The sequence below is a fragment of the Argiope bruennichi genome, chromosome 4, assembly GCF_947563725.1.
Source record: "Argiope bruennichi chromosome 4, qqArgBrue1.1, whole genome shotgun sequence".
Lineage (NCBI taxonomy): Eukaryota > Metazoa > Arthropoda > Arachnida > Araneae > Araneidae > Argiope > Argiope bruennichi.
Window position 1 is genome coordinate 56,285,358 of NC_079154.1, and position 72,089 is coordinate 56,357,446.

The 72,089-nt window shown below is 27.8% G+C and overlaps 2 protein-coding genes across 2 annotated transcripts; one reads left to right on the forward strand and one right to left on the reverse strand.

Moving 5' to 3' along the window:
- Positions 1–2,477: 2,477 nt before the first annotated feature.
- On the forward strand, positions 2,478–4,698 carry LOC129965420 (transcription factor Maf-like). Its single transcript, XM_056079274.1, has 2 exons — positions 2,478–2,533; positions 4,342–4,698. Exon 2 carries the CDS (start codon positions 4,360–4,362, stop codon positions 4,585–4,587), a length of 228 nt encoding a protein of 75 aa, XP_055935249.1. The 5' UTR covers positions 2,478–2,533; positions 4,342–4,359; the 3' UTR covers positions 4,588–4,698.
- A 27,744-nt stretch (positions 4,699–32,442) lies between these two features.
- Positions 32,443–35,891, reverse strand: LOC129966268 (uncharacterized). Its single transcript, XM_056080682.1, has 2 exons — positions 35,310–35,891; positions 32,443–32,526 (listed from the first exon to the last, which is right to left on the reverse strand). The coding sequence occupies exons 1-2, from the start codon at positions 35,889–35,891 to the stop codon at positions 32,443–32,445; spliced, it is 666 nt and encodes a 221-aa protein (XP_055936657.1).
- Between the last annotated feature and the right edge of the window lie 36,198 nt (positions 35,892–72,089).

The following is a 72,089-nucleotide window of genomic DNA, read 5'->3' on the forward strand; positions in this document are numbered from 1 at the left end:
TCGATAATACGCGTTTTTCAATGTTAATACATTATTTTAATGCTTTCAAAACCTAAAACTTATTCAATTAACTTAATTAAAAAAGAACTTCATACGTATGAGATACCTTTTAAATGAATTCGTGAGAAAAATTGATTTCAAGATTCCATAATATTTATAATAATCGATTACAAATTGATAATAATTAAAATATAAATAGTTCCTTGTATTTAGTACATAAATAAAAGAATATTTTTAATGGCTCTTATTAATTTTTTATCTATTTTGAAGTCAGATAAACAGCTGAGAGGTGAGCAACCAACTCCACAAAGACATTTTTCATGTTTCAATTTTTCAACTACTTAAACTATAAAAAAAGCAGTAAATCATTAGCGAAGCAATTTTATTTATATATCAAATTACTACTTATTTATTTCAGTAACTATAGTATGAATAAATTTCCTGTCATTAAATGTTATTTTTAAAAAACTGCAATGAAAATTATTGATAGATGGGTTTTGCTAAGAAAGATTAAAGATAATTTTATAGAAAATTCAATTGCGAGAAAAATTCACTGAAACAAATGAGAAATTAAATAAGAAAAAGTAATTAAATTTGGTATACAATTTATCAATCTAAAATTCTTTCAAAAGTCGGCAATTTTCTAAAACACTAATGCATACTCCTTTCAAGTATTCAGGAAAAACTTCACTATCCTCTTGAAATGATTCAATTCCCTCTAATATTGATAGTGAATATTTAATTTCGTGGATATTTATTTATAGAATTGAAAATAGCTAACCTAAATTTGAAAACTGATTTTTTTTTAAATTATTGATTTACACTCAGTGATTCTCCCAAAATCTTATAATACAACCATAACCTTTTTTCATAATTGGTCAAATCCTTATAACCTTTATATAGTTTAGAAATTTAATCCTTTTTATAAACTATAGTTTTATTACATATTCATTACATACAACTTTATTCTTTCTCACTGAATTAATTTTATTTTTTTAGAATAATTTCATGCTTAATTGAAATGCTATGTATCAGAAATTTCCATAATCTCAAACTGATTATACTATTCTTATTATCGAAGCTTCAAAGTAGTGAAGACTAAATAAAAAAATATTTAAATTCATTTTAAAAATTTAATTTTTTAAAAAATAAATTACAAAAAGACTTTTGATCACTACTTTCCGATTTCATATTGATGACAAATTTGATTTTTTGATTTTGTGTTTTTGTTATTAAAAAAGTATACCTTTAAAAATTAATCAAACGATTATCAATTACAAAATGCATAGAAATTTTATTTTAAATTATTAAGATATTTTACATTTTTCACAAATATCTCAAATTACAAAATTTAAATATTTTAACTGTCAGAGAGCTCTATCAATTAAACTTTTCCGGGGAAAAAATCAATAAATTTGCAATTCCTAATTTATTATAATGTTTATTGACGACGTTAACAGCCTTATTAAATAATAATTTTAAGATTTTCTCTAAAATAACTTACAGAGCAGATAAACAGATTTGAATTCCTCCCACTTAATCAATCTCATGCTTGTGGAGCAGTATGAGATTGATGATATATATATATATTATCAAGTCACTTTTTTTAATTATCGTCAATTCAATAAAATTCAAACAGCATTTTAGATATAAATTCACTGAAATTTAGAAAGTATATAATAAAATTATATACTTTAATAAAATTATTTACTTAAAAATTCTCTTAAAAATCCATTTTAAATTGATACATGAAATTAATTTCACTAAAACTGCAACAGAGAGAATTTTATGTGATTTTTCATTATTATTAAAATAGATTAGCACTCTACCATGAAACAATTTTCAATGATATTTTAAGCTATAAAAAATACTGAAATTTGTTTTTAAAAAATAATTAAATCTTCCAATATTAAGATTTTACTCAAATGCAAATTTCATCTAATCTCCTGAAATATGTTATAAAATCTCTCTAATATTACATAAGACATTAGATTGTAAGCAATGAAATTGGAATTAGCGAATATAACATTAAACTCGATTGTAAAGCCTTTCCGGTAATTACAGAAACAAGATGTTTCAAAACGCAAACTTATCAAACCGCCATCTTTGTCCACGGTGGTTGTTGTTTTTATCTCGATCCACCTTGACACAGACACCAATTTGTATTTATTTTTCAACACACGCAATTTACTTTTTTGTTCACAAAAACAAAATCGCGTGGTTTGAGTTTAGTTAGATTTGATCGGTGGAGGAAATGCAATTGTTCGGAATTATTCGTCATTTAAGAGGATAAAAATAAGTTCCATCATCGAAGGAAAACCAGGCTCCAAGATAATGAGAGAATTTTTATTTTCCGGTCTGTATCAGGGTGTTTTTGGGATCACGGTTCACTGGAGATTCTAAGCAAAGGAAGGCTTGATTCGAAACTGAATTTGTCATCCTATAAAAACCAGACGACCTATCTGAGAAAATCATTCCACACATTCAACTTCATCAAACAACTTTCAAAGCATTCCCACTTTTGTGAGAAAAAGTAAGTATTGGAATTGCCTTCATATGTAGAACCAGATACTTTATTGCAATCTATGCTAAGTTATTTAAATTTTGATATTTTTTTGGCATCAAATATGAGTAGTTTTTGTGTATAAGAAATATTTTCTTAAAACGATTGCTTCCAGATTTTGAAATAAGAATTATTTGCTTTAGAATAGTTTAATTCAGATACATTCTTAACTTTTCATTAAATATTGCAACCAAAATATAATTCTTTAACCTAATCATTAATAAAAATTCATCATTTTATATGAATTAAAAAATAATTTATTTTTAAAATTTTGGATTTTATATTTTTTTTTAATTTAAAAAGAGCCGGATTTAATATATCTTTGATTTAAAAATAATTTTAAATTTAACATTGAATTTTTTTAAAGAAAATTGTACTTGCATGTTTCTTTTTGTGAGTGCTATTGAAGTAATTAAATATAAAGAAAATTATATTTATTCACCTCATGACTAAAAGTTTATTCTTAGTTCATAAGTTTCATAAGTAACATTTTAAAAGCTTTTGTTAGTAGTTAATATAACAGTTATTATATATTCTCATTACTGGCAATATAATTTTGAAAATTATTGATTTTCCAAATTCATGTAAATTGAATTTTAAATTTATGTTTCAACTTAAATGCTTATTATCAGAAGGCCGTATTTGACATTTGACATGTAAAACAAGCATTTACTTTTAATGATATATTTTGGTATTTCTGATACACTGACAAATAATATCATAAATACATTTTGAGTGATTTTCTATGTATTTATAGTACTTTCTTGTATTTTTAGTATTACAGTATTTATAGTATTTAGTTTATAGTACATTTTTAATTTAACATAAATATATTTTTATAAATACTTATAATATGCGTAGACGATTATTTTTCCTTACATAATTTTAAACAAAAAAAAACAATGGCTAAATATCAAGCAGAAGTGTAGAACTTCTTCAGGCCCAGAAAATAACATCGAATTTACCCTATAACTTTGAGTTAAAAATACGCATGAAGATTTTTCACTTTATGCTTGGCAACGAACATTAATAATAAACTATACTTTCCTGTTTTGAATGCGATACTATTTCGATTTCAAAAAACTTTTCTACTAATATATTAGTTGCATGATATCTAATTTATATTAGTTTTTGATACAAATTAAATTTGATGGTAATTAATCAAAAGTAACCATTCTAAGCTAAATATTTTCTGAAAAATTCGTTTCTCATTGTTTTGCAGGCAAAACTTACAAACAAATTTTATGAAACTTATTACTCAACTTTCAATTATAAAATAAAATGAAAGAAATGCTAGCTTAGCCATATTTTATCAGTTATAAAACATGTTTATTCAAATCAGAAATCATTCAAATCAGATTTCTATATCAATTCCAAAATATATCTTTTGTTACTTCTACTTCATCGCAGTTGTATGAAAAATATATTTAAATTTATTATTATATTTATACTGATGTTCGATTTGTTAATATGTCTAGAGATGACTATCACATTTTAAAACAAAGTCCATTACAAAAATATAAGATGTTTAATGCTTTTATTTATGTGCCTAGCGTCAACGAATTATTTTTGTTATTCTATTATCATAACTATCATTCTTAATGTAGTAACAAAACGTTTTATATGTGATTTAAAAAAAAAGTGGCTGGATTATTTGTTCCAGAAAACCTCTCAACTTATGTCAAATATTGTCCTTATAACACACAAAAATTTAGCATGATAGAAAATAACTATTTTGTTTACTTAACTATAAGATCTATTTTTCTAATTTTTTTCAGCCAAAAACTTTATTGAAAATGGTTGCCTCTCAGAAATTGTGCCTTTTCTTCGTCGTCCTTGTCTTGGGCTTGCTGGTCCCTGGACCCTCCATGACCGGAGTAGAAGCCATGCACATGGGAGGAGGGGGTGGTGGAATGCGAGGAGTCGAAGCCCTCCTGGCAGCTGGAATCCTCGCCAAGCTTCTTGGTCATCATCATCACCATGGACACCATCACCACCATCATGGACATCACCACCATGGTTGATCTAATCCTGTAAATATTACTAAATAATATGTACAAATAATTGCCTTCTGTAGTTCCTGTAAATAATCAATGTAAATACATTTTCAATAAGTTCAAAATAAATTTATTGCTTGCTAAGAAATCAAGCGTCTTTTCTTTTTTATTTATGAAAAATTTCTTCTATTTTTGAAGATTAAAATCTCCTATGATTGAGACATCAAAAGAATTTAAATGAATGAAGTGAAATTTTTTAAAAGCGTCGCTCGTTGGTAATTTTGTTTATTATTCATTTTAATATTTAAAACAATCTCTATATGGTTTTAGTGCGTCACTTAAAACCATAGCAAAAAAATTAAGTACATAAATTTAATTTAGAGTAATTTAACTTCTATTCTAAAATATTGAATTATGTCCATAATGCAAATTACATATATTTTTATGTTATCGAAATTCAAATGGTAATAAATATCTATATATAGTTATTATACAAATTATTGCAATAATACTGTTATAATTCTTATGATATTTCCAATTTTATAAAAGAATTAACAATTTTGAAATATTTACAATTCCATTAATACTTCTTGGAAAAATAAGCATAATCGAATATTCAATTATCAGGAAATCTCAATATATTTTACATTAAAATAGGTAATTTATCCTATTTTAAATCAAGATACAGCAATAGATTTTTCACTTCAATGTGTGCCATTTCAGACCAACTTTTTGAATCCTACACTAAAAAAGGGGGCTTTACTATATATGCAATTAATTTTAAAATTCAAAGTTTTAGCACTTTGGATATTTTTTTTAACTTTTGCTTTCTTGTGCTACGACGTGAAGAACGATTGCATTTGTAAAAGTAAAAAAAAAAAAATAAATAAATTTAAAAAAAAACTAATTTTTTATAAAAAATTTTTTGCAAATAACTTTTGCTAGAGATGAATTTTCTACTTTTGATAATAAGTTCTCAATTTCCAAGAGATAAAATTTAGAGATGTCTGTTTCTGGAAACTATTGAAGAAAATTTATGATAATAAGATGGACGAAATCACTGTTAGGCATTTCAGAACATACACGGAGAAATGATAGCTTCGAAATATATTTTATTAGAGGGAAAAAATCTATTGGTTAAAGGCCCGTTTATAAATTATTCTTAATTAGCCGCCTTTGGTGACCTCCAATATTATAGTTGGATTTGATTTTTATTTAATTCCTGAATTATTTCACTGTTTTGATAATTTCAAAAGTTTGTTTTAAAAGTATCAAATTATGTCAGACATTAAAACTGCGCTGCTTGAATAGTCTGTTAGTGCATACATGACTCTGCTTATTGGAATCGAGTACCATGGCATTATAGTGCTTGAAAAATTTAGGCATATCAGTAATCAATTTCAAAGTGCTCATTGCCATTTTCGGTAATGTAATTTCTGATTCCTCTTGTAGATTTCATAAATAATAATTAGATTTCAAAAATATCAAAAAATCGTACGATTAAATATTTTATGAAGAAATGGATGAAGTAACATTTAAGTCTGGTAGATGAGAATTATTTAAAAATTTGATAAACTTCATGAAAAAATATACAAAACAGGTAAATTATTATCATTAACAGATAATGTTTTATATTTATAAGCTATGTAAAAATATTTTAATGGAATAATATTTTCTGAAGATCTCTCTCAATTTTTAGCTCATTAAAATTTCAAAAAAAAAATTCCTATGTACACATTTCTCTCCTCCGATTAGTTCCTTGTTTGTAAAATCAAACTGTTTATAGTGTAGCGAGTCAATACACTTACATCTATCATTTGTTGAAATTAATTACGAACCGAGAAAAATATAAGATAGCTAAAATGATGTCGCTAAAAATGCTGCAACAAACAATCGTATTTTATTACTGTTTTATGTGTATATGTGAAAAGAGATACAAATCTATGTTTTAAAAAATGGGGAGTATTTTCTCCCAATTTTCTCGTATATTTTTATACCATAGCACTTTTTGAGTTTATCTCTGTTGTATAATAATTAGAAATAATTATGATTTTTGGAATAGAGCCACTTCTAATTAACAGATTTAATCTAATATGCCATACAGATCAATAAAATTGGTGTAAAAATTATTTTAATAGCAGGACAATTGAAAGTTGTAATAATGAACTTTTTGTGTCCACATTCACAAAGTAAAACAGACCGGGAATGATTGCGTTCGATATCTGAAATAGACCTGGATTTTTTGTTTTAAGAGTTGATAAACTATTAAATTTTATTAACCCAACTCTAGACAAAAGACAACGGCAATTTTCTATTTGACTGAATTTTTTCAAAATTTGCATATTTTCAATTTTGGTGTCAAGAACAGATACGAAATATTATTTATCAATTTCGTTATGTTTTTCAGTAATCTTATTCACAGACACACAGATACAGTTTCAAAATATATTTTTCGGACATAAATCCAAAATGCGGGGATAAATCAAAACCTCGATATCGGATTTTTTTAATGATTATGCTATAGAAGAGTATTGCATCTGTGAGCACTTCTGTCGTGGATGGCAAAGGGTCGGCAAAAATTGAAGGTAGTAAGTTTAGTACAAAGATTGACTTCTAATTACTTAATTTAACTTGTTGCTATTTTAAAGAAATTCATACTTTGATTAATAAAAATGTTTATCTGAGTTCACTACAAAAAAGAAAGTATTACTAGCATAACATTTTGTCCCATAGCTTTTCTTGATACAATTAAAAAACGATATTAATGTATGCATATTACAGACTGTTTAATAATATTATTTTGTCGAATTCAGATTTTTTTTAAACCAAAAGTGAGTTATAGAGATTTAAATGTGAAAATATACCATGTTGTACCTTTGGCCACCGTGATACTTTCCTCTTTTTACAAATCAGAATTACAATATTTCTTGCTTAGGAAAAACTAGGAATGCTTCAAACATTATCCTTTTACAAGATTGCGAGAAAGATGATAAATTGTGTATACCATCTCAATTTGACTCTTTGTTTCATGGCCTATCGCAAGAGATTTCCTTTCCAATCTTTTAAAAAAATCATAGTAATGGCGGCAAGGTAAACATAGTTTGAGAGTTCCTAGTAAATTTCTCTGTGGATTGGAAATTTATTCTTGAAAGAAAGATTAATGAAAATTACTTCTGAGTTATAAGCATACTTCCTTCTATAATTTTATATACAATATTAGGCAGTTTCTAAATTCTAAGTTATTTAATTTTTAGATTATTTCTTGTCTCCGATTCTTTTCTAAAGAAATAACTTTTCAAGTTTAAATCACTTTTCGATTTTCAGTGTACTTTACAAGACTACGTTTCTCCAATTATTTAAGTCCTTTATCAAACATAACCGACTACGTTTTAAAAAAACTTGCATTGTTGCAACTTAACAACCACAAAACTCATGTAACTATTCCTGTTATTGAGAATGATAAAAAAAATTGTTATTAGTATAATCTTTCATGCTCACAACAATTATCGATTGCGTCCCTCAGACAAGGATGTATCTGGCCATGTCAGAACTTATTTCAACCAAGTAATAAACAAACAACTGGAATCCTATCCTATCCTATAATAGACATAAATCTGCTACCATATATAATGTGTTAAATTGAGTCCAAATAATAACGTGGAAGCGTTTAAGGTTATGCTTCATAGGTTTTGTTTCCTGCAATAAGAATGATTTTACTGATGATGAATTTTTACCCTCATCAGTAACTGACAAGTCTATGATTGTTGTATATATTATTCATGATTTAACCATCGTAGATCTTGTCAGTCTAAATGTGACAGACTTATATCTCTTCAAAATATGAAGACTTTCCCTGTGACTAAGCGAAAAATATGAAAAATAGAAAGACAAGCTAAAAATTGAAGATTATCATTCCTGAAGAATTAGCCTTAAACAAACATTAAAATCAAATAATGACCATAAGCTTTAAAAAGATCCATAGAAAGTCACTCGGAAAGAAACTCTAAAAAATATTTTAGAAAGAAATAGGTTAGTAGTAGTAATAATACTTTTTAAATTATAATTAAAATACAGTAAAGATTTTATCGTTCATTATATAGCAACATAACAATATATTTTAAAAGAAACGAAACCCTTAAAAACTACGAACTCTTGTAAATGACTTTGTTTTTGTATAAAAGTTTGAGATTTAGTGAAATATATAATTATACTGTCATTTTTGCTAAAAAATTAACTTTTTCCTTTATATTTGATTTTATAGTAACTACAATCAAGGTACATACAACTCATATCCATATCAAAGATATAACACTATTTTGTACTATTGTACTTAGGCTTTCAAAAGATAATTAAATATGTTGAAATTTAATTTTTTAAGTATGTCATAAATTAAGCCTATTAAATCAATTAAGATCAGCATTCGCAGATAAATTACTAACATATAACCGAAACCAATAAAAAAAATAATATTGAAAATGAGTCAAAGATCAAACATTCTCCCCTACTTTGTACACGAAAACATAATGGTCATTTTCATCAGAATTTTTTCGTGATCGGCCTTTTATGACAATTTGTTTTTCTTCCATGAAGCATTGTGCAGAGATGTTTTCATATTAACTAACTTGTAAATGCAATTCATTCACACAACTAGATATATTAAAAAACATTTATTTTACAAACGGTTTTAAAATAACTTTACTCATTGAAATAGTAAGAATATAAATGACTATTTCTTGAATGTTTTGGAGTTAAGATTCCGAAAAAAAATGATATCACAAAGATTTTTAAAAAGATACGTAAACATTATTAAATATGTAAACTTTAATTATGAGCTATAACCATATATAGATACTAAAACCAGACATTAAAATATGTATCTTCAATTCTAATTATTAGTTAGATTTCATTTAGTATCGTGTTGTCAAATTGGTTCCAACAACGAAATGCGTGCAGCAAGTTTAGTTGAGAACGAAATGAAACTTATAAAATAAATTTCTGAACAATTTTATTGAACTCTTTTAAGGTCATAAACTGTATAAATTTATTCCAGCTGACAGAACGACAGTTTATTTAAATTAGTCACGCGCCTTTCTTTCATGTGGTTTACTAGATTCAATATTTTTAAGTTATTGATTTAAAAATAGTTTTAAAATTATACGTTAAAATATAATCCATAAATTTTATCAATTTTTCCTAATAATTTTATTAGTTAATAGCTAGGTTGGACATTTCTAAATCCGTTTAGCATTCATATCCACCCAAAAACTTGAAAACTTTCAATTACAAGAGATCTCGGAACTTTTCTACTGAAGATTTTGATCATTTTTAATTCTATAAACTCATTATAATATTAAGTGTTTTATAAAACCTTTTTAAAACATGCCGAATATTGATAAGCATGGTGATTAAGAATTTAAACCAAACATTCAAAGTCGTTAAATCCAGCTTCATTTATAAATAGCACGGAAAATAAATTCCTAAAATTCTATTTAAATGTCACGGGGTATTTTTTTGTTTTGTTTTTGTTTTTACATATCGAGTAAGGAACTCATAAAAAAATTAATTTGGAAAGAATTGTCAAACATAATCCGGGTTTTTTTTTTTTTTCTTATGGAAAATGGTATTTTACATTAGTGGAGAAGAAAGCTAGCGAGAAGGAATTTTTCCATGCAAATTTTTTTATATACCTATTTTGATTTGCCAATGCGGATTCTATTATTCTTTGTTAATGGTTCCTTCTTAAGTTCACTTATATTATTTCAAAAATATGGAATGTTTCAAAATCTGAAAACAAAATTTCGAAGTTTTAAATATACTAATAATAAAGGTGAATGTGCATATGTGTGCGCTGACACTCTACAAGCTAAAAAAATTACTCCCGGCTACCAAATCTGGCACATATATATCTTGGAGGAATTTTTTTTAAATTAATTCATTAATTAATTAAAAATTAGAGTGAAATTTTTTGGTTTCTCCCGCGATAACGTCTGGAAATCCAACTGGGCAAAAATTATTTTACGGCATTTCAGAATTTTAAAAAAAAAGTTGTTAAAATGTTATCAATTTAATAGTCTTGTTATATTTTTTAAATTTTGGATATTGGATATTTTGGATATTTAAATTTTGGATTTAAATTTTTAATATTTTTTGCCTAATTTTAAGCTAAAGGTTACATTGTTAACCTAAAATTCAAATGTTTTTCATTATTTCTTCACTTATTTAAAAGCGCGAATTTTCTTCTGTTGTTGAAATTTAAGGTTTCTGCTTAATACCTGTGTAGTTTACAAAACCAATAAAAAAGTGAAGTTACAATACTACAAAAGTTAGGAGATAGATGAACTGAGAAATTACACTTTAATAAGTTTATAATGGTATGGGACTTGTCTCTATTAGGAAGATACAAAACATATATGCAAAACAATTAAATAACACAATTTTATCGTTTGACTGTTTGATTCTTAAAAATAGTTTGCTGAAGGGATCATGGACCTGAAGTTATGTCTAAGAAACTGAATTGAAATTAAATGCAACCAATATGACAGAAATTTTTTTATGTTTAAATACTGAATGAAGAAGTTACTGTAATGTAATTTGATCTGATGTTAATATGATAAAACTGCTGTACAAATAAATATTGCTCATTGTGAAACAAACTTCATATTGTCATGCAATGTTATGTGAACCATCCTCAAACGAGATATTCGAAGAATTCTAAAAATTAACTCTTTTGAAGTATTTGATTTGTGCCCTGATAGATCACTTCATAATTTCTCGAAGAGAGTCTAAATTGTTTCATACATAAAAATTTTCACATGGAAACAAAATGAGCTATACAAACTTTCATCTACTTTTTATTGTTTTTATCCATAGAGATGCGAAAAATACTTAAATACTTAACAATGTACGTTTATAAAATCATTATTCGATGAGGAATTGTCAAGAGTATGCTAAAAAGACTCAATATACTTGGTTAAAGATATGAAACTGAGATTTTAAGACACATTATTGACAGTCGTTAGGAGGATACGATAACAGAGACACAGAAAAAAGTTTACTAAGTAAATGAATAAGTACAAATTCATTCTGACTCAAATTTTTGTTACAAATTGTTTAAATAAACTAGAGGATTGTTGGCTTTAAGAAACTTTCTCATATGCTGTCTAATAAATATAATTTATTATTAATCGTAAGCCATTGGCGAACAATAGTTACGAAAAACCTTATTTAAGTGCCATCTTTTTCATTTTTTTGTTGTTGTTGATTAATCACTGACAAAGATTCGAGAAAATCAAATGTGTATTTTGTATGCCTTTTTTCAGGCCGATTTTAATTAACATTTCAAGCAAAATTTCATATATATATAAATCTATTCGTTTTTTTTAGTTATCGCATTTATATGTTTGTGAAAGTATAGGCCGAAGGACGATCAACCTCCTAGATGGATTTGGTTCCAAATTCGATGCATATCTACACCTTAAATGTTAATTTTTATTCGAACACTTGTACTGACTTCTGAATCGATTTTGTTCAAAATATAATTTTAAAAAACTAAAATTTAGTCTTAAGTCCATATACTAAATTTCATCCAACTAGCTCAAAGTGTTTTTGAGCAATTGTATTCAGAAATAGATTAACGAAATTCTAAAAGCGAATTTTTCGGATTCTTAGAGGTCTAAAACATGAAAATTCGATAAAATCTCGAATTAGAATTTTTTTAATTACAATACAGGGTGTTTATTTAGTCCCGGACCCATTTTGATGTTTAATAACTCATAAAATAATAAAGATAGATTAAAATTAATAACATAAATGGTTAAATAGACTCAAAAAGTTTCATGACCCTTGTCAATGAACTTCCACGTGTGCCCCCTTCGTCGCACGAAGAATATCAAGTCGATAGTCAATTTCACGCCAGGTAGCGGCAAGCATGTCGGCATCCACAGAGCCTATTGCGGTTGTAATTCTGGCTTTTAGGTCATCAATGTTCGACACTCTCCTCCTGAAAACGTTGTCTTTTACAAACCCCCAAAGGAAAAAGTCCAGCGACGTTATGTCAGGTGATCTGGGTGGCCAAGGAATTGGACCTCCTCACCCAATCCTCCTCGCAAGGACGTCCGGAACGTTTCTTATCTGCGATATTTCCAATTTCTAGAAAATTCTTTTTCCACCGCAAGATGCTGTTTTTGGATGGAGGATCTTTTTGGTAAATTCTTCTGAAATTTCTCTGTGCTTGCACTATCGATTTCGTTTCTATGAACCACTATAAAATCTGTGCTTTCTCTTGTGGTGTATGCATTCTCCTTAATATCCGCTCGAATAAAACATCAGATACAAAAGTACTACATAGAACAAACACATCAAAAGTAAACATAACATTGCAATAGTTGAAAAAACAAAAGAGAGAAAAATGCAATTAATAAGCAGACGATATTTAGAAAAGTACAGATATTTAGACTGGAAAATGAAATTATCTGAAATTAACCACACACGCAGACGATATTTACAAAAGTAAAAATATTCAAACCTGAAAAGGAAAATATATGAGTTATTCCATCAATAAATGCCATAGTTTGTTTATATCTTCATTATTTTATGAGTTATTAAACATCAAAATGGGTCCGGGACTTTATAAACACCCTGTATTTTTGCTTCGTATATTTCGTATAAGAGAAAGTGAACATAATATTATCTTGACTTATCATTTATCTGCATTAACATAGCATTACTTAAACCCATTACATAAGTAATATGCATAAGTAAAATGAAAAATTGTCGTTTTCTTGCATTTTACAATTATTTACGTGGTAAAGTCTTTAAAATTCGTTGATATAAAACTGAAATTAGAAATAGAAATGATTAAGTGTTCTCCCTTTATCTTACTTGAATATTTCTATATTATAGTACACTTTGTGCATCCAAAAAGAATTGTGTATGCAATTTGAATCAATAAATTTTAATATTTTAAATGTTTGATCTAAAATTACATACTTGATAAAAATATATACAATTACATACTCGATCATATTGACATAAAGATCTCTTACTAAACTTCATTTATCGAACAATCCGTTTCGTTATATTTTTAATCATCAGTAAATATGCGAATAAACAGACAATTTTCCTACTAACGAATTGTTTCAATGTCTGATGGAGATTTAAAATTTTGATGATGTAATCACATACCAAACATCATTTTCATCCAGTTAGTTATTATTTTATTGATTATGTTCACATGCACATAAAAAAAACAGATGTACTTCTCAGATTAGTTTTCTGGGTTCAAATACGTCTAAAACGGGAGATTCATCAAAAATCTTAAAATTGATTTTTTTTTCAAAAATATGACATTTTTATCATGTATACTTCCATAGCATATTAAAAAATAAAAAGCGTGACATATTTCACACATACGTGTGTATGTGTTGTAATCTGAGAAGATTGAAGATATTCTAACATCGTCAACATACATTTGAGGAACTGCACTTTTTTTCTAAACATATCAAAGTTAACTAATTACCATTTTTTTTTAAAAAAAGAAGACTTTAACGTAAAAGCTGACTTAAAAAATAATTAAAATTGAACCATTGGATTTCAAAATGCAAAGCATTAAATTCGTTATTTATTATTTCCTCTCAAATATGCATCCGATTTATAGCAACTGTTGTTAAGAAAGAAATATCTTTTAAGTCACATCATTCTGCGCTTATATTTAAAGAGAACGAAAACCAGGAAATCCAAATCGGATGTACTATTTTGATACTTAATTTCATCAAATTTTATTAATTTCTGTTGCAATGGTATATTTAAATGGTATATTGAATCTACATAGCATTAAAAAAGCAATTTATGATATGTCACAGTCTCATGGTAAATGTAGAATATGTCATTTATTTTCTAACTTAAAGTTGTTTTATATTGTATGCTACCACCATGACATTTTCTCTCTTCTCTTATTTTCTATCCTTAGAAAGATAAATAATAAATCCCGTATTAAAAACGGTTTTTTTCTTTAAAGTATGAAATTGATATTGAGTTCTTTTCATTTAGACAAAGACTTGAAATGAGGTGAATGTCTCCTAGATTCATACTTAGAGATATGATTCTTTTCCACAAGTGATATAGATAAAAAAAAATTCTGATCGTTATTAAAATACATTGATTTAAAAAATTATTTTCTTTCCTTTTTAAAATAAATTATTGCTTTATAAGTAACATGTATCTGACATGTAATATATTAGTCTTAATTTTCAATTTGTCATAATAAATTATTGCTATCTTAAGGTAAGTGTTTAGTAGTGAATTCAAAATTCATAAAACGGCAAATAATTTTCTAAATACATATTATATTCTTTGATTTGGGAAATTTTAACTCAATGTATTTTATATTCATCAATGTCACTTGCCAAAGTATTTTGCTAATAATATATTAATACTCTTATCATATAAATATGATTTAAAACACAGAAATATCATCCTTTACAATTAATTGCTGATATGGTGAGGAACATATATCTCTACTATGTTTGTATATATATGTATATATATATGAACGTATTGTATATATACGTATATCTGACTATGTTTTTGAATTATTGAAATAGATAAATAAATGTGATTGTGTTATTTTTCTGGTAAAAATATATTTCATAAGTTTTATAACTTAAAATGAGATTGTACTACTCAGCAATTAGTTCAAGCCATTAATAATAACTGTAAATATTTACAACTTTCGATTGTTAATTTTTTTAAATTTTAGTTTGTGACATTTCTTAATTCAGAAATTCTACTTAATTAACAACTAAAGAACATTTCTGATTTTTCTAATAAAATATTATTCTTCATATTTTAATTGTAGGTAGCGAAAAGGTAAATAAAAACTTCAATTTATGATTATAAGCATGAAAATTATTGAAAAGCATTTATAGATTAATCTCTCAATCTTATTTTCACGATAGAATAGTGCATAAACATGGCCATGATCTAAATATTTCGAAAACAAGATAAGAATCTATAATTACTTTTTAGTTAGGTAAGTTTTTAAAAATATATCATCATCATTTTATGAATTATATAGTAAATGAAGCAGTTATAAATTTTGATATCGTAAAATATGTTCAATCGGTTATTCAATAAAAAATCGGAATTTTATTGATATTTAGGTTAACGAAAATAATAGTATATAAATTTTATGCAAATCAGAATTAAAATTTGCTTTTAGAAAAATCAGTAAAATTCATTGAACATTAAAAAGAATTTCACGTTAAGACAGATATTCTGAACTAGGGCGTTTTAATTCATTTCACTGTAAAATTGTGGCTCCATCTATTGAAAATAATGTTAAAAAATATATGCTGTTTTTGTTTTTTTTATAAATTAAGTTATTTCACAGTGACGGATTTTGTAAATTTAGCAGGAGAAAAAAAATTGAAAAAATCATTATGTAATATTCTCAATAAATATGTCTCCTAAAAAATACAAAGCATCATATAAATTCTACATTATAATAATAATAGATAGAATTCATCTTCTATTTTCAATCACTATTCAAAATAACATTTTATTTGAAAGGCTAAACTTAAACTGGCTTCTAATTTCTTTCGTCATTATCACTTTCATTTGAAAAAATGCATGCTTCAAAAACTATTTCCTATATAATGTTAAAATAATTTAAATATCAGTTTAAACAAATTAATTCAGTAGATTTTCTAAATAATTTTTAAATTTTATATTCATTGGTCGTTAGTTTTCAGTCTTATAGACTATACATTATCCTGTGTTAATCAATTTCCATTCCTGCAAATTATTATATGTTTTGCACATGAAATTTCAATCTGCCTGAAAAATATATACACAAAGTGTTCAAAATTTTCCAGTCGAAAAACTCTAATCCATGAAATTTGAAAATAACATTTTGAACTATTTTATAATTTCTAAGTAATTAAAAAATATATTCTTACCTGGTATTGACTATACTAAACAGTTTTTCTTCTTTTATTAGTGATTCGGTACAATGGCAAAAAGAATTTTTTTTTCTATATTAGGCAATCCTTTCTGCCTGTAAATTCTTATCCTAGTCCTTATTCTCTAATAAATATGTAATCTATGAAGAAGTTTACTTTTTATATTGCATCAACGTAACACTTTAACTTATTTTAATTTATTCACAAACAAATCTACCTACATTTTCTTTCTATAATATTCTGTAATAAATATAATAAAATTGCTATCAATGAGATATATAGCAATATTTTATACCTCCAATTATTTCCCGTACATCCAACTATGAATAACGCGTCAAGTCCAAAATTTTCTAGTTAGCTAATTTTTTTACAAAGACAACAGTGTACTTTTATAGTAAAGCCTGTATTTGTCGGTTTTAATGACACCAAAAAACGCCAAGAAAAAATTTCGCTTATTTGTCGATTTCAATTGGCAGCATGTGATTCGCACGTGATTTGATCTATATTTATGCACATATTTATTAGCGAAATTTTTTCTTGATACTTTTTGGTCGCCGTTAAAACCGACAAGTGCCTTAAAGGACAGTAAGAAAAGTGGCCCAATATGAAATTTCTTTCCACAATAAGTGGGAAATTGAGGAGATATTTCCGCCAAGACTCCAAATTATTTGTAAAGTAGAATATAAATAGTCAGGAAAAATGATACCATTGATACCTAGGAAATGCCCCATACTTTTAGTAGCATTTCTTTTATTACACATTTCCAATTAAATGCTTCAAAATAAAAGAACGAATTTTGTTATTGTATTATTACAAATGCATCGAATAGCAATACAAAATTTTACATGACCAAGTATACTGAAAAGTCTTAATTGATCTTTGCTGAAAATTACGAGTAATTATCAGTTACGCACAAAGGCAAACTGACTCTAATACTGAATAACATTTTAAAAACTGAATATTTTGAATACAAGGAAAGTAAAATCAGGTCTCATACAGTATCGTAAGTGGGTTTACTCTTGTTACTGTAATATATAAGTATGTTACGCTTACCATTCTGTGATGAAAAATTTCAGAAAGTTATAAAATCCTATAATTAAGCTAAGATTAAGGAAAAGTAAGCCATCTTGCCTAAAATTGCAAATCGTCGAACTTAATGAGCATTACAATTTTATTTTATCTTATCGAGGAAATAAATGCAAAAAAAAAAGAAATGCAGTAATTTAAATCAAATCATTTCCACGAAAATGAATAATTTTTACTGAAGTGGGCTGCAAAAACAAAACTTGAAAAAAGATGAATAAACCTTGATGTACTTCATAATGAAATGCATGAGTTTTGCGCACACCTAGTTATATTTTTAAAATATGTTTAATCATAAATAATTAATTTTTACTTGGGAATACAGGAATTTAAGAATCAGAAACATTGTTTTAAAATTATTGCTCTCTTTTAACATTAAATAAAAAAAGTTTTTAAAAAATTAGTCAGGAAAAGAGACTAAAAAATTAACTTTGAGTTTTAATGAAAAAAGGAAAACTTTTTAAATGTAATCCTACATAATAGTAAAAAATTTTAATATGAATCGTATCCAGTAGAACAATAACAAAAGGAATGTTGACTATATTTAAAAAGTTCTAAACATTAAAAAAAGACTTTTAAATCATGGTTAAAAGTCACTTCTTAACAATTGGATACAAATAATATAAGCCTAACACAAAAAAATTAATTTTCGTATATTCTAATTATAATATTCGCAAACACTCAGACAGATAACGAAATTCCAAGAAAGTTTTTTTCGGGTTCACAAAGATCTAATATGTAAAGAATTATCGAAGCCTCGAGTTCGAATATTTAGACAATTAAAATTATTTATTTATTAACATGAGACGCAAATAAACCATTCTTAGTATAATCGTATATATATGTAAGCATTTAAGAAAGAATCATTTCTAATTGAAAGAATACAAATGACTTTTCATCAATTAATTTATCAATAAATTCTTATAAACCATGCCTTCTCGAATTCAAATGATTTTCTTAACAGAGTTTTATGGCTAGAAAAGCTTGAATACCGTTGCTTTCATCAATGTTAAGTATTAAAATCGTTCAGAAAATTGATGATGAAATAATTTAAAACTTATTAAAATTTTCTTAATAACACAGGTTATGCTTATTATTTAATGATGGGATTTTTTTTAACATATTTTATATGTACTTCACCGTCCGAAACAAATATGTGACGTTAATTTATCATGTACCATCCATATCAAATTTTTATTCCTTTTCTCTTGTATGTAATAAATGATGATTGTATTACTTAAGTTGCCATGTTAAATTAGGTTTAAATAATAAATTAAAATTAAAACACTTTCTTAATAAATTCGTAAAACGCTTTAATTGGGCTTGTAAAATGGAGCAACATTGCTATAAATCTGCAATAGCTTAATTAAATATCAAAAATGAAAAAAACAAAAATAAAATGAAAGCAAAATAAAAATTTCCTTTGTTCCATTCTGTTATTTCCCAACCTTCAGTAGATTTTGTATACACAGTCGCTATACGGATTTCAACAAAAATCTTGAGAGTATCTCACCTATCTCCTTACCATTCCTCGTTGTGATTTTGCCCTGTTAAAATCGCTCGTTTTATTCTTCACAAGTATTGACCAATTTTTCAAAGAAATTGTCTAAATGACTACGCAAGTGATAAATATTTATATTCATATTGCAATCAAAGTTTCTTGCAGCTGCTAATCATATTATTATTTATATCAATAAAATTTTCAGCCTCTTTATTTCTCAGAAGTTCTTTCTTGACAAGAAAAATGATATCCAATCTATCTTCCCTGTCTCATTCATAGAATTCCAGAAATGAGAATCGTTTATGAGTTCTGGGACTTGGGAATCAAAAATAATTCCATCTTTAAGTTTTTCAGTATTTATTCTTCCTAGTTCTATGAATACAGAACAAAGACTTTCATTAATTCTAGCTTTGTAGCAGAGGCAAGATAATTCTTTCTCAGGTGAGTTCGTAAATGACATTCTTTCTCCTACCATCATGTGTTTTTTTTTTCTAATAGGCAACTTTTTTACTATTCAGTGATACTGTTTGGCTTTCTATTCCATAGTCTCCAAAATGCAAGTATATTTAGTGTGGTCAGGGGCGGATACAAGGAAGGGAATATAACTCCTCCTTAGACAACAGTTGTAGTTTGGGTGTAATGCAGCTGTAATGTTAATCGCATTTGAACAGTTGATCGTACTATAAATGAATGTTTGATTGTTAAAAGAAAATCCTTTATAGAAACTGGTTAGGCAAAAGAAGAAAAAATTAGATTTATTTTGATTATCCATCTTTTTTGTAACCTTACATGCCCATTTTTTTTTTTTAAATTTTTTTAACTTCTTTGATGAATAGTCGATTTGATTCTCATATAAAATCATTGTTATGAATGCTAGCATTCACTACAGTCGAGTAAAGATGATGCATCTATAAAAAAAGTACTATTTATAATATATTAACACATTGACTGGCCGCGCTGAATTTCTCACTATGTAATTCATATGGCCGTGCCGGCCACCGGTGACCCCCACAGCATTCAACATGTTAACAAAAAAGTTATCGTATACTCTATGTATTGTATATCTTCTATATACTATACGTAGAGTATTATATAATAGAACTTACTATATATTTAATGCTGGCGATTGGCAACCATAGAATTTCACAGCTGAAACGTTTATAGAACCTTCCTTTCTCTCTTGTGCCCTTATGTCTGTTTATTGTATAGGGTAGCCTTCATTGCTTCTACCATGAAGCATTTGAGGAGCTATATTTATATACATAAAGTGCTGTTTATTAAGAAGGACTAATATAGTGACTAAAATAATAAAAATAAAAAGTAATAAGAATAAAAAGTAAAACGGTATTAAGTATAATAAACATAACATTAGCTTAAACATTAACATTAACGTATTCAGAAAAAAACATTGTCATCTTTTTGTACAAAGTATAAAAACTAAATTAAATGTAATTAACTGAAGTTTGAAATATCAGCTCTCTTTTTGTATTTAAAATAAAATAAATCACTCAACGCATAATGGCGCATTTTAATATCAAACGCATTATTCCTGGTTTCTTGCTTGACCTCCAGACCCTTCCAGAAAATTTCGGTACTCATGACTTTCTCTAAAATGCCAATATGTATCCTCAATTGAGAGTGGCCCTTTTCTTGACCATCGAGAAAATCGATCTGTTATAAGTCCACACACCTTACCCATTGATGTTCGCTAAATTTAAACTTTCCCAAGACAAAAGCTATGGTAAACCATTCCTTTTTTTTTATTGCACAGCTTCCTTTGTAAGAATCTTATATTTCCTCTCTTTTCATACGATTCATTTATTAAAGGATTAATTTTTCTATAAAAATCTTTAGTTATACAGAATTTCAAAAAAAAAAAAAAAAAAAAATAGAGATTCATTGTGTAGAAATTCAGTCAGCAATTTTTATACTTAAAACCACTCTTCAAATATAATCAAATATCGGCAAAACACACTCAAAAAATTACCATTTATAAATAATGTTGATCTTTGTAATACAGTAAAACTGGATTATATAAGAACAATATGTTTTTTAATGGTCAAATTAATGAAACGCTACCCAATGTAACTTTTAACATTTCTATTAATTAGTATCACGCTACAGTCATGTTATATATATACAGTCATGTTATATTATATATATTGCCTGTATAATCTTTTAACGAGCAATGCGTCGTGTTTCATCATATTAAAAAAGCATGCCTTTCACCCAGTAGCAAACACTGTAGTGGATTTCATAATCAAGTTGGCGTGCAGAATTTCATATGAATAACGTGAACGTGAAATGTTTCCATTATGTTTAGTTTTCAGTGCTTCTCTTATCATTAACATTCATATGCGATTACCATAAACGATTTCAATTTTTATTTAATTGTTATCCTTACATATCAAACTAACTCATATAGTGAATTTCAATTCAAAATTCTTGCCTTAAAATGGTTTGCAAATACAATTAAAAAAACTTGTGACACATTATGGGAGTGAGTTATTCTTCAAACGTTAGCATTAATATTAATGATTTGTTACATTATTGTTTCAAAAAACATTTTATGTCTTTGACACTGAAGTAATTTTGAAATCTTATTATTAACTATTGCCTGGGTTGTTACTTTTTTCCATTTAATAAATGCTTTTGAGGTTTCAGTTTAGTATAGTAACGTCTCTTTTGGAAGTAAATGGAATGGTGGAAATTTTTCTTGGTTTGATCAGAGAATATCTGAGTAAGAAAGATTCCTACATTGAACTAATCATTTATATTTAAATCATTTAATACTTTCGAATAGAAGTAATATAGTTTTCGGAAAAAAATATTATATGTTTTTTTTTTCATTTTATTTTGTTTAAATTTTTAAAAAATCCTTAGAAAGGGGCATGTGAAATTGTCGTTATATGCTAAGCTTCGTAACGAAATTGCAGATATCCGGGCCCAAAGATACTCTGAAAATATTAAAACTAAGGATAATTTTTTCATTTATTTTTTTAAAAAAGAGAGAAAGATATTTTTGCTTATACTGAAAGAGTTGTTCTTGCTTATGAAAATGAATGGAGGATGTCATTTATTTTTTCCACTAAGGAATAGAGTTTTAAGAAAATTATCTGACAGAGTGATGTGTAAATAAAATTCAAATGCTCTCTGAATTAATTTTTTTTATAATATGAAAGGTTATGTTCACTTAGTTTGACATTACAAATTATTTTCGCAATTCATCATGTAGTGGAGATATCAAAATAATTATTACTATCTTAAAGCAGAATACTTCATTAATGCAAATCATTTTAACTTTATTTTAAAGCGATTGTTATTATAATTGCCAATGGTTGAATATAAAACAGCGTTTAAATCTCTATTAAAAAATTCAGCTTTTAAAAAATTAGGAAATTTAACAAAGAAAATAACGAAACCCAATCGGGTTTAGTTTCAATATTTTAGAGCTCAATTTGTTACTAACTGTTTAATTCTAAATTAAACTTTTCATTACAAAAGAAAATAACTTTCTTGAATTTACAGTCACTATTTTTGTGGCAGATGTAAGGATTGTGCAATACAAAATATTATATCCATAAAAAAATTATTAAAATAGAACTGAAAACAAATATCAATATCATCCAAAATTAGCTCAAAGCAAAGGCATTTTTAGAATATTATATAAATTTAGAATTTCGATATTAATACTTCCTAAAACTACATCAAAGATATTCAAAGATATATAAAGCAATTAGTTTTATGTTTTTTTAACTCTGTACAAAACCAATTTGAAAATATACAACTTATAATGTGAAAAACAAATGTTTTTATAGCTCAGTTTCCTGGAGATGTCTAAATATAAACATAATAAAGCCCAATATTGAAATACTCGGAAAACCCTGAGTCATTTCCAACTCGAATATCACGGAATAACCAGGTTAATGGGTATGAAATTGAACTCAGAGTAAAATTACATCACTGTTTCCTCTGTTTGGATATTTTTTCAATATATTTCCTCAACCAAAAAAGAAGACAAACGTCAATGAAATTTTAAATAAAACAAAAAAATCTTATCTTAAACATCAAATTCTTTTTTAAAAATTCAATTCGGAAAAAAAAAGTGAGCGAAATTTAGAAATAAGATAAGAATGGAATCTATGTCTGAAATCATACATTTTAATGTTTAATAATTCATAATGCAGACCTCAATAACATTTTGCAAAGAATAGCATATTTGTACCTCATTAGGAAAAAGTTAAGATGAAACTTTCCCTTAAACGTGCAAAAATTGTTATCAACTTATCTTCTTGTCATGGATGAGGAATTACTGGCATAGAAAAGTCTAAAAATGGGAAACGCTTGCATGTTTAGGAAAATTGCATGCACACGCTATTTTACGGAGCCTGTATTTACATGAATAAGTTACTTGGTATAGGAAATTTCCAATTTCCTATGGGGTAAATGTGTCATTTTTGTGAACTTCTCTTCCGAGTATATTCATCATATATAAAAAGGACTGTACTCAACTAACCATTCACAATTTGAACAGAACTGCAGAGCAGAAGAACTTGGAAATTCATCGTCAGAAGTGAGTTGTTTTTCATAGCAATTTCAAACAAAATCAAAGAAATGTTTGCCTAAATTTTTTTTAATGTGTGCTTTAAACTGAATATAATTTAATATCCTTTACAAATTATTAAAAAATTAAGTTTACATTTTATATGCTATAAATTTTGATGACTTTTGGTTTTAAAACTTATAAAAATAATTAGTGCATAAAAGATGTAATTGAAAACTTGAAAATAACGTATAAAAAATAATTTTGTAAATTTGCATTTAAAGAGAGTTTACTTAATATTGCTTTTAAGTAAGAAATAAAATATCTAGCTTTCCAATAATTATTAATTGATCCCTTATTTAGAAATAATTAAATGTTGATTTATATTTACTTATAGTACAATTTTATTCATTTTTTTCTTAATTAAAATGTTATGTTATCAACCTCATTACATTTTATAAAAATTGTATCATCTGTTAAGTATTTTTCTAAAAAAAAGAAAATGAAATATAATTAAAGATCGGAAGTCATAGATGTAGAAGATAAATTATTAAACATTATTATAATTTATATATACAGAGGTATAAAATTGTGGATGTGTGGAATTCTGAATATCAAATCGTACACTCATGTGGGTGTATATATATACATATATATAATACACATTATCACATTTTTATTATAATAAAAAAATAAATTAATAAAGCAGCAAATGATAAACAATATAAATTTTTTTAAGAATGAAAATATTTAGAAAATGATTAAGCATTTTATTATAAGTAATTATTTATTATAAATTTATTAAATTTTAAAAAATAAATGTATATATAATAATATATAAATTTATTTTAAATTATTAATTATTTTATTCAAATATTTATAAAATTATTAATTATTAAAAATTTTATAAAAGTAAATTGAAAATTAAGTATTATGATTATAAAAGGAATTTACATGAAGAAAAAGAAATATGAATTTATAATTATTTTAGAAGCGCAAAGCAGAAATCAAATGTAGTATCTTAGCCATCTTATTACACATGATTATTTTATTATTTAAAATGGCATAAACATAATTAGCAAACATTCGTTCATATTTCGGCATTACATAATTCTACTTCTGCCATCTATCATCAAATGTAAGAACTATTTGCTTATATTCTATAGATTCTCCTGCTGCCATCTATATTTGGCAATCTAAAAATTTTCATCCATTAAAAATAATAAAATTTTCTTTTTTTTCCCTGTTCAAAAAACGTTCAGAATAAAAGAAATTTTATGGCAAATTTAAGCTGTTAGATATTAACAAATGCTGTGTGAAGAGAACATTTTAAGTCATTTTTTTATAAGCCCAAATAGAAAAGTAGTTAAGAAAGTGATTACAAAAAAAACTTACATTCAATATAAAAAATTTCTCTTCAATTTCTCATGCTTTACTAAAATAATCGCATTTTGGTGATTCCAGCCTTTTCAAGTGTGAAATCTAGACTCTTATTGCATTGCTCCCACTTTTTTTTTTTTTTTTTTTTTTTTTTTTGTTACAGATTAATTTTTGTCTGTCGATTTGTATTAGAAAATACTTTTAATATTCTGATTACTGAAAATACTTGCTAGAAAAGTGAACCAAACATATTATTTATCTCACAACCTATAGTAAATTAGTGAATTATTTTTTGAGAATAATAATTATTTTTAATTATAATTAATAATATTTATTTTATCTGATAATTTACGGCGTTGTATGATGCCCTTCAGATATTTTACAGTAGCTTTCCATATTGTGAAATTTAAGCATTTAACAATACTATCTTCTGGTAAATAATTTAAACTTGGACACAACAATACCAAAATATTCTAACAATGTATTATATATTATTCCTTAAATAAATAGTAGGTATATGAAGTTTCATGATCATGCTTCTACATTTACTTCCAAATAAGAAGATAAAACCCCAGTTTGAGTTAAAACTACTTTTAGATATATTTCTTGCTTGACAATTTGAAACTCTAGACAGCCTCGCGGCATCAGATTTCCATTCAAAGTATATACAGTCCCCTCAGTAGTTGAGGTCAAACAAAGGACACGTTACAATTAATTTACATTACTTTTAAATTCTTTTTGTGGGCTGTTGTATTAGTATATTCTGTAGATTATAGTAACAGTAGTAGGATTGGACTTTCTTTTGTAATAGATTTAAAATTACCTCTTCTTTAATTACCATAATTTTTTCAAAAAATTAAACAATGCTTACATTTTTTCTTAAGATACTGAATGGCTTTCGTCAGTATACTAATATCACACCATACTAATAGAAATTCAGATTAAAATACCATTTATTTAATGCTAATAATAAGTAATTCAATGAATTTTATCACTTTTTTTTTATATTGAACTACTAATTCCCGAAATAAAGGACTGAAAGATATGTCGTTTTCTACAAAATCTTTTTATTTACAACCTTAATAATCAGTTTCTTGATACATTGATGCCTAACCATAAAAGTGTAATTTAGAAATTTCACTTCTAATAAGCGACTTTTATTACAGACATATATATTCATACCAATGGCTGCCTCAAAGAAAATTGTGTCCTTTTGCATCTGTCTTATCATTTCTTCAGCCTTCATGACAGTGGAAGGCATGCACGGTGGTGGTGGTATGATGGGAGGATTGCTCGGAGGTGGTGGTGGAGGCCATGGAAAAAGAGGTGGAGGCAGAAGTGCTGTTGAGGCATTGCTAGCAGCTGGTATCCTAGCCAAGTTGCTTTCAAAACACCACGGGGGTGGCGAGCACCATCATATAGAGTACATTCCTTATCATTATGAGATGGAACATCATGGACACCATGGATGGATGTAATAGATGAGACTATGAATGTGGTTGTAGATATATCTAACAATTATATTTTCATTAAAATGTAAATAGTAATTATAACAATAATTTACATTCATTTGTATACAGTCATTTCCTTGTATTATGCATGTCTCTTATGTAAATAAAAGTCACTTTATCATTTGTATAAATGTTTCTCTTTAATTTCAATATAATTTATCTGACAGATAATGAGATATCACATTATTACTTTATGTAGGAATCCCCTTATCCCAGAAAATAATAAAAAAAAATCTCGTTTATTCTACACAGTTCAAATGGATAACGTTCTTAAATCGTTGTACATAAATAGTTGTTCGGTTGATTGCAAAATTATTTAGATTTATTGGCAAGGATTACATACAGCTAATTCAAATATTTTTTTTAAACTTGTGGTGGATGACACTTGATGTTAATACATTTTTTTAAAAAATATTAATAAATTAATTAAATTTGTCCAGTAATTTCTATTTCATCGCCAAAGTTGCCAAATCCGTCGCCAAATGGTCGCCATGCTCTGAAATTACTGACGCGACACCCGATCATAAATAATATAAGATATATATATAAATAATATAAGAAAATAAGTAGGAATTGACTTTAAAAAATTTTTTTTATATTACTTGTTTCAAAATTATCTTTGTCCACAAAATTCCAAAACTTGCTTCTGCAATTTAATTGAAATTCTAAAACATTTAGTTGGTTATAATCTTCAATGAATTTCCCAAGACTTTATATTCGCTTTAAAGTTATATCATCTTAATGAAATTTGAAGTCAGACTCAATATACGGTTTGATTTAAAAAATCCTATTAGCCCAAAATATTTCACGAAAGCCTCATAGTATTGTTCGACAATCTGAAAGCTGTATAATATCGGGAAGGTATCGTAATAATATTGTTGGAAACGTTGTGCTAATAGAGAACGACTCTAAATTAAAAAGAAAAAGAATATTTTGATTCTTAACAGAAAATTCCTGACGTTTTATTTTTTTTAAATTTGAACGTCTTAAAATCTTATATCCGATAATTTACATTCAACAATTGTTAACTGCAAAAAATTATCTATTATGGCAACGGCAAAAATTAAAAATTATATAAGTACTATAAAAGAAAAAAATATAAATCATAAGGTTAAAAACAATATTTTATGAAATTAACTTATTAAGAAAATATTTTCTAGTGCAATAGACTTTGAAAGGAAGATACATTGTATTTAGAAAAATTTACATTTTTTAATATTTATTTGTATTAGAGTGCTCTATCGTTGCTGTTTAGGCCGTCGATAGCTCAGTTTTTAGAAAACTCAATCACATATAAATGAAACACAAACTCGTGGACTGTATCTCTCTTTGTTTATTCTCAAAACTCCTGACACACCCTCTCTCTCTCAGGGGTTTACACACACACTCTCACGGTTATATGATTTCACCACTTGGTGGCGCTACAAATTTAGTAGGCGGAGCGTTCTGCTGACTTATTGGCGTCAACATTCCGCCCCCCTTGAAATATCATTTCAAAATCTCAACATTACAGAAATAAAAATTTAACACATTACTTAATTAGACAATGCAAAATTTCAACAATTATCTTGCACAAGATACAAAAAAATTACACTTAAAAAAAAAATTGAATATTATATACAAAACATTTTTGAAAAGACAATATATGCGATATTTCAATATGTACAATGAACAACTTAAACATACATTATATCATTTTAAATACTAAATATAATAATTACACTAGATATACATTGATTTTATTCACATGGTAACAAACAAATTTTTGAAATTGCTCTTTTCGTGACTCCTTGTGGAGTTTTTATAAGTACTACTCTGACTTTGCCGTCTGATCCATAAATTAAATCTTGTATTCTTCCCATTGTCCACTGGCAAGGGGGAAGATTATCATCTTTTAAAAGAACTATAGAATCCTTTGAAATGTTTTGTTTCTCAAACTGCCATTTGTGTCTGGCTTGCAGATTATTTAAGTAATCTAATTTCCATTTTTTCCAAATTGTTTGGACCATTTTTCTCAATCTTTGCCATTGAGATAAAAGATTATCTATTCTCTCTGAATAATCTGGATCAGGAATACTATTTATGGGACGGCCGATTAAAAAATGGCCTGGGGTCAAAATTTCAAAATTGTTTGGATCTGATGACAAAGGTGTCAGTGGGCGACTGTTTAGAATACCTTCAATTTGAATAACAATAGTCAAAAACTGTTCCATTGTTAAACGCGCATTACCAACAACTCTCTTTAAATGGTGTTTGAAAGATTTAACACCCGCCTCCCATAAGCCACCGAAGTTAGGTGACCTTGGTGGAATAAATTTATATGTCACTTGTTCAGTTCTTAAGTAATTAGCTAATGGCTCTGGGGGTCTACCAATCATATTTTGCAAACGTTTCAAATCTGAATTGGCCCCTTTGAAATTAGTTGCATTATCAGAACAGATAGAGGAACTAACACCTCTTCTGCTAACAAAGCGCTTTAAAGTGGCAATCATTGCCTCTGCAGTTAAGTCAGTGACTATTTCCAAGTGGATTGTCTTAGTAGCAGGAATAAGCTCGGACGTATTTCCACACCACTTGTGTAATGACATCTGGGCAGTTTTTAGAATGCCAACAAGTTCATGTTGCAAAGTTTTTGTCTCTTCCAATGTACTCGCTCCACTTAAAACATCGTCCATATAAAAATCATGGCACAAGACTGATGCAGCACTTGGAAAGTTTTTTCCCTCGTCAATGGAAATTTGCTTAAGTGTTCTCATGGCTAGATATGGAGCACTAACCGTTCCGTAGGTAACCGTATTTAGCTGATACGTTTTAACGGACTCATTAGCTCCCTCTTTCCATAAAATTCTTTGTAGATTTCTTTGATTCTCATCTATATTGATCATACGATACATCTGACGAATATCTGCAGGAAATGCAAATATATGTTTTCTGAATCTAATTAGTAATGTAAATAGATCGTCTTGAATCACTCCGCCGTTATACTGAATTGAGTTGAGCGATTTTCCACTACTAGTCAAGGTGGACGCATTAAAGACAGTACGTAGTTTAGTCGTCGTTTTTTGAGGCCTATAGATGCCATTATGAGGCATATAATATGTCACTTCAGGTTCAACACTTTTATCTTGTATCTCGCTCATGTGGCCTAACTCCTCATACTCCTTCAGAAAATCAGAATACAGTTTCAGATATTTTTGGTCTCTAGACAGGCGAGTCCACAGCGATTCGAGTCGTTTTAGAGCAATATCTCTTGAATTCCCTAGACATGACCAATGCTCTTTAAATGGCATCGCCACAGTATATTTTCCTGTCTCATCTCTTCTATGTGTTCGCGCATAATGCTCCTCACAAATAGCATTTTCTTTACTTTTAGGTAATTCATTACCCATTTCCTCAATCTCCCAAAATTTTCTCAAGTTTGAATTTAATTCTTCTGCTCCACATATTAAACCGCAATAGTTAGAATTTAATTTAACTGAACTCGAAACGCTACCTCCTACAATATACCCAAATACAGAGTCCTGTAACGTCAAATTCTCATTTTTAGCATTTAATTTTCCCGGCTTTATTATTTCATAAAAGTATTCAGCGCCAATTAAAATATCTATTTTGCCCGGAATATTAAAATTAGGGTCCGCAAGGTCAATTGATTCTGGCATATTTACACGCATATCTATCATCTTATTCGGTATTAAATCCGTTATTTTTGATACCACTAACATTGAAATATTTCTTTCGAAACTTTTATTTTTACTAGCCACAATTGCTGTTACTCTGCGATTAACTACAAGCGAGGCATTATTAATACAAGAAATAGATTGATTTATTTTTTCACTTTGGAGTCCTAGCCTCTGCATGCAATTCTGACTCATGAGGCAGCACTGTGAGCCGTTATCCAAAAGACACCTTACTTCCTGCCATTGCGAACATCTGTCTTTTATCAAACATCTTACAGTCGACAAAACAACATTCTTGTTTACCGTTAGATTTGTTGCGACAAAGGTCGGACCCCACTCACTGGGGGAAACCGGACCCTGTTCCGAATTTCTCCCCTCCGATTGCGACTTATTTATGACTTCGGCGGTTTTTACATTCGTAGACGAAACATTTTTTGTTTCTTTCGAAAAGTGTATTAACTTGTTGTGAGCTTTGCCACAGAAACAATTTCTAAACGAACACTTTTTAACGCTACAATTAGGCGATAAACATTTGAAGCAGACGTTTTTATTTTTTACTACCTCTACGCGTTCAAGAACCGAAAGTCTTTTAAATTGAGGACAAGCATACAAAGGATGATTCTCGCTTTTTAGACATAAATCGCAATTTTTATTTTTCATCTCATTGAAAAATACTTTTGATGCTGGTTTAAATTTATTGCTATAATTTTGCCCTCTTCTCATCTCATTAATGGTTTTGCCTTTGGAAGCAAAATAAAGATCACATTCTTTTCCTAACTCGAGAGGTGTAAACCACTTTTGATTTTGCCTAGTATTAATATGAGTTGCTGTTTCTTTATCCAGCGTTTGGAATAATTTATCCGAAACTATCAATTGTTTTAGGGTCTCAAAATCTTTAACACCCCTTAATTTTAAATAATATTCAAAACTCGTCATTAAGCGTGACGCGAATTGCACATGAGTTTCATTATCTCTAGTAGCGTATCTAAAATTCTCTAAAACTGCTTGCGCTGTTGGCTCGAATTCTCTTAGTACAATTGATTTAATTTCTTCATAATTATTTAAGTCTTTCTCAGCAATATAAGTTAGGATATTAGAAGCTCTTTCTCCTTATAAATTTAATAAAATCCCCGCTTTATATTTCTCAGGAACCTTTTTAGTATTAAGTGCTCTCTCTAACGAAGTAAAAAAGAAACCCCAATCCTGAGCTTTGCTCGGTGGTTTAATACACAATATTCTCACAGACTTTAATAAGCTATCCAGAGACTCTTCTGGTTCGGTTTTACTCTCTACATTAACGGAAGTCTGAGTACTATTTTCAGTAGCCCTTAATCGCGCTAATTGTAATTCTATTTTAGCTCTCTCTAATCTAAGACGCTCTAGTTCTATTTCACTATCCTGATCGGATTTTTGGTTTTTATTCCCTATTATTTGATCTACAGCATCTTTAACAACTTCGTTGTCATTTTTGTACACATCACTCTCCTCAATTAAACGTATTATTTCACTCTTTTTCATGCCTTCCGCAACAACCAAACCTATCTCCTCGGCAACGAGTTTTAATTCATCTTTCTTTAATTTTGCTAAACCCGCCATTTTAAATATATATTTCAAAACAATTCACGAGAATAATATTATCACAATTTTATTCTAAACTCATTAAAACAAAATTAACTTCGTCTCGGAAAATTAATTGTAACTCATCAAAAACAAACTTAACTTCATCTCGGGAAATTAATTATGACTCATTAAAAATAAAATTAACTTCAACTCGGGAAATTAATTATAACTCATCAAAAACAAAATTAACTTCATCTCGGGAAATTAATTATAACTTAACAAAAACAAAATTAACTTCATCTCGGGAAATTAATTAGTTAATAACTCAAAGGATAATACTGCCCATACCTCTTTGCTGGGACTGCTGTCACTCGAGACCAGTTATCCACAATAGCATTCTCATTCTTGGTATTTTCGCACCAATTTCGTCATCATCGACGATATCTCCACTAATAAATCACACATTTCAAATAATGAATCACTATACAATAGATGCATAGACGTCTCCGGCTAACTGGACCATATTTTGGCCGTCGATAGCTCAGTTTTTAGAAAACTCAATCACATATAAATGAAACACAAACTCGTGGACTGTATCTCTCTTTGTTTATTCTCAACACTCCTGACACACCCTCTCTCTCAGGGGTTTACACACACACTCTCACGGTTATATGATTTCACCACTTGGTGGCGCTACAAATTTAGTAGGCAGAGCGTTCTGCTGACTTATTGGCGTCAACAGTTGCTTCATCTAAAATACAAATGAAATTAGCCAATTAAAAAATAAGCATTAACATTAATATAAAATAAAATAAAATGGAATAAAAAATTGAAGGAAAAGAATTATCCGGCCTGAAGACATTATCAAGGCAACTTTGAATTCATCTTTTCCTTCAATTTTTTTTATTCTATTTTATATTATTTAAATTGTTAATGTGTATTTTTAGCTTAGATATTTACTATACAATCTTACAAGTACAGTCGCTACAGACTGTATTTTTTATGGAATCAAAATTCAGTTCAATCAATTAATTTGTATATAATATGTTATTATGTACGTTAAGATATTTTATATTCATTATCACATAACTACTTAAAATTCCAAAATTCTAGAGCATAAGTAAGTAAATGATCATTCTATTAGGGATTATTAACCTTACAAACAAAAAGTCTGGAAACTTTACAAATGCGGAAGGAAATAAATTATATAAAAAAATGTGTTAAAGAGCGTATGTTCCATGACGTCAGTTTAATAATCAAGTCTTTTTTTTTAATTATCCAAATTTTTAAATATATCTACGTTAATTCGCAAAATAAATAAAAGTATATAATATTTTCTCCGGAAACGAGAATGTAAGTAGTTATAAAAACTATATCAGTATTTAAATTTGATATAATATATGCAGTATTATACTTGGACTTTAATACAATATTCAAGTTAAAAATCTTTATAAATATGGGCCTTTTTTCGTATAATTTAATGTTACTTCGATGAATATGTATTTAGGAAAAATAAATGGACATGCTAATGCTAATAAATGGAATTATTAGTTTAGCTTATTTATATTAACACCAGTTATTTAAATTATTACTAATATTATTTAAAGCAACTCTAGGGCTATTTTGGGACGGACCTCATAATTTTGAACCGAGGTCAGATGACGAGGACAACACAAGAGCTGGCACGCCCCTCTCCACGCCACGCAAAACCTGCTGGAGGAGTTTGGCCGGGACGGTTTTAACGTGTACTAGACCCGCTTATATGAGGGCTCTTCGGAAAGGGAATTATAAACATCATTAATGATCATTAGCATCATTTATGAGTGCTCGTATATTTCACATAAATCTACAATATGGATGTAACAACTTTGTAATAAATTTCAATCAACTTGTCTTCTGAGTTATCGTATTCATATCTACATAGGTATAATTCTTAAAACGATTTTTTGACTTTAACATTTCAGAACTGTAAAGATTTGCCAAATTCCTTTTTACTGCTTTTATTCAGCGTTATTTATTCTTTTACATATTTCGTATATTAAAACGTAAAAAACTAAGCACATATCTTTAGTCAGACGAAGATATTGAACAATATTTTTTTTTTTTTGTTTTTGTTCACTAAATGTAATATTTTAAAGCATCATAAAAAATATATATGATTTATTATAGAATATCCCATACTTTTCTCTACTCACCTAATTCAAATTAATTTTTCATGTTTTTAAAAATTTGGTTTCTTTTTCTTTTTCCCACCTAGATGGCGCTGCAAAGATTATGGATATGATTCCAAGGAAAATATTTTAAGAAACTAACAAATTCGATAATATATTAGCATTAGGTTTTCTACCCCATTCATGTCTGTTATTAAAAATTTTATACCTAATGCATCAATTTGCTAAAGTATATTTTTAATGTATAATTTTTTGGCATAAATAAAATAATTTAAAACTTTCATTTATTTGATAGTTAAGCTCACTGTACTATGTGACGCCTTACTAAAATTACTAATGTCAAAATAAACTATAGCATCTTTTTCAAAATGCCTCCCAATTATAGAAAAAGATATTATAATCTCCTTTTCCATTAAAATTATTTAAAAAAAATTCTGAGATATTGTAATTTTCTTTTCAACAAACGTTGCAATTTATTAGAAAATGTTTTCATAAATATTAATTAAAATGTTTAAAGAAAATGTTTTAATTATTTTATTTTAATTAAGTTAAAATGTTTAAGGAAAACATTTTAATTAATTTAAATTCTTTGCTGTAAACATTTAATGTGTTAAAAACAAAAATCAGAAAACTTTTCCAGAATCACCATTTAAAATACATGAAAATCAGGCTCATAAATTAAGAAATTCATATCAACAAAATAAAATTTTAAAAAACATGAAAATATTTTTTACATTTTAAACGATTTAGAATTTATATTTAAAAATGGTAAATAATTTTTGATTACACATGCACTAAATTTATGTCGATAGCTCTCACATTATTAAAAAATCAGAACACAAGAATAAATTTGGACTCTTTTTCCTTTTATTCTGGTCATCATTGCTTAGCAGGCGCTGCCCTGCTACCGCACACACACTCGCTAACGCTACACGATACACTGAAGTGTTTTTCCCTTTGCCGCAAGAGGGCAGCACAGTGACAGGTCAGAACATACCGCCCGCCTTGACATAATGTTGTCAACACACACACACAAGGAAAAACTATGAAATATCACAATTCAATGCACAATGCTGAATAAAAACACACAAATTCAGATTTTAAACACTACACATTACAAGGTAATAACATTAATCACACAATAAAGAACACTAATATAAGATTACGCATCAATAGGTAAAATACAAATTTTTGAAATGGCTCTTTTATAAACTCCAGATTGAGTTTTAACTTTTACAACTCTAACCCTTTTATCTTCACCCAGATAACATTCAATTATTCTACCTAATGCCCATTTTTGAGGGGGTAGGTTTTCATCTTTAAGAAGCACTAACTCATTGATTTTTACATTATCTTTTTCTACCTTCCACTTGGACCTCTGTTGCAAATTATTAAGATACTGTATATGCCATTTTCTCCAAAACATTTGAATTAATTTTGTCAGTTTTTTCCAATTGGATAATCGATTGTCTTTAACTTCGATTAAATTTGGCTCTACAACAGTATTTAAGGATCTGCCAATTAAGAAATGAGCAGGGGTTAGCACGTCATACACATCGGTATCGGACGACAGAGGTGCAAGTGGTCTAGAATTTAGAATTCCTTCTATTTGCGTAATAACTGTTAGGAATTCTTCATAGCTCAATTTGGAATTACCTAAAATGCGTTTGAAATGATATTTAAATGCTTTAACTCCACTTTCCCAGAGGCAACCAAAGTTAGGTGCTCTAGGTGGAATGAAGTTCCAATCAATTCCCTCTGTTGACAAATAACTAGCATGACTATCGTCGGGTTTTACAACTAAATTGTATAACTTAGAAAGTTCCTTATTTGCTCCTATGAAGTTTGTGCCGTTATCTGAAAATAATTTCGAACATAAACCTCTTTGAGCCACAAATCTCTTTAAACACGCTATGAAGGCATCTGATGTTAAATCAGTGACCATCTCGAGGTGCACTGCCTTAGTAACTAAGCATACAAATAAACAGACATACACATTACGAAGTTGAATGTAATACTCAAAAACAGATCTAACTCTTGAAGCAAATTGCACATAATTTTCTGTTGGCAATTTTACTGCACTTTTAAAATGTTTTAGACATTCTTGATAAGTTGGTTGAAATTGTTTTAAGACAATAGATTTAATTTTTTCATAGTCACTCAACTCTTCTTCTTTGATATAAACCATTAAATTGCCAATTCTATCCCCTAATAGATTTAATAGAATTTCCGCTTTAAATTTATCACTAACTGCTTTTGTTTTGAAAGCTTTTTCGAGCGAATTGAAAAAGAGATTAAAACAATGCATTTCATTCAAACATGCATGCATTCAATGCATTTCATTCAAACATGCATTTCATTCAAAAACTTCAGCATTTTTGGGAACAGGAATCGTCAAAACTTTGATACTCTTAATTAAATTCTCTAAACTAAAACTCTGTTCATTATCGTTAAGCTCACACGATGAGGATTTGAGTTTTAAAAGCTCTATTTCTTTCTCTACACGCAAAAGCGAAAGCCTTTCAATCTCCAATTTTTGTTCTAATGAACGCCTTTCGTTTTCGGCTTGATCCGAATTCTTACTTCTTTCGTCTGAAATCTCTTTAATTAAATTTTTCACAACCTCAATTCTTTGCTTATAAATGTCACTATTCTCAATTATATTTATCAAATCTACAACTTTAGCGGAAGACGCAAATTCAATATTTAGTTCCGTACACAAGCTCTTTAATTCGTCTTTCTTCAAACTAGACAAAAGACATAATGAAAATTTAAGTAATCGAACACTTACCCACAATAATTATCCTTGAGAATTGGGACGAGAGAATACGCGAAAACACAGAGAACAGAAACAGAAAACACCACTCAAGCTACAACTTTCGTTTCCTAAGCCTACGCTAATCCACTTCGCATATTTTCACACACAAAAAAAAAACGTAATCCATCGCTGATCGCTATTTCAACTCCGGCTCGACGGACCATATGATTACACATGCACTAAATTTATGTCGATAGCTCTCACATTATTAAAAAATCATAACACAAGAATAAATTTGGACTCTTTTTCCTTTTATTCTGGTCATCATTGCTTAGCAGGCGCTGCTCTGCTACCGCACACACACTCGCTAACGCTACACGATGCACTGAAGTGTTTTTCCCTTTGCCGCAAGAGGGACAGTGACAGGTCGGAACAATTTTAAATCCAAACTTTGAAATCAAATAAATATTTCAAAAGCAATAAGAAAAGAAAAGAAAACAATAATGAATATCCTCTATGAATCTCAAAAATTAAAGAATTCCTAAAAAGCTGATTAAAAATTATGAATTTAATTAAAATTCTAATTTACTTATGCTTTGTAAACTATGAAAATTTCAAAATTAAATCAGGACTAAATCATAATAGAATAATTAATTTCCAGTACTTTTAACAAATTTTATTATGGCAATTAAGAACCTTTGATTGTTTACAAAAGCATGCCTTTATCAAAAAAAATTAATAAGATTTTGATATCAAAAGATAGCATAATGTGTTTGACAGATAAGCAAATTCGTCATATTTTTCAAAAATTCCTAATAGATTCTTTTTTCTTTTCTGTTAGCAGTAATAAGGGAAAGGATAATTAGTAGCCTAACCAAGACATGTCTAAAAAAACCTTATATGAACCATTTTTAACATTTTTAGCCAAATGGAATGGACCAAAAAAAAATTTTTTTAAAGAAATTTTTTTAAAAAAAATTGAAGAAGATGAAGGGAATTCTTTCATGTTACTCTGCAAAGCTTTAAATTGACAGATATTATAAATTCTACTGAGATATTTTTGCAATATTTGCAACAGAAACTTGTTACAAATTTCAAAATTTTCCAATGATCTCCCATTTGGAACAAAATCGTAACAAGTTCATATCAAGAAAAGAGGAAGAGAAATTTTTATCATGCAATAACGAATTTCTTTTCAGACAATCTATCCATAATTTCGAGAACAAATCAACCGAAGGAAGGATAATTAAGAATCAAACCTTAATTTAAAATGAATTAGCATTGTTAATTGAAAAAAGAACGTAAATGACTTTAAAATAAATGATTCATTATGAAATAGTATATATTTCTCCGCATAATCATAAGTTTTAAATGGAATACCATTAATGGAATTATTGATAAGGTAATCCTGAAATTGATAGTCTACAATCTCCGTTTCTATTGTATATTATTTTATGATGTATAACATAATAAATACAACTTATGATGTATATTATAAGTAAGAATTAATTTATTATCAATCGAATCAAAAATAAATCAATTAATGTTGCTTTAATGAATTTCTTTAAAAAAATTAAAATAAATCTGAGATTTGAAGGCATAAATGATGCTTGCAATTTCGATTTCAGAAAGAGGATAGCAAATATTTGAAGTTAGTAATCAAGTTAGTGAAGGAAGTAGTAATGGAATACAATATACTCAAATTTAATTTTATTTAATTGATAACTGATTTTAATAATAATTTTGATAATATAAACTGATAATATTTTTTTATTTAATTGATAATTTCATTTAATTGATAACTGATAAAACTAACGGGATTTTGCTTTCTTCGGTTTTTCTCCTACATATTCATAATTTTGGACTTTTGAGAATCAAGTACGCTTTTTTCAAATAATAATTCTTCCTATAGATCGATTTGATCCAAATTTTGATGCTTATTTGCTATTTTAATGCCAAAATTGAGCAGAAAAATTAATACGTCTCGCTTGTTGTTTTTTAAAATTATCACTTTCTACATGATACAAATAGATATACCGACAGATAATTTGATACATTTGATACAAAACTAGATACACATTTGCAGTTCAGACAGTAAAATCATGCGTTAAATTTGATAGCTCCTTTTTTTTGTTATCGTACCCATATGCACACAGATATTCAAACGGCGGAAAACTATACTTCAACTACAAGAAAGTAAAAAACTGCATAAAATGTAGAATTGCAATTGCAGCAACAAATACTGGTATACTTTTCTTTATAAGATTTGTTGCCTCACTAGGGTGGAAATATTGTCAAAATCTGAAATTTCCAAAGAACCCCTAAACTACATAAAGCGTTTTTTTATAATAGCATAGATTTGGGTTAAATTTTGTTAACATCTAATTACTATTAACCTGGATTTATGAATTGTGTTCCTCTCAAAAGATTTCTAATATTTTGCCGGCAGTGGATTGGCGTCAGAATCATCAAGAGCCAAATTCCATCGCAAATCCGCTGCTTTACGTTTCTGATCCTTTCGAAATTCATCAAAATCAAACACCCTCCTGTTCGGACCGTGCAGAAATTTGGAATTAGCAAACTTCGAAAAAGTAACTGATAGCAATTCAGAATTGTGAGACTTTTCTTCTAACATTCTGCATTTAACTACCTTTTCAATTTTGCGACATCCGAAACACGGAACTTTAAAGCAAAATCGTATATAAAATTCATGGTTTTTACAGAATAAAGCCTTTTTCATTCTTAACCAACTATTTTAGAGGCTTCTGATTAAAAAAACATTTATAATTGAATGAAATTTTCTTTAGTAATTATCAGTTGTAAATTACATGCATTTCTTTCTTTAGATTCTAAAATCAAAGAAAGAAATGTTGAAACAAATAATTTAAATAAAATAAGAGACAAACGATTTAAATTTTAAAGCAAACATTAGAATCTAAAATAAGATACAAACGATTAGAATATTGAAATAAATATTGCATTCCTATTAATTCAGTGTTTTTATCTACTTTTGCATAAAGAATGTAATCCTTTTCTGTGTATTGATTACGAATAGAATTAAAAGTTTATATTTAGACGGTATTAGAAGTTTAATAGAGATCTGTAAGAAGGAAAACTGGGAAATTCTGGTTTTGGTCTTAAGTGGTAAACAAAAGCATATAAATGCTATTTAGATCCGTCTCGTTAGAATAAAAGAAAAGGAAAGCGAAATAAATCACTCAACCATTGCTTCATCAACTGCTGAATTTATCTCGCTTGATGTATTTCCCGAGCAGTTCTAAAATGATGACTCCTGCCAAATCTTTGAAAAGAAATTGATAACATTACATTGCTATGAAATATTTTATGAATATAATTTAAATTAAAATATTATTATGTGAGCTTAATCATAAAAAATAATTACAGCTCGTTTTTCTAAGAAAATTAGGCTTAAACACAACTGAATAAACAATCAAAAAATTTACAAAATGCATCAAATTATTTACAATTTTTTATTAAAAGAATACATGAAATTTTTTACGGTCTTCAGCCAAATAAAAGAGTCTCTAAAAAAGAAACAGCAACATGTTTACATGCAATACATGCAAACGTGTTTTAATGTGTATTAAAAATTGTAATTGCTGCAATTGTATCTTGATATACAGTCTGAGCCAGAAATCTTCAGAGAAATTTTTAAGAGTATCTTAAAGATACACAAAAAAGTCATATGTATATTACAACTTGCAGTTGCAAAGTAAAACTGCTGGAGGATTCGATAACATAGGAAAGTAACTAGCCGTAAAGTTAACTGGTTTTCTTGGATAAGATCATTTGATGAAGGAAGTTAAACTGTAATCCCTACTAATAATAAAAGTGTGTGTGTGTGTGTGTGTGTGTGTGTGTGTGTGTGTGTGTGTGTGTGTGTGTGCGTGCGTGCGTGCGTGCGTGCGTGCGCTGTAGCTTTGAAAACTAGAACATTTGACCCATAGCTACCGAATTTGGCACATATGTAACTTGAAGTGTGAAAATGCATATCTCGGAGTGATTTTTTTTTTTTAATTTTTAGTGATATGATAAATTTCAAAAACAATATTGTACATGAATATATTTTATACCATTTGAAACATTTACAAAATTCTCTTTTTAATGTAATTAATAGTAGCGCGAATTTTTACTAAATTTTGCTATTTTGCTAATTTTTTAGAATTTTTTTTTACCTAATTTTAAAAAAACAGATTGCAGTATTAACTTGAAATTCAAATCGCTCTCATTAATTCATCAAATACTTAATCCCGTAACTTTTAACTTTCTTTCATTGTATAAATAATAAAAGATAATTGTAAAATAATAATAAATAAATAATTATTGTATAAATAATAAAGATAAATAAAAAAGCAATGTTAAAATATCGCAAAATTTATAAGATAGCTCAATTGCACATTCATATTTTTAATATTGCTATAAAATCACGAGACTAATTTCCATTAGAAATATTCATACATGCAATTAACTGAACCAATAAGAGACAATTAAAATAGCGCGCATAATGTCAAATAATTTGGTTGAATCATGGGCATCTTTCTGCAATTAAATATAACAAATATTCCCCGTGAGCCAGTTGGTCACCTGATGCGACTAGTAAAAGGTATGAATATTATTATTTTAGGTTAACCAACAATTTCATGATTGTAAGCAGTCAGTCTGGGGAAAGTTCAGACACTGTTTGGTGCATTTTCTTCAAGACAATCGATGGAAAGGTCTGGATTCACGTTTTTTTATTGAATAGAGACATTTAAATTTTCATAACTTAGTCAATTTTATTTGCAAAAAAGTGGAACTTTTTTTTATTTATTATATTTTATTTAAAATATTAGTGTTTCAAGAATATTTTTTTAAAAAAAATGACACATAGTATGGAGGATCTGAATAAATATTTAAAATTCGTAATCCATAAGAACATTATTTATTTAAACTATATAAAATATAATTATTTATTTCATTTAGACCATTTTTTTAGATATATGCTCCAATTAATAAAGTTTTTGAAATAAGCTGTTAGGCCTTGATTAATTAGAGTGAATGTCCTATAATATGAGACTACCTTTGCCTTAAATAAAACTGATTTATTGAATTAATAATATAAATATTGTAAAAAATAATAGAAAACTTTTTTGTATGTATTTTTTAAAAAATATCACATTTCATATTTATTCCATATCATAAAAACAGATGCTGAAAATCACATTTTCCTAGGTTTAATTTGCAGTAATAGTTAACTTATTTTTAAATTTAAACTTTTGTCAATATTTTGGCAACAAGTTGATAATAGTTAATTTTTCTTTCAATATACTCTAACGAACTCGTACACTTACATTTTATTTATATTTTGTATGAAATAAATTGTTAGAAAATATAGTTTTTATAAAAGTATGAAATTTGTATATATTAAAAATAGAGACTTAATTTATAGAATGAAGCACTGGGATCATTGAAAGGATGATTACTTGAACTTTAAAATGATTTAAAAATCATTTTTGTGCTGTGATATTTTCGAAAGTTATCGTAGAAAGATGCAAAAATTTCGTTTAGTTTTTAATTTTTTAAGATTCTAAATCAAACAAGTCACCTCAAGGCACGCATTCAAACCCTCCAAATTATGCATGTGCCAAGTTTGGTAGTTTTAGGTCTGGTTTAACCTGTAGAGCGCCAACACAAACACATACTCATACATTCATCTTTATTGTAAGTGTAGATATAGATATAGATATAGATATAGATATAGATATAGATATAGATATAGATATAGATATAGATATAGATATAGATATAGATATAGATATAGATATAGATATAGATATAGATATAGATATAGATATAGATAAGTAAATATAAAGAGGAATAATAGGGTTGGGGAACAGTACAAAAATTTGAATGGATAACTGTTTTCTAAAATACATTTTATTGACACAAATAATATTAAATCTAATTCTTTACTTTATTAACAGCATTCCTTTTTCAATTGGAAGTATATGCCAATTCCTAATGGCTTATCTTCTGCGCTGCAATTAGCATGGACACTATTAGTGAATAATATGTCATTTCGGGTTCTCAGATAAGTTAATTTCGGAAAATTTAAAATTTAAAATGTAAAAACTTAAGAATGTTATAAGGCTCAAGGAATGATTACTACCTTCTCTCAAAGCACGAACATCATAAATTAAAATCATCAGTTTTAAAGTCTTATAATTTTAATTCAAAAAAATCCCGGAATCATACTGTAATTAAAATTGCTGTTATCCTAGATGTTTGAGAGTGCACCAACGATAAAAAATTTGATCATTTCAGAAATTAGATTTATATACATTATATTTCAATTAATTATTTTTGATAGTTTTTTTGTTACTGTTATTAAACGATGCCGAGAAAAAATTAATTATAAAGAAGTATCATTCGTTTCTTTCGATACTTATCTATTAATTCAATTCCAAATTAGTAAAGTCGAGATCTTACCACTAAGCCTCGTGGAAAATATTAATGTTTGAACTATCAAATTTGAAACAAATTTTAAATTTTGAACTTGTTAATCTTCTTTCGGTGGATTTGATTTTAAAACTTCGAATAGCCATGAAGATTTGTGATTGAAAAGTCAGAGTTTACTTTTAATTACATTAAAGTCCCATTATGAAGATACAAAAAATGTTTAGTAAAAGCGAATTTTTCAATTATGATGTGCAACTAAATACCGCAGACGCCAGCTAAGCCGGTTTGGTGTTGGCTTACACGGCGAGTGAATTTTACTTCTGATTCATCCTTTATTTTTTGGTACAATTCTGGTCTATATTAAAAATAAATAAGCTGAAAATAAGGGTTGTATTTTTTTAAGTAATCGGTAAGTCAAAATTCTATCGTTCTTGCTCAAATTTTCATAACTTTTGTATATGCATGGAATGTATAAGTTAGTATGCAGAAAGTTTTCATACTAAAATTATTTTTATCTGATGATTTAACATTATATTTACTGCTTTACGAACTAGATGGCACTAATATAAGATTAGTTGCATATTAGAGCATAAAATAGCATAAAAATTAGAGCATCAAAAAAAATTATGTAATTTAATGTAGCTAAAAGTTCTGTTAAAATATTTATAGTTGCAATCTATAATATGTATTTAAAAGCAGCAGCTGTACTTATTCGAATACAAAATGATATTGAAATTTGCGTTCATATCAAGCGATAAGAATTCAAAAACAGGAAATCGAATAATTTGAATTAAATTTAAATATAATTAAGTGTTTAAAATCAGCCTTTTAATAAGTTATTTGTTTCTAAATAAATGATTTCCAGATGTGAAAAATAAAGTATCAGTGACGAAATACATCGTGTACTCGTAATAGCAGAGATATACATGCTTTACAAATTATTAACTAAATTTATCATTTTTATCATCAGATTGTCAAATATTAGACGGAGATATTCGTTATATTTAATTTTCATTTTAAATAGTTATTTAATTTCAATTACTTAGTTTAGATATAACTTCATGTCCATGATTCTCACAAATTCTCAGATATTAACACCATACTATTTTAGATGCCATTCATATGTTTGTTCACTCTGTACATGGACCTTTCCAGTGGTGACTAGTCTCGTGAGTTTATAGTGCTAGTAAAAAAATAAAACTGCTGTTCATCTATCTTATACATTTGGTGGTATTGTAACTATACAATTTTTTTTTTCATTTTGTAAACTACCTAGGTTTAAATAGGTCACTTCTTCTGAAGTTTTCAACAATGGAAGAAAATCAAGCGATTAAATATTTGTTGAAACAATGAAAACGGTTTGAATTTCAGGACAGACATGTAACCTATTGTTGAAAATTTAAAAGCTAATAGTTTTTTTTTAAAAAAAAAGGCCAAAATTCAAAGAAAATTTGCACGATTATTAAATTACTATAATTAGAAAGACAATTGTTTCCAATTCTGAAATGGTATGAAATTAATTTATGTGTAATAATATTTTCAAATTATCAAAGAAAAATGCTAAAAACTTCGTTAATTTTCAGTTACTTAAAACTCTAAAAAATCACTCTTAAGGGCACATACCCACCCTCCAAAACAAAGCATCACGTACCAAGTTTGGTGACTGTGGGGGAGATGATCTGGCTTATAGAATGCTGACACATGCACACAAATATGCACAATCCTTCATCTTTATTATTAATAGAGGCAGATAATTAATAAATAAGTTATATAGACTGTAATAACATTAGAAATAAAAATAGATCCTTTTACTTAGGCTTTGAAAGTTTTTTTTTTTTTTTGCTTGCTATTAATTTACTTATAGTGCAAGGTTGTATAATATGTTTATGTTACAAGATACTTGGTTGATTACGTTACACTTTAGATGGAATATAATAATCAAAATTCAAATTTCTTTAAAATGTTCGAAGATGACTTCTGTTAATGCCCTGCAAGCAAACATTTTCATTCATGGAAATGTCCTAATTTCAAAAACAAACCCCATATATTCTTAACAGGACTTGTTTACATAAACGGATTCTGAACTGACACTCGAATGGAATAAATTACATTTGTATATATCTTCACTTTATAAAGATTACCCGTCGTTATTTTCCTGCTTCAGATATAACTTTAAACTAAATGTAATAATGGATAATATATTATATCTATCCTTTGTAATTTATCTTTTATTAGCAACAAAGCATAAAATAGTAAACAAGTTTAAAGCACTCACAAATCATATAAACAAAATTCACCCCCTATAAAAAAAATTGAAACCAAATTTCAAAATTTCAATTATTTTTACTTTGTTAAAATTGCAAAAAAAATTAAAATGTCGGGGGGGGGGGGGTATTCATATCCTTCATAGAACAAATAAAGTTTCATAATATGTAAATTTTGTGTAGTTATTTTATAGACCTACTTTCAAAACAAAAGTATGCTCTTCAATTTATTTTAAAACATCCTATTGTATTTTGTAAAATATCCTTATTGAATTTAAAATAATCTACATTTTCACCGAAAGATTTCATCAAAAATATTTAGAGTACAACCTGTTTCACTGATAAAATTTCTGGGATTTTAGTTTAAAGAATCAAGAGATTAACTTGAGGAAATCCAAAATAGAAACCAATGAGTGACCCATAATTTCAGCTTTTTATGACATAAAACGGCTTTTTGTGTTTGAGAAAACAGGAAAGATGCTAGTTTCTTCAGAAAGTAAAAGGAAAAATTATTTCTTATAATATCAGGAAGTAAAAAAAAAATTTTGTTCGTTTCCGTTTTCTCTCCTTCAAAAAGCGGATTAGTTTTTGAGCATAGATCACAACTATTGTTTCAATAGGTGAAGCATCCGTTCCATTAGGTAAGTGAATTTATACTCTTTTTTGAAGGATATTGTTTCTGGAAATTCACAGAATTCACATGACGTTTCATTCTGACAAAACAAAATTATCAAAATGCATGATTTTAAAAAAATCCTTTGTTTCTTTAAAAATTAATATTTTAATAGTTGAGATTTAAAGAAAAAGCTTTTCTCATCATTTTAGAGTAGAATCAATATAACAGCTTTCTGACTTCTTAGACTCTTTATACATGTGCAAGTGATCGTGAACATAAATTATTCTCATAATGATCTCTCTCAATAATGATCACAAATCTAGTTTCTTAAAATTCCGAAATCTCTTAGTTGGTTGCTTTTGTTGTATTCTAGCTACTACCACTTAAAAACATAATTTTTTTTAATTAATAATAATCAGTTCTCTCTCTCAATAAAGCTTTCTGATTTTTCACAACAAAACACAGAATGAAATCTTAAATTGTATTAAGATTTCAAATTCCAAAGCTTAGAAAAAAGCAAGATCATTAAATTATAAAAATGAAGCAATATTATTAAACCAAAGCAATGTCATTAATATTATCATTAATATTATAACACAATATTATAAGAATAATATAAAATATATTAAGATATACTCATATATCTTAACATTTTAAACGCTGATCCACTGTTTTTTCAAAAAAAATAATTAAATGTTACTATACGTTCTAATAAATCACTGATAAAATGATCTGTAATTAATATTGTTATATATAAGATGCATTGCAAGAGAAAAAATACAAAAATAATTTAAAAAAATCTAAATCACCATCCGAAACTTCGTAGAATGGTAATATTTTGTGAATTATTCATTTATATTCATGTTAATTATTTTTAAAATTTACTCTTAATCATATCAAAGGGAAAAAAGTATTTAATTCTAACGCACGTGTGCATAAATGCAGTTGTTAAAACCAGAAAAGTATTGTTGTAAAATGCACTTGAAATATTTTTTAAAAAAATTATTAAAATCTAAGAAAAATTGCGCTGAAATAAAATTGGTATTCCAGGAAGTTAATTTTTTTTTAATTTCAAAATGGAGTAGGAAACAATTTTTGCAATAATATGATTTGAAACTTTTGAGAAATAATTTTATAGTCTTAGATTAATTTTCAATAAAAGCTTATCCTTTCTTGGTGAACAAATGTTTTTAAGGAAATAAATATAAGCGAATTTTGAAGCTTTATATCCAATATTCTGTTCTGTAGAAGCATTAAAAGATTTTTGTTTCATGTACGCAATATAACAGGATATACAATTAATACGCCAGCCTATAAGTAATATCAAACTTAAATTAGGTGAATTAACTTTGAAACTTCCATGTATCAATATGGAAATTTTGATTAATTAAGGTGGTAACAATGCTGCGCATATCCCTTTGTTAATTTAAAAGTGTACTATAAAGGGAAATTTCCATTCAAATCCGCCATCTTAGCCGTCTAAGTAGAGCTAGATTCCGCAAGTAAATATTTCTTTTTGTAATATTGTAATATCACCCTAAAAGTACTCTTGTGTCGATTACTTATCTATTTTTACATGAAAATTAAACTGTTAATGCATTTGAATGAATTCTATTTCTCAATTACTAAGGATTTTAATTAAAATGACCCATTAAATCAATTAATTCTGCCTTTGACGGCAGTGATATAAGCAAGGTAACTGTGGATTTTAAAAGAAAATTGCCCGAAATATAAATTTATAATACAGTATGTTATTAATGTGAAATAAAAACAATTATAAATAAAGGCGAATTTAAAATTCCTCCAATCCCTTATCTGACAAATATTTTTATGTGACACTAGACTTAAATCTTTAGAGTTATATTCAGCGACATATATTTTTATGATTGTCACCAACAATCAAATAGTTACATATAGATACTTAATATTATTTAAGAAAATTTGAATTTTCATAAAAAAATTATGTAAAAAAAATAAAAGTCATGTTTCAAATACATTCTTTAATAAATACCATTTAGCAGGATATAAATGGGAAAATATTGTTACACTTGGCGAAGCATGGATGACATTGAATGACTGCAATAAAAAAAATGAGGGATTTATTACAGAAAAAAAAGCAAGCATGAAAAACCGAAAAACATTTCATTGCAAGAATACAGAGAAAATTTCAGCTGGGAATTTAGCACGATTACTGACATTTTCTGAAAGGAAAAGGAAAAAAATGAATATAAGTCGAAATTGAGACTATTATCTAGCCATATACTAAAAGTTATCTAGATATGTTTATGGATTGTTTGTGTTTCATAGATTGTATCACCTAAAATTTAAAAAAAAATATACTTTTTCAAGATATCGAACCAATTTAACAGAATATAGAGCACCGTAGTGGAATCTCTGTAGAAGAACGAAATGAAATTTCCTTGACAATAAAAACCCTATCATTTCTGAAACTTAGATGTACTATGAAATGATGTACTAAGAGAAAATCTATAATTTAGACTATTATAAAAAATAGTTTTATAAATAATTATACTTTGTAATTGATATATATTTTTGAAATAACATTAAAATCATATTCAAAATATGTGATTTCCCACAATGCGTGACTTCCGGTTTCACTGATATGTATAAATAGCAAAAAGCTTGGGTCGTGTTCTGTTTGATCTATTTTTTCAAAACTAGTCCTTTTTCTATAATATCATATTTCAAAGATTTAATCATTTCATCAACTTCATTGGATGATTTAGTTTTATACAAGGTATTTTTATACTATAGCTGCATAATCAAGATATAATTTTTCATTATTATACTAAAAAGGATTTGTTTGATTTTCAATGGCTTTACTCGCGCTTTTATCTTTTATTTTCATGAATGATGAAACAGTTTTTTTATCACATTCACTTCATAACCATATAAATCTATCTGATTTGAATAGATTCGCCTGACAGAATCGAAGCACTTAAAAGTTTCCAAAATCAGAATATATAAAATCAAAGCATAAAAAGTATTTTGAAAAATATTTTTTTTTTATTATCAGTTAAAGCCTTCTATTCTTTTTCTTTTAATTGCTGCATTATTTTTTAATTTTCTCATTATTTAAAAAACACATTAAAACAAAATCTGAAAAATTAGCATCTACCTAACGCATATAGAAATAACACCAATTATTTAAAATTTGGTCAATCTGTAATTGTCAAAGATTTCAGGCGAAGGGCTGATCGTTTTTTGGAAATAATGAGCAACCGTTTAACTCGAATTTGTTTATTTAACCCTTAATTGGGGAGGTGAAATTTTAGGACTTAATTAGGGAGGTGCGGTCTACGGGACCGCATTTCATTTACACTCAAATTAAATTTTCTAATGAATGTATTAGTATGAAAAACTGCAAATATATTTTGCAGATATTTTTCTTGATATATAAGTATGTTTTAGAAATTTTTCAAAATATATTATCACTGAAAAAAGAAAATGCGTCGGAACATACATTTTCTTCTCAAATTACATGTTACAGTAAATAATATTCTTGGAAAAAACATATTACTTTTTACTTTTTAAATAATATTTATTTTTACAGTATATGAAGATATATAGAAGACAATATAATGTAAAATTCAACAATTATATAAAGAATAAAAAAAATTGAAAATGGGTAAAATTTGCCCTTTTTTTTATCGGCTTGTGTGACTTTTATATAGCACTGCTTTCTAGGGCATTTTAAACATACAGGTTAAGAATTAGTATAAAAATCAACCCATAAATTCTGTATACATATATATCTTGGTATATTAATATATTTTATAATTTTTTCAAAATACATTATCACTAGAAAAATTAATTATGTTTGAACATACATATCAGAATCAGTCGAATGTGAACTTTCATCGCAAAAACTCTTCGGTACAATTACCCTTATCACTAAAATCACTTTCTGCTTCATTTAAAAGTGTCTGGAGCACTGCTTCATAATAGGATCAGTAAATTGGATGATATTTCGGGGCCCAAGTTTTAGCGCCATCTGCTAAGCCTTGTTTATCACTGGGACACTAACAGGAAGGTGCGGTCTTACAGACCGTGCTCGAAGAAATAATTGAATTATTTTAAAAAGCATCCACTGAAAGCGGTTGAAAACGTGCACGTGTATTGAAGGTCACAAAACAGGAAGCTACAGGGTCAATCCATTCAATTGAGCTAAAAATAGAATAGGGGTGACCGAAAATCCATCGCTAGCGGTCTCACAGACCGCATGTCCCCAATTAAGGGTTAATAATAAATTATAAATTCATAAGAAATGCAAGGCAATAGAAGTCTTAATTTTTATTTATAAGAATCATTTGAGATAATGTATAATTACATGATAAACTTAACTGCCAATATCGTTAAAAATCACCCACATTGGGTTATTCTGTACTGTGAATCCCATTTTTTTTTATTCTTGTTAGATAAATGATACATTCCACATTAGCTCGCGCTACTTATTGACTTCTGTCACTTTGCTATAAATCGATTTACTAAATTTAAATAACGGGTGGTAATTTCAATTGAAATATTCATTGGAATACTCTGTATAATATTAAATTTATATGTTATAATTTTCTTTTATCTTTCAGTTACATCCAAAATGATCGTAAATCGCTCTTTATACCTGTTACTGGTCTTGGCGACATTGGCAGTAATCTTCACACCCTTGGTTTGTGGGCACAAAAAGCACCACTATTCAAATTATGACATCATGGTTTCAGGACTTGTCGCCAAGATGCTTCAACAGAACAATGGAGGAGGAGGAGGAGGACATCCTCACTTCTATCCCATTTATATCCCCATGCCAATGCATGGGTGAGGCTTCAGATTCGCCAGGCAATGAATGGAGGGATTATTAATGCTATGTACAGAGAGCTTTAGATGCAATTAACTTACAATACAAATAATTCATTGGATTGGAAGTATGCGTATTTCTATGAATGAATTGCCTGGATTTTCACTTTGTAAATATTTGTAAATAGAAGATTAAGAAAAAATTCTGTTAAAATTTGCTCTTCGAAATGGTGTGAGCCATTATGTTTGTACATAGAAAGGGTTGATGTAATCTACTCAGATCAACATATATGTAATTAGTAAATTTTTGTATATATTAATAAAATATGTATTTTATCTATTATTCTGTCTTTATCATAAAATTTTAAACTATTTGTAATATTACCAATGACAAAATCTCATAGTATTGCGTAGACAAATTGCAAACGTGAATTGCAGACATCCGCCAAACACTCGTAGACGATCTTACTAGTACGAGTGTACTTGTATGAACCCGTACTTCTACGAACATACGATTCTCGTATATTCGTTCTCATAGTCGTTCATCGTACACGCCCAGTTAAAAATCATTTTAAAAAATTAATTTTTGGTGAATCATGATTCCAGCTAAAATTTTTAAATATTTATAATAAAAAGGTAATATTTTGAATATTAATAAATCAAAGAATTATGTTTTATTATAGAGAGAGTGTTGTACCTTTGATTGATTTTCGGTATTAGATTTTTATTGGCTTCGATTATAAGTTTCCTAAATCTGAGAATATTGATTTTGACTCGGCTTAGGTTTGTATTTATTACATATTCTGAAAGGTCAAACTTTTAATTTTTAAACTTTATAAAGTGGTCAAAGGTACAACATAGTGTTGTATCTCTGACCGGCGGATGTTGTACCTTTGGCTTTGGCTTATTATGAAAACAAGAAAAATAAATGAGAAAATTATTTTTAACTTTTTAAATCAATAAGGTAATAATGTAATTTGTTTCTTATAACAAGATGTATTCATTTTAAGATATATTCTTTCTTCTATTATTAAATTAATGAATAAAATATTTAGTTAACTTTATAGCTTGGAAAATTTGTCATCATTTTCAAAATCAAACTTTTCCAGAAAGGCAACAGCAGACGCACTATTTCTCTGCAGTGTTGTTTGCAATTCATAATGGTTCTAATACTTTTTTTTCTTATGTAAAAAGTAAATATGGAAATCGCAGAAGACTTGAGTTTAAGATTTTGAAAAATCCCCAGTTTCAAAATTTCTTAGTTTGAAAAATGCATATTTTGAATTTTTTTCTATATGCCTTCTGTTTTTCATTTAATACGATTAATCAAAAACACATTGAGTTAAATTGATGATATTTAATATGTATTATTTACACCAAATTTTTAGACATTATGAAAAACCATTCACAGGAAGTTAATCTGTCAACCCGAATGTAAGTGAAGAGGATAACTTCATAATATTTTGAGTTTAATGGAGAAAAATTGGTATATGGTGAACACGTTTGTATATTTCTATAAAATTTTGAAAGAAATCAATTTCAATTTGCAGGAAGTACACAAATTTAAGCATATAAAGAACAGATACGTATCAAATTTCAAACGTAATTCATGAAGGGATTAACCGTTTGTTGGTCTGAACTTTCTCATGTCAAAACGAAAACTCAAAAGCGCAGCTACATAGAGTAATGAAAATTTAATTTTTCATTTTCATACTGAAATTGCAGCTCTATATCTAGATCTGGTTTCAATTAACCGGCAAAAAAATTACCAAAATGCACTTTTATTTTTCTTTACTATACTACAAAAAACAAAATACTCAGATACAGGACTCTAAAAATAAAAATAAAAAAAATCTCTGCAGGCATTTCTGACCTTGCCTAATTTTTGCGGGAGATAGCATAGTATCGAAAATATGAGAACATTTTGGCGGCAGACCAATTCCGATAGGGTTTTTATTTTTGGCAACGGCTAATTCCTAAGCCAAATACATTGCTGAAGTAGTAACAACAAATACTAAAATGTTCTTATCTACGTTAATTCTTGTTTTTGAATTTTTAAGGGTCAGAAATCTCTAACTCTTTAAACTAATCTGAAGATTAAATCAAGAAGAAATAAAGTATTGCCCAATTTCATTTATAAGATTATAAATTAAAGTCTGCTTAAAACTAAAAAATATTTTAATTCATCATACCATTAAAAGTAAACTTCCAGTCCACAAAGGAATGAAAAAGGGAAAGATCCACTTCCGAAATATTTCGATCTACGCCTCATTACAATTGTTTTATAAATTAGATTTGAAACCCCTAGAAAATGCTACATTATCTAAAGGTTCAAATAGAGAAAGCAAATATTATCAGTTGTCTCAAAATAAGACAAAAATTCTCTTGGATCAAGTATCCCTAATGTTTTCTAAATGAGAAGAGTTTTATCTCTGACGTAGGGAAAGGAACAACGCATCATGGTAGCCAAAGGTACGACGCAAACCGATTTTGCATTTAAAATTCTGTAACTCATTTTTGGTTACGCATGAAGAAAAAAAACAAAATTTGCACAAAATAAGATTATTAATCTATTTATAGTATGCATACGCTAGTAACATTTCTTAATAATATTTTTGAGACAAAAAAAATTACAATATTTTTTTTTCAGTGGTGACGCAAAATTAATGCTTTTATTCAGCATAATGAGCTTTTTTTTTCCTATTAACAATCTAAGCAACAGGCGGATGATTTTTTTTATTAAACGCATACGCTTCCAAATTTTGTCAACAGTTGCCAGCAGGGACTGAAGCGATCAAAGATACAATCGACAAAAAGAACAACACAACATAAACCAATAATATGCTTTTCATTTTTATAAATTCATTTAAATCCATTTGAAGCCATAAATATAATTTTCCAAGTAGCTCATAGGTTCTATAGGTCGATTTTTTTTATTTTCCTTCGACAATAATAAAGTTTCAATAGTTTTGCCATGTTAAATATGATATATATATCCTCCTAATAAGGAAGATATTTATATAGATATATAAATAACTAATAAATATGCTGAATCAATGACGCCTGCCTTGGTAAAGAAAAACTTGTTAAATATTTGGCAATTTTGATAACAAAAATGAAGGATCTAGAGTATTCGAGAATCTCTGTGATGCATGTACGATGATTTACATTTAATGTCCCATCACGAGTTCTATAAAAACAGGGCCATACGAGAGTCACTCTGTAGAGAACAGTCGGCAATAGAGTTGAATTCAAATAAGTAGTTTAACAAAGTCTCCCCGAGCATTATGTACTGTTGCAATCGTTTAATACCGATTTTCTGCTTGTGTTATGTTATGTATTGCAAGTGCTGTTCTTCTGTACACTTCTGCTTTACTAATATGTATTTGCGTTTTCTTGTAGAATAAAATACCTCCATTTGTTACTGAGCCTATTAAAATTTTCACTGTACAAAAAACGGAAAATTGTTTGATTTTGCAGTAACAATATTATGTGTATTCTTTATTATTTCAAGGTAGTATTTTTTTAAAATTTAAGATTACGAAGTCGATGATAATTAATTCCATTTTTTAATATTATTTTTCGATCGCTGTTACTTAGATGAAAAGACATTTAATCCACAAATTCGTTTTGTCTACAAGGTGATTAAAAAAATGTACTTAGATTTTATGATTTTTAAGATAAAATGAACTTGAAAAAAATGTAATGGTTTTAATAATTTTAAGCGACTAATTAATAACTGTAATAAAAATAATTCTAATAAATTATAAACCATGTAATTAATAATTGCAATTTTTCATTTAACACCTAAATATATCAAATAAAGGAAATCTATTGCGATTACCATTTGAAGAGAAAACTCATTGTTTGTTTGTTTTGTTTGTTTTCTTATGGCACTTGCCATGGACAAGGCCGCTGTTACGAAGACAGCGATTTTAAGCCGGTGGGGGGCGCCTCCTGTTTTTTATAGCAGCGCCAACTAGGGCCAAGAGTACGACTTTGCCACTCACGCATCACTCATTCGCTTGCACAACCCCTTTTTACAGGAGGGCACATTCACACATCTCACAGATAGAACAACGGAAGAACAACCATGCCCAAACCGGGACTCGAACCCAGGACGTCCAGATCACGGGGAATTTGCGCTACCCCTATTCCAGGACGCCGGCGAGAAAACTCATTGAAGGTGTAACTGTCTGAATTTTACAATTATCCTTTCGGTACCTAAACCTATTGAAATGAAGGAAATGAACCAAACTTTAAAAATTCCTTGAAGTTAAGATTGCCTAAATTATACGAATATTTAAAAAATCGAGGTTCAAAATAAGCATCAGTTTGTAATTATGGCATTTAATTAATGATTAAAAATTAGGATTATTATATTAAAACAGTGACATTAAAAATTACAGTTTAATAATTTTACATTGTAATTTAAACAGACATTGTAATTAATTGAAATTTAAACATTTTTACATTTTTTATATATTACCACATTTAAAAGGACGGAAAACTTTCCACTTGCATCTAATTTCGCAATTACAAAATAAGGAAAAGTAGTAAGTGGGGAAGTTATATTTTTTTAAATGCGGAGTTACTGCTTCCTTAGAAGTAATGCCACATTTAAAATAAATAAAAGTTCCGAATTTGCTTTCTTTTTTTTAACTTTAAAATTCCGAAAGTAAATGCAATTGAGAAGAAGTTTTCTGCTCATATATGTAATTAGTTTTCTTTTAAACTATTTAAAATTTATTGGCTATGTTGTGTAAAATTGTCAATTTTAAAAAATGTCAGAAGCTTTTGCGTTATAAGTAAATTTAAATCCATGTTTTAGTTACTTTGAATGTTATTTTATTAGGATATTTATCTTTGAAGCAAAAATATGAACGTTTTTATTTCCTCTTTATTTTACATTTCTAAATAAATCAAATTGTTCTCTAAAATTGACTTTTTGTATAAAAATATTTATGGGTCTATATATCGCCTCGAAAACAAAATGTTCTGTCAAAATAAAATATTTATTTAACTTTTTTGTAAAATATTACATTTTGCGTTTACATCTTTTTGTACTTTTATTGTTTTGTTATTGAATATTTAATCTAAGTATTTTTCTTACAATTCTCAATTTGATTAATTTTCACGCCAATACTGAAAAGAATCTGCTGACTTGCATTAAACAATGATGCAAGTTAATCTACTTACATATGCCAACAATTCTTCAAAAATAGAATCCAGCTTCAAATGATTTTGTAAACTAAAATATTTTGAAAAAATCTTATAACATGCCTCCTCACAATTTTCTTACACTTATACAATAAGTAGGTTTTATATATAGCTTCGTCGTGTAATACACAAAATCGAGTTTGCATTTTGAATATATTTCCTTTGACGACTGGATCCAAAATTCGATACAGATAGAACTACAATTTTAGTGCCCAGTGCCCATACCAAATTTCATTAGCACGTATGCACATATACACGGATAGACAAACAGACATTCATTCATTTTTTTTTTTTTCACTGAGTGAGTACAAAATTATAAATTATCTGTTTCGCATTTCCGCAATGTTAATTTGTGACCTTGAAATGGTGCTACTAATTTGCTTGTAGATTCTTACATTAAAATAATTAACCTTGCTTCACCAGAAGATACTAAATTATCGTTAGTTGTTCTAGTTAGTTAATTAGTTGTGTTAGTCATTTGTTAGTAACACTCGCACTCAATTTAAAATTTGCACTTTCACAAAACTCAAGTTATTGTTGCTCCTTAATAGCTTACTTATAACTATTTTACGCCACACTCTAACGAATTATAAATGTTTTTTTAAATAATTTCAAAAATTAGAATATTATCTTTAATTCAAGCCCCACAGCATTCATTGGATTTTACCAAAGGTAACAATAGCTTTCAGAATATTTCAGTAATAGCGAACTTGAGAAAGGACTACTTATAAGCACTTATTTCCGATTATCGCAAAGTAACTAACTATAGTTTTGATTTAAAGGTCTTATACTAAAATTTATCCATATAATTTATTCCATTTTGAATCGCAATGGCGCAAACAGATAATTCTTTAAAGTCTGATATTCTGATACAAATATACAATCCAAGTAATGACAAATTTCATCTACCTAACTCACTGTGTTTTTAATTTATCGTGTTCACATATACGTGAGAAAGAATGTGCCTTTTGATGTATTTCTGCTTTAATTTTTATTTTAAAAAATTCTCTAATTTTGGTATGATGACCGCTTACCAAATTTCATTGGTCTACCTTATTGTGTTTCTCAGTTACTTGGTTTAACAGCTATACATAGTAATAAGATTTCTGTGGATTTTCGAATGTCTAAGATATGGAGGTCTATGTAACTCTCGAGATCAATTTTTTGACGATTGCAAAAATTTCTCTTAGCATTCTTGTTGAATATATACAAGCTTCAGACTATTTCATAGAACGCTTTTACAATTGAATTTCATTCAGGGCTTCGCTTAGCTAATGAACGGAATTAAATATTATTAAAAATTGCTTGAAATGGGTTTCCTGGTATCACCAAACCTTTCGTTCAATCTGTGAAAAAAATGTAAACGAAATTTAATTCTGATGTCGAAGAGAAAGCTTAATATATTGCGAGGATGGATTTAACCGTTGATAGACACATAATCACTATGGCATGAATCGTTAAAGCATGGGATTCCTTATTACATATAATATGATTTTTAAAAATAACTAAGAATTCTAGGAAATAAATGAATAATATTTTAATGTAAGCATATAATGTTATTTTAATTTGCCCAATTTTAATTTTTGTGGACTGATTTCATTCGTGTATTTCAATCTTATTAAATAACAAAGTGAAATTTTAATAAATCCATAATAGTTTAACAGCCACCAGAAAAATCAATTTTCTGACCTCACAAGATGGCAGCCAAAAGCGGCTGGTTTTAAGTAAGTATGGAAAATTTCCACTTCGAATCGAATTCTTTTTTTAGTATCTATTAATTAATTCTTTATTTTTTCTGGTTTTCAAATTTTGATTAATATGAAAAAGGCTTATTAGCGAAATTAAAGTGGTAATTAAGGGCATTAAAATCTCCGCTAAGCGCAAACTTTTTTCCTTCTTCACATCATCTATACCCCATGAATACAAAATCTATCATATCAGTTGTTCATCTATTCTTGGTAATTTTCGCTTTATATTTATAATAATTATTCCTGATGAGAAATGTAAATGAATATTCTGTAAGGCAATTTTGAATTATAATGTATTAAAAAGAGAATCAAATGGATTAACCTAATTTGATGTAGTAACCTATTAGATGTACCAACTAATTGAGATTTAAGGAACACTGACTTAAACCATAATCTGTTCGATATATCAGTATTATTATGGATCATAATTTCAAGTTCATTCTGAAGCTGTTCACCATGTTTTTCAGCAAAATAATTTTTTAGAATTCAGCTTTCATATTCAAATTATCAAAATTAAATCTAATCTAATCTAATCGATCAAAAATTATCCCCGATTTTATAAACAGTTCGTGCAGAATTCTCCATTACTAAAAATAACTCTGATTCGATTTATATGATTTTATGGGATCAAGAAACATCATTTGCAATTTGTCATCAGGCTCAAGGTAATGGAGTCATCAGTTTTCATGCAGATCAAAATGATGTTGATATCACTCGGACCGTGAAAAGCAAATAGCCCGACTTTTGATTCGACGACCAAGCAGTCATGCAAAACAAAATGATTTGAAGCAAAAAAATGCTCGATGAACTTTCGTTTTACTTTCTGTGGTTTTTATCAGAAAATTCAACCAGAAAAAGTAAATCTTTAGGCCATGCTTAACCAGACAGACGTCTTCCTGTGGTTTGAAAGAACAAGATTTTGGAATAACAATATCTTGAATAAACAAATCTTCTTAGAAATAAAGAGATGCTTTGGTTTCTTTTTATTAGGTATTTAGTTGATTCATTTTTTTTAAATAAATTTCAAATAGTTCAGAAGAGCAGATTTAGTTTTTTTAAAAATTCCAAAGATAAATATCTTGAAAACGAATTTCGTATCAAAATAGTGCAGGTTAAGGAAAATGGCTGAATTTTTGTGTTAAAAATCCCAAATTTTTTATATATATTACTACACTTTCCCAATTGTTTCCTTTAATATAAATTTATCTCAAACTGTATTCTAGAAATGTTCATACTAAAACTGAGGAACAAATTTAAATATTGAAGATGAATAACCTTGAATCTATCCTTAAATAATTAGGATAATTAAAAGAAAGTCAAATTACAAATACTTAGAAACATTTGAAAAATGCTCCATCATTTTTTTTTCCTTCAGTGTTTTGTTTGAAAAATTCAACCTGAAAAAATAAGTTGCAAACCAAAGGTAAATAGGCTTAACTAAACAGATATCTTACAATAGAGCAAAAAAAACCGAAATTTTACACTCTTTGAAAATCATTAACAAATTAACGGTTAAAGTAAAACAAATCTACTTGCTAACAAAGATATGCTGAAAGTTTTTTTCTATTTTGTATATTTCGAAAAAAAAAAAGTCATTGTATTATATTTCTTCGTTCTTTCCCTAAAAGTTCTTAATAATTCATTAAGACCAAGCGTAATGAAAAAAATATGCAATTCAAATATCTTTGAAACGTCTATCAAAAAATAATATCTAAAACAAACAAATTTAATAAAAAAAGTCAAAGTTTTTTAAGTTTAGAAATTCTACAATTTTGTGTAGAAAATGATTGGTAAATCTTTTTAAGCTCTTTAAATTCAAAACTGCGTCTCGTATAATGTGAGGAAGTGATGTGTACCTATAGTAAAATGACTATGCTTAATTTATTGAGACATGTTACAGCGCCCCAGTGGCAAAATAAGGAAGTTTCAAAAATAACTAAAAAAACAAAAGAAATCTAACTAAGAAAACAAATAAAAAACGTCGCTATACTATAATTAAAACACTGGAAATCCATGGAGTATCTGTAAAATAGGTGAATATATTTTTGATTAAAATTGTGAATTTTCTGGAATATGGAAAAGAAAGGATTCATCCAAAAATTGAAGATGTACTCACCTTTATAATCATAAAGTTTCTCCGAGTTCTGAGAGTTGCAATCTAAGCAACAAAGAAAGTAAACAAATATAATTAAAAAAAGAATCTGAAAAACGCATTTCACTGTTAGGGACGCTTTTACTTGTCACTATAAATTTTGCATATTCGTTTTGTTATAGTTACAAATTACATTTCGTGTCAATGCGAGATGCCGCTTTGAATATAAAGGACTTCTAAAGACTTTACGGATCATCCTGTATAGAGTGTCCATTCCAACTGCAGACCAATAGCTAATTTCTAAGCCGTTAAAGTTAAAAAAATATTCTTTCAATTAGAAAAATCTTGAAAGGACGTAAAAAAATCTTTTTGTGTATCGTTTGAATCGTAAATGTTCTACTAAAGAAATTATAATGTCTAAATTTTTACCAAGCTTCCTATTCCATTAATTAAATTTAGTAAAATTTTGACACACATTTTAAACTAAAAAAAAATCCATTCTTTTGTGTATGATTGATCGAGTTGTAAGGCTTTGAAATTCATCATTTACAACAATCAACGATCACTTAGAGAATTTTTGTGGTAGATATTCCTCGATTATAACAACAGAGATAGTCTAAAATCATCTAAAATATGGATTTTCAAAGATTTATAATTTAGTTTTTAAAGTTTTAGTCACAGAAGAGTGAAAGACTTTTTTTTCTTTTGAAATGTTAAAGTATCAAAAATAGTTTACTAAATAGGGTACGTAGAACCTAGAGATTGTATAAAAATTTAGATTTTATAGTTTCTTCCGCAGTATATTTGTTGATTGAAATGATATAAAATATAATTCCTTATGTCATTTAAAACCTTTTATCATTTTGGAAATATATTTTTATATATAATGGCATAGGAATTCATTATTAGACCAAGATCAGAGTGGATACTTTGCATATAACTAGAATTTTCAAATTCCTGAAAATGACTCACTTTTAAAAAACTCACTCACTCACTAAAGTTCGCACTAAATTCACTAACTCACTAAACTCAAAACTCACTCTCTAAATTTTCTTTTACAGAACTCACTAAACTCATTTTTCAAAAATTATTTAATGATTCACTGAAACTCACTTATTTTACTCACTAAAATTCAAATTAAATTCATTTCCTTAACAGTCAATATTTTCGAATAATTTTCTGAGGCGCACTAACAATGAAATTAAAATTTAAAGCTTAACTTTTCAAATATTAATTTGTAGGCTTAAACTGTATTTTTAGAACTCACTTCTTCTCATGCCATTAAAAAATCTAAAAAAATATCGGTTTTAATTATTTATTTTTCAAAGATCATGCAGATATTGGAATTATAATATAAATTTAACCATTATAATTAAAGTTAAGAGAGAAATAAAACAGAATTTTCACAGATATAAAATTTAAATTTTTATTTCAGTAAAGTTCAAATTAAATAAATATTTAAATGTGAACTGTCATATCTTGATGAAGAATAGGCTGTTTATGACGGAAAATAATCAAACAATCGCACACATTTTGAAACATTTTTTTTGTGTTATAATTCGCCAACGATTTAAATAACATAAATGTGCGAATATGTTCTTTCTATTCATTTAAATTTATTAATATCTTAAGTGATAACGCGTTCTTAAACATAGAAAAAATAAAAACTGTCTTTATCGTTCAAGAAACTTCTTTATTTTTTCATCACTTTTCCATCTGATAAGAATCCTATCTAAAGAAGTTTCTAAAGTTTTAACATGGAAAACGCTGTTCAAATCGTCATTTTCGGGACTTTTCTAAACTAATCGGTTTATGTAAAATGAAGTATTTTCAAGTAATCGGCTTATTTGAAATTTCCCAGACATAAATAGTATCTAAGAGCTAAAAGTTGAATTAAATTAGAAATGAGTAGACTTAATGGTCATACTAATAGCTAGAAAACAAAATTTTAAATATTTCTTCCGTTCTACGCAAAGAATGATTTCTGATGCATTATTTTGTTCTGTCGTGATGAGCAGTTGAGTGAATTTTAAGCCTTATGAGCTTTTCAAGGTCATTAAAACTATGAATCCTATTAAATCGAATGCAAGTATTTAGTCACTTCCTCGTTTATACTACCAGTGAAACAAAGAATCCATAAATACTTAGATTCTATTAGACGAATAAAACTGTAGCAAAGGAAGGCTGATTAACTGATTTTCAGCATTAAAATCCAGTAATTAACTTATTTTCAGCATTAAAATCCAGTAACTAAAATCTAGCAAAACCGGTGCACACTCAAAATTCCAATCATAGTTATTCAAATGTAGAAGAGTAAATTGACGATAACTGTCAATACAAATACAATAAAAAACAATTATAAGTATTTTAACTCATTTTCTAAACGAATTTCTTAATAACAAAAACAACCGTTGGTAAAAACGCATTAAGTATAGTCATCAACAAAAATAATGGGACATCTCTATAATTTTGTTATTTAATATCACATTTTCACAAAACTAGTGTCGCATAATTCAACTAGTAATTCAGTACTCAAATCTTGCAAAAACGGTTCACAAATACTTAAAATACAATTCATAGCCACTTAAATGAAGAAGAGTACATTGACGATAACTGTCAATAAAATAACAATTAAATAGAAATATGAGAATTTTCACTCATTTTCTAAACGAATTTCTTAATAACAAAATAACCGTTGATAAAAACGCATGGCTTATAGTCATCAATAAAAATAATGGGACATCTCTATACATTTGTTATTTAATTTCACATTTTCACAAAACTGGTGTCGAACAATTCCACTATCAATTCAGTACTTAAATCTAGCAAAACTGGTGCACAGATACTCAAAATGCAAATCATAGCCACTCAAATGCAGAAGAGTACATTAACAATAACTCTCAGTAAAATTACAATTAAAAAGAATTATAAGAATTTTCACTCATTTTCTAAACGAATTTCTTAATAACAAAAAAAACGTTGATAAAAACGCATTATGTATAATCGTCAACAGAAATAATGGATCATCTCTATAATTTTGCTATTTATTATCGCGTCTGCACAAAACTGTTATGGATGGAAATGTCTGAAAAACACAGGTTTGTTCAGACAGATTCATTAATTAACTGATCTAATTAACATCGTTAATTAATTACTGTCTGGAAATTTTCCCATTATATACCTACCAATGTTTTTCGTTTAATCGATTTTCATCAAGAAAAAAAGCCATCGAAACATTTTAATAAGCTTCTGAAGAAAATATCAGAATAATTTGAAAAACAGTGAATAATTTAAAAATATTTTGAAAAACAGCGAAAAAGTTAATATGTCTATAACTTTTGGCGATATCTCAGAAACTATAATATATTTATCGATTTTTTTTATTCATTTAAAGAACACAATTTTACGACACAAATGGATAAAATAAATTCTTAAATAAAAAAAAGATTAATATTTCCTACAAATGGCATATATTTGAAAATATGATGACCATAAAAAGGTGAACAGTAAAATAATAAATTTTTACATGACAGGAAAGTTAAGATACTAATGTATCGGAATCCTAAAAATTACTTGTATATTTATAATAGTTTTTTAATTATTAAGAAAAAGTGCAGATTCTGAAAACACCTTGACACGCCTATTTGTTGAAGGATCGTTTGTTAATTCTAACTGTAACTATCGTATTGTTAACTATAGTTAAAATTCATATATCATGACGAAATTCATTTACTATTGTTAACTAAAATTGCTATTGGGGGATTTGCAGATTAGATGGTTTTTATATAAAGCTAGATTTCCTTTCTTATCGGAAAAAAATATATTTAATCAGTTAATATAAAAGATGTAGAATATTAAGAAGGATTTCTTATTATAAGAAATAATATTTATGCTGCTGGATTGCAATTTTAAATGAATCATTTATATTTTAATGTTTTTTCTTCTAAGATTTAATGATCACTTATTTAGATGTAAGGAATTTTTAAGTAAAGTTTAAGCATTAATCATATAATTTAAATGCTCTAGATTTCGTTCGACATTAGAATTTCAAATAATTGCGATAAAAATGCCCTATATTTTAAATGACAATCAAATATAGTTGCAAATTTTTGTTTTTCACAATGAAAAGCAATTTTTATCGAGGAATTAAAACAAATATTACGTTAAATCTGTTTAAGATATTCTATTCTTTGGAATTACTCGCTTATCTGGGCTTTAAAGATGACATTATATTTTTCCGGAAGATGTAAATTAAGATGGCATAGCTCAAAGAAATTAAACCATTAAAACTAAACTAAATAGTGATCAGTCAATTACCATAATTACCCCATAGATTGAAATAAATAAAATTTATCTTTACTTTTTCTGATGCAGCAATAATTATTGCTGCGTCAGAAAAAGTGAAGATAAATTTTATTTACTTCAATCCTTCTGGTGATTTATTGACCACTATTTAACTTAAAATTGAAAGATTTAACTTTTTTTATTTACACCTTGTGAATCACTTTTATAAATAGCCTCATTTTAGAATTTGCTATACAGACACTAGAAGTGATGTCCATCAAAGCCGATATTGAATAACTGATTTTAGGATAATTTTCTTATCTTGTGACACAAATGTGGACTTCTTTCCGTTCAAATGTGATCTTCTTCATTTTTATTCCTTTCTGAAACAAATTCAGTCGCCCATTCTACCTGAATCTTTCATTTTACATTGCTAAAAAATTTATTCATTCATGTTAATTAGATTATGTGTGATTGCAATAGTAAAACCAATGTCATTCTTATTTAAATTAGTAAATCACTTGTTCTCATCACTTAATTTTATTGCATGAAGATAACTAAAATAAAATTCAAAAAGGGCGAAAGTTATATAACCATAGGACAAAAGCATGTTTAAAAAATCCAAAAACATACTCGTAGTTCATTTTTGATACAATCTTGTTAATTACAATCCCCTACTTCTGTTTATGATTTTTTGGTGTCTATAATAGTATTCAAATGGAAATCAGCAATATCGCAAACTTCATACTCATATCATGAAATTAAAGGTCACTTTATCCTTTTATTTATTGACGTTTTACTGTGATTGCCCTCATAGATGTATATATATTGTGTCTGTATTGCAGATGAATGCTATTATTGAAAATATTCAAAATTGCAACTGATGTTTTTGTTACTTTACACTAATAAAAGCACATCTTTTTTGGACATTAATTGATAGAATCGATTATTCAAAACTTGTTTACAAATTTAATGCCAAAAACTACCTACTAAATTTTATAAATATAGCTTGTTGCATCTTTGAGAAATCTCGTTGGAACACTCAGGAATCGATAGACTTAATAGGCAGTCAACCATTTGATAAAGCTGGTTCAACTTTTAATACAGATTTTTAAGCTAAATAAGGGCCGCGGTGGCCTGGTGGTAATGTCTCGGCTCTTGAGCCGTAGGGTTTCAGGTTCGAGACCCGATTTCACCGAAGAACCGTCGTGTAAGGGGGCCTGTTGCACTTTAAATCCGTCAAGGCCAAACGTCCTCCCGCTAGTGTGGCGTGGTTGTGGAGAGGGGGGTGCCAGCTCAGGTGTCGTCCTCGTCATCTGACCGTGATTCAAAATTACGAGGTCCGTCCCAAAATATCCCTAGTGTTGCTTAAAACGGGACGTTAATATAACTAACTAACTTAAGATAAATAAACTTACACCAAATTTGATCTATTTAGTCTTTCTTTGTTTAATTACATGTTCTCACGCACATGGTCGAGCAGCCAAACGTAATAGCTTCCCTTATTTTTATTTGGTCAAAACGTGATACAGTATTAGATTTTTAATGAAAAGACCACATACGAAATTTCATTGCTCTAACTCCTTCCCAAACACGCTGTCAAAATTTCAAATAAGTATTTTTATACCTCAAATATCTGTAAAACATGAAGTTCCAATAAATTCCCAAGATCAAATTATTAGAGGATTACAGTTATTTGTTTTGCATACTTTGTATATCACAAAATAAAATATAAAAATTTAATCCTAATAGAATAAAGCAAAACATATTAATTCAGACGATAAATTTCCTTTATCACCATAAATATTACCCGTATGCAGTTATTTTAACCAGACGATACCAATTGTATTTTCTTTAGTGAATCAACCTTTATTTCTGTAATTTAAAATCACAAACTTACCAACTCTATTGATTTGATAAAAATATTGTTAAAATCTGTGTGAAACGAAAGAATAATATTTTTATTGTAAAAATGTACTTCTCAACTTGATGAATTTTTTATCTGATTGACAATGGTTTAGATCTCAAAATAAAATTTCCTCCTTTATATAAAGGTTAATAAATTCATTGGCTTAAAATGCCATTATATGAATTAATTTTTACTAGTGAAATAAAATCACAAGCCTCTTCCATTAACCAAGGCATTTCAATCACAAAAATATTCTGAAAGGGAATAAAATGAGTAAATTTCCAATAAAATATTCCAATACAATTCACATACTAGTTGCAATTTAAAAATGAATGTTCATGCTGAAGATCCATCTAAGTGACAATTGGTTAATTTTTTGGAGTGAAATAAAATTTTAAAAATGCACTTTTGGTTTTTCGCAATCTGAAATATAATTAATATACGATCCTTAGGAGGAGTTTCAAACAAACAAAATTAATTATCTCAAAAATTGCTGCGAATTTTGGAACATAATTTGATACATGATTTAAAAAATATACTAGATCAAATTATTGAAAAAAATCTCCATTTCCTTAAGGGAAAAATTTCGAGATACTAATTAATTAACTATGTTAATTAATTAAATTAATCAAATTTATGTATATATATATATACCTGTTTTCTTGAAAAATTTCTATTGGCACCAATTTCATAAAGACTCGACAATAAATAGCAAAAAATAAATAGTGTAACTTCTTTAAATATAGTATTAAGGTTATTTCTTACCAATATTAGATTATTATTGAGGCTTTACTTTTTAAATTAATAAAACTTCATTTGTCTTCTGCATCAGAACTTCAAAAAAAAGTACTTTAATTATTTATTTACTTAATTATTCTTTTCAGTTTCTGAATACGAATTCTCTTTTTTTAAAATCAAAAAAGTAGAAGAAAATTTAATTATATTTCTTTCCCATCAGAAGTTATATAATAGAATAAATATTTCAGATCCATCTACTGGAGATAATTGTTTTTCATTTCACAGAATTTTAAATACACTTTTAAATTTTTTCTTTGTCGATTTATAAGTACTTTGAATTCCAAATGAAAATAAATCCTCAAACATAAATTCTGCATTATAAAAATTACAGAATTATTTTCTATATTTAGAATTGTATAGATATAAATTTTCTTGCACATTAATTGAAATTTGGATATGTCGAATTTAATATATATATATATATATATATATATATATATATATATATATTGCAGATCTAAAACCTACTTGCGTCACTTGTTTTCTTCCGCAACATCATCGTGCAGTCTCCAAAGAGCTTTCATGAAAATAAAATCGCCATGGCTTGTTATTCAAGTTAACGCGATAAATTCCCAATAAAACTTTCATATTCATTTAGAAATGTTATTATTTTTATAAAGTATTTGATAAATTTTTGTGTGGATTCTGACCAGATTTCATACTCTCTAATCGATAATGTTTTGTGCATTGAACAAGACATTAATTGCGCATTTCTTATAAAATGAGTTCTTTGTTCTACCAGTTTTTCCCTCTTTCAACCATTTAAAACTTGTTTGCTGCTTTTGCATGCCATATTCAGTCAAAACATCGAAATATTTGAATAAATTTATTAAAATATTGATTTAATCAAATATATTTGATTTTTCTTCACTCTACATTGATAGCAAATGAAAATTTTACTTTATGCAAGAAAAACTCCGGACTTATTTTAATATAAAAATACTTTAAAGAAGCGAGTTGAAGATTATTTTATGAATATTTCTTGTTAATTAATTTCACTTCTAAAACTTCTTGAACTTATGATTCTAGAAATTGAGTGTTAGCAATTTGTATTCCGGAACAATAAGCTTAATTAATAAAATATAGTTATTTCTATACCCAGTAGGATGTCAATTATATGACATAACATAACGCCATCCTGTGTCTCGGTACCTATAACACTAAGTTATCTAATCAGATGGATGAGCAAAAGATGGAAGGAAGAAAAAAAAGAAAGAAAGAAAGCTGTTAAAAGAAAGAAAGAGACGACAAGACATCCAGGGATCTCCAGAGAGAATCCCATTGGTGTCAAATCCTTCACTTCTGTATTCAATTTTTTGCGAAGTAATAACTGAATGGAGGAGACAAGAATACTTAAACAAATGGTGATATGGGTTGAACTTACAGGGAAATTAGATTTCTAACTGAAAAGGAAAAATTGATAATTACATTGTGAACATCTGTATAACATGTATAAGCATATAAACAAACATTGTAGAGTCAGAAATCTGTAGCGTCCGTCAGGGTCTTGTGCTTTGATCTTCTTCGTGAGAACTGCACTTACGAGTACTTTTGAAGGAATAATTTCGACTGATTTTGACAAGTGGCATTTTGGTCTCAGTTATTGTGTAGTCTTGAAGAGGTCTTGGTATTTATGAATATGATTTACTATGGAGTGGATCTTGCCGCCTGAAAGGGTATTCGATGCAACTCTCCTGTACCATTCTTCCTCGAGACTTGTTTCTGGCTTTCTCATGTGCCATGAGAGAGACAGTAGGCATTCGGTGGAATAGTGAATTGAAGAACCAATCTCCCCATAGCTACAGCAAGGAGAGTTGGTCAAATGGAATCTGTGTAGGTATGCCGAGAATGAGCCGCGTCCAGTGAAGAAAAGAACATCCGCTCTGTTCCAAGTGGCCGCGTAGAGAGAAACTTTTGGTATATGTTGAATGTGGGCCGGCCTGTTTCGTCTTCTTCTCATTCCTTTTGCCATCTTATCATAATCTCGGTTTGGAGGATGTTCTTCAGATGACATTTTAGAAACTTCATTACATTCCAATCTTGATTTCAATTATATGACAAAAAGTTAGACATTTTTTTTCTCTATTTAATATTTTATAAACATTTCACTGGTATTTAATAGTGTACTATATTCTTATTTATTTATTGAATAATTTAAAAGGTCAGTTTTTCTTCAGTTAGGTTTGAATTATGAAATCTTTTTATCTTATATATTTTCTAAAAATTTGATATATTTATAGTGCAAGTATAAATACAAAATTTATAAAAATCCTCTTCAATTCACAAGAAAAATTATCCCTGATAATTTTTCAATTGTAAATACATCGTAACAATTATAATACGATTTCCTAGTAAGAAAATAAAATACTTCCACTTGTAAACAAATAGTAAAATATATTTCAGTTAAGTTTGACAGAAGTAACAATCATTGTTCCAGCTTTTATTGATGTAGTAGCTTCACAGGACGTATGTAAAATGAAATCAAACATTAAATCTCACAAAAATTTATTTTACAAGCAAAAATTATAATTATTAATGTTAAATAGGAAACTTATAAGAAAAATGTCTAATTATTAATTTTACAAAAAATAATAATAATCAGCGCCTAAGATAAGTTACAAGTTTATGCATTGAATCATGCATTCATAACAAAATACACATAACTGTGTATATTTAATTAATAATTTCATGGAAATAGGTTTAATTGAATATTGTTGAATTTGCCATTTATGTACCGAAAAATCTGTAGTTTTTAATCAATGCTATTCTACATTAATGGTAAATAAGAATGGAGAAAATTACGTATAGCCTTGAAACCTATTTTACTTTACTTTCATTACTAAGCAAGGCCATACATATGTGATTTTCTCTACCAAGACTTTATTGACAAAAACTATCTTCGCATAATATACAAGTGATTGGAGCATTTCTCTTCTTTCTTTCAAACCTAGCATCAAAATCATAGTTGAATGCGATCGAAATTCCATGTTTTGAATATTAATTGATGTATCCAAGAGAGCAGTTAACGTTAAAACACAAAATTCAGAAAAGAAATTCCCATTATATACAGTATTACACAACTATTTTGGATATTATAAAGTTATTTTATTCTCTAAAACATGGTATTTCTATAGTTCTAAGCATAACAAATAAGTTAATCACGAGAAGAAAAAAATTGCTGTAATTATGTTGCAAACACACTGGGCTTACAACATGTTGACGAATAAATTTTCTGCTTAGCTGAATTCAAAAAATGGCTGTGGATTCTTCATTTTTTTATAAACCTTTGATTCTTATTGTCATATGACTGTCCAAAACTAATACGGTGACAGACAAGTTCAATGACAGTTATTTTCAATCAATTGTAAAACATTGTAACAATTCTTTCTTTGAACCATTTAAATAAGATGCCCCAGATAGTAAATAATGAATTCTTCAAGGTTGAGAAAAAAATAGAAACGGTCTTAATCGATAATTTATTGCTTTGAATGCCCTGAAGAATTGAAACTGTTGGCCTTGAAAAGTGACAAACACTTCACTAAGCATCACTATTTGTTTCCTTCAAACGTTTAGATGAGTGTTGCTGCATTTGCACACTTCAGCAACATAAGCTGTCAACCATTTCGTGATATGTCTAGAATATAAAAAAGATATCTCAATTTAGCTTTCAGCATCCTGGCTCTTATCTTTATCAGAATAACCCTCTAGTCTGCACGAAAAATTTACAACGAAAAAATAACTATGGTCTTTCCAAGCAGAATAATAATAATGTAGCTTTCAGCGTTTGTCATAGCTCAGAATTTGTGCTTCAATGAATCTTTTCAAAGAAAATATGACTTTTGCTGTTATCTGACTACAATTTGGCACACACCTGATGTAAATATGCAGTTCTTATCGGGCAAGGTTCTGTAATATAGTAATCCTTATGAATAATTGGTACTTCTCAAATAAAATTTCTAGTATATTCTTTTACACACAAAAGGAGAATTCCCAGAATTAGACTTTAATGACTTTTTTAACTGCCCAGTGGTCATTCGTCTTTTCATCATAGCATGGTAACTTAAGTTTTTGTATTTGAAGTTCCTTGAGAGAATAAATATTGAAGCATGCTTTAATGATGCAGGAATTTTATACAATGAGAGTATTCCAATCAATATGTACTTAAGAAAAACTATTCAACTCATTTATTCGCAATTTTTTGCAACTAAAATATAAATGTAATTTTAAATTAAAAGAAGACCATCGTTTGAAGCATAAAAAATATCAATTTATTTCAAGAAAACAGTATTATTATTCGAAAAGAATGTTTTGATTTTCTTTTGCAGATAAGGATATTTTCGATTCATATTAAATACGCTAAATATATCTTACACATATAGTATGACAAAAAATTATAAGATAGGATGTTTAGAAGTGATAGAAGTGTTTTATTTCAGAATCCTCCCTGAATTGTTTCTATCATGTCGTCAAGTATGAAACAAAAAGAATATAAACCGTTTTTAATGAATCTTGAGTTTAGTTTAGTTATATATTAATGTCCTATTTTTAAAGCAATACTAGGTCTATTTTGGGACGGGCCTGATAATTTTGAAACATGGTCAGATGACGAATATGATACTTGAGCTGGCACCCCTTCTCCAAGCTTCCACGCCACACCAGCGGGAGGACGTTTGACCCAGACAGATCTAACGTGCACCAGACCCACTTACACGACGGTTCTTCGGTGGAGTCGGGTCTCGAACCCTCCGTTTACAAAGCCGAGACCTTACCACCGGACCACCACGACCATTAAATGAATCTCCTGGAAATATTTAAAAGAGAGGAGATAATGGGGTATACCTTCACTGTTTATGATTTTTATTTTATAATTTTCAAAGCATTTTATGCAGTTGTAATAGCCTGCTGTAAATTCTCAATTACCGCATGAAATTGTAATTGTTCAATTCCGAAAACAGTGCATGTTGGAGTCCCGATTTCAGAACAACTTAATTGTGACTGCCATCAAAAATTATTAGGTCATCTTAACATAAAATTGTATAACCTCAAAATATGAATAAATCAAATCGAACCACTTTATTCTATGTATTCAACTTCAGAAGAAAAAACTATGAAGGTAAAAAGGATCATATTTATATCAATAATGTCAATCAGTGTTTTAGTATTTGTTTCTGAGAAGTATTGCA

Excerpts from the sequence above, each read along its gene's own strand:
- LOC129965420 (XM_056079274.1), top strand. The coding sequence starts at position 4,360 with ATGGTTGCCTCTCAGAAATTGTGCCTTTTCTTCGTCGTCCTTGTCTTG.
- LOC129966268 (XM_056080682.1), bottom strand. The coding sequence starts at position 35,891 with ATGGTCACTGATTTAACATCAGATGCCTTCATAGCGTGTTTAAAGAGA. Across the intron at positions 32,527-35,309 it reads AACAGAGGTCCAAGTGGAAG|ATGAAGCAACTGTTGACGCC; the intron begins GTAGAAAAAGAT and ends TTTGTATTTTAG.